Genomic DNA, 62946 nt, shown 5'->3' on the forward strand with positions numbered 1-62946 from the left:
AGTGTGTGGCAGTGGCTATCAACTTGACAGTTCGGGGAAACACAAGTTTGTAAGCATATCTCAGGATTTACCCTGATATTTAATACGCAGCTGGGTGTCTCAGTGAGTGAGCAACAGTTTGTGTGTGCTTATTATGATGGCGGCTTGTACACCAGAGGATTGACGCGAGACGCCTTTTTTTCAGTCTGTTGATGGCCGCCAGATCAGAGTTGATCAAGCCGGCAAATCGTCTGAGAACAGATCCCGTGGATACAGAGGGGGCTCAGCTGGAGGCAGAGGCTTTTTCCGTGGAGGCAGAGCCCGGGGCCGGGGCTTTTCCAGAGGTGAGCTGGTGCTCTCGAGTCTCTTCTGGTTTCTGGCTTGATTGCAGCCACGTGGAAACATTTCAGCCCCTGTGCTGTTTCCCTTTCCAGGTGCTGGTGGAGACAGAGGCTACAGTGGTGGCAGCAGATTTGAATCCAGAAGTGGGGGATACAGTGGATCCAGAGACTACTACAGCAGCAGGTAATTGCAAGTGATCGGGTTTGTCAAGTGGGTTGAGAAGTTGTTAGTCCACACTTCTCGTGGCTGTAGATGTGCCTAGTAAACGAAGATGTTTTTTTTCCATCTGCCTTCCACAGCAGGAGTCAAGGCAGCTATGGTGACAGGCCTTCAGGAGGGTCCTACAGAGACAGCTACGACAGTTACGGTAAGTCTTAGATCCTTAGGGAAAGGAGGATATGCTGACACGGGCATGCTCGGAGCCCCTTTTGATCTTGCAGTGATAACCTTGGAAGTGCTGTAAGGTTCGCTCTGAGCCTGTTGCTGACAATCTCCTTGCCCATGAGAAGCGTCACTCCTTTGGCAGGCCTTAAGCACTCATGCCACGGAAAAGCAGGAAAAAAAAAACCCTCGTTAATGCATGTGTTGCTCTAGTTGGATTCAAAGGCAAAGCATACCTAACTAGCGTTTTCTGAAGCTGAAAATAACACACCAGAGATCCTCTCAAAAGTCCAGGAGTGAAAAGGGGTGGGCCAAGAGGTAGCAAGCTAGCCTTTTAGGTGCTTGGCAAACAAGTAGGGGAGGAAAAATGCTGGAACTTGTCTATGCTTCAGTGCCTTTACAACTGTGCCTGCTTCTTGTCCTCAGCTACACACAACGAGTAAAAAACCTTCCTGGCTCAAGATCGTCCTTCCAATGGCTGTATTTATAAAGATTTTTGGAGCTTCGCTGAAATCGTTCTTGTGTAGTCATCTCCTTTGTATTCTCACTTTTGTAGTAAACTCACAGTTCTGACCTTGTCAAAAACACAGCCTGACAGCTTCTAATATATGATGGTCTGTTCAGACTCAAAGAAAGCTTTGGGTTTTTTCCTCTCAAGTGTTTTAACATTTTTTTTAAAGCACTTAAGATTTTAGTTCATTTGTGAGCAGAGGTGTGTGTGTGTGTGTGTGTTTCTAGTTTTTTTAAAGAAAAAGACCGGAAGGTTTTTGAGCCCCATATCTGTTTTTCTTTTGAGCAAGAAAGGACCTTAATAGTTCGGTAGAAGCTGAGCAAGCTGTGAACTCTTTTTTTTTTTTTTGTTTAGTGCATCATTTTGTAACATAAACTTTAGTGTAGCAAGGTAGGTATTGTAGCCTGGGTATGAATTTTAAAAAAGGCAACCCACCTTGATATATCTAAAGAGATACTTGCTTGTATGTTCAACTTGCATTGAGAGACTTACTTGTATGCCATAAAACTTAACCCAGAGAGACTCTGCAAATCTTAACCACGCAAGAGGGTCATCGAAAAAAAAATGTTTGTTTTTATTGTCCTTTTTTTACTGGAAGAAAGTATGCCTAATTCAATTGATGTTGTAATTTTGAAGTGGTGAAAAGGATTTCTTGTACGGTTTTCCTTTGGCTTCACGAAGCCTATTAAAAGTCCATCTGAAAAAAAATTGCTCTTGAAATCTTACGTCTTGCTGCACAACACAATCCTGGATGATAGTGAAAAAAGTGTACAGCTAGACAGGACAGCAGCAGAGAGGGAAAAGCTTGTTGTAGGGAGACTTATGCAGGCCCAGCATCGGTAGTGGAAGCTTAACATAAATTCTCTTGTCTTTTTTACCTAACTAGATAAGCAGACAGCTTGAGAGTGAGGGAAGCAAAAGTCTCCAAGTGACATAGCAACTCTCCTTGCCCTTCATGGGACCACTTACGTTTGGCTGGAATTGATCCAACCTTTGAAAACAATACTGTGAATTTCTCTGGTTCCTGTAGTAATGTGCTCCTAGTGATGCAGAACAAATAGCTTATAACAGCAATGAGTCCATACTAGTGTAAGCAAGAACTAGGTGACAGCTCGCTAGCTGAAAGCCAGCCAAACATGAACCCTACAACGGAGTCTCTTACCGGGTCAGCTGCTGCTAGTCTGACAGTGTTCCAAGGCAGATAACTGTGACCTAATTTAGCTAGCTTTGTCGTTGCCTTCTAAGTTCTAAGAATTCTCTGCTAGCGTATGGAAAACGGCAGTGCCTTGGCGAAAAAGAAGTGTTGTGCCTCCAACAGAGAGAACCTCTGAGACGAAAGCGGCTCTCTTGGCTAGTTCATATGTGGGGATAGTCCCGTAATTCGAGGTAACTCTTTTCCTCATGTCCGCATCCCTTCCTCCTGTTGAGAGCTCATATATATATATATATATAATTGTTTTAAAAGTCTGAATGTTAACCTATGTGCACAAAATTTTCTCTGCCAAGTTTGGTCAGCTAAAAAAAAAAAAAAAGACTTAAAAAAACGTTCTTTCCTGTATTGAGTCTTCGGCTTTTGTGGCATAAATTTGACATGGGTCAGAAGGGGGCGTGTGTTGCACAGCCATCTCTTTGCTGATATGTTAGATGTGAGATGGGGAACTGAGTTCTCCCCCAAGTGATTTTGCTCATCTCTGGAGACTCTTCTTTAAGACTTCACTTAAGTCACGTAACTGTTAACGGTCTTTGCCATCTTGTTTGCATTTTAACTTTCTCCCCATAGCCCACACTATTCCTAAGCAACCATTATCAACAGTGACTAACTGCTTTTTGTGGGATCATGTGCTATTGGCCAGGCTGAGGGAGGCACAGATTCACAGTCTCGGAACAGAGTTGGCCCACACTGGGCTTTTTGAGATGGGGGGGCAGTGTTCTACAAGTGGGCTATGGAAGCCTTTTTGTGGGAAATGTTGTTTATTTTGCTGAGGGGTGGGTGAGGGGTGGACATGGTTGCACCTCCCCTGTGAGGATGCTTTTAGTAATGCAAGTTTGTCTTGGCAGGTTGATGAAGAAAAGGACAGTTGAGTGGGAAACTGGTTTTTGAGGCTGGGGACCAAACTTGGACTGTAAGCTACAGTCAACTTCACAAGCAGGTAATGGCTTTTGTGCTGGCTCTATTCAACGCCCCTGGCTGAAAAGCCACTTGAAAACAGGGTGTTGGGCATTCCTAGCTGCCTGGAACAGGATTATGGGAGTTGTAGTCGAACATACCTGAAGGGCACCAGATTGAGGAAGCCTGGTGGAGAACAAAAGAAAGGCCTTAAGCTTCTGCTTTTGAATTTCTAGACGTTCGAATGTAACGCTGATCATACTCTTTAAGCTCTCTTGCCTGGGTTTTAACTCCCTTTTTTTTTTCCCCTCAATTTTATTTCAGCTACGTGCTGCTTGGAAGAGAACCAACAAGTGGGGATCATGGCAGTGTTGGCTGCGTGGGAAAAAGCTCTGAGGATTGTGTGCTTTAGCAGATTAATTCGCCAAGTGGATATGTACAAAATGAATAAATAAAGATGGGACTAAAAACATGGTTGAGTTATACAAATATACTGAGGTAGTGGAACTCATGGTGAAGGGTTAAGAGGTGAAAAAAGACTCCCTTTAAGTCTGGTTGTTACTGGCCTAGTAGAGTAAAAGGAGTCTAACTTAGAAATACAGTTTTCTAATGAAGGGGGTCTTTGGACAGTCGGTGCATCCCCTTTTTAGCCAATCGCTAACAAGAGACCTCGGTTTGAACATGGGGCTCAGTCCCAGCAGTACTCCCATAAGATGAAGCTTCCGGGGCCTAGTGTTTCTGACAAGTTAGCAAAAGGAATAGTGTACGTAGTGGTGAGCTGAAGATCAAGAACACTACAGCATGTCCTGTACTTGAAGTGCTGGGCATTTAGGCATCAACTGGCACCTCCTCTTTTTGGCCTGATAATGGCAGTGGAGGAAATAACACATTTGGTAAAAGGGGATGTATTAAAGCAGGTGGGAACTTCACAAGGAGATGACTGAGTGTAAGATGCAAAGGCATGCTGTAAAACCTGCTCCTCAGGCACCTCATCAGCCTCACAAAATATGCACCCAGTGGAAGATGAAAGTGATGGTATGCCCAAGATTTTTAAAGTAACAAAGGGAGCTGTGAGCACCAGTTCCAACTTGCTTGGATTTATCCGTTCATTGGCTCACTTCTCTTGGGAAGCCAGTGTGTCTTGGTTAGTTTTGTTTATCTAAGGATAATTATTAATTGCTCACATTAAATTTCTAAGCAGTGTGCAAAAACAAGTCTTCATGGGGAGAACAAGTTTACCTTGCTGGGGATGCCTGTTGGAACACGTTTTCAGCAAGCACCCAAAACCCAGAAGGGTTGCCGCCTGCCTACTGCATAGTGGTTGGGAGTAACGGAGACTGAGCGCTACAGTACTAAAGCCCCTATTTTGAGTTGTGATGATCTGGACCTCTGAAAACTTGAGTATTAAGGAGGGTTTCTCCTGATCAATGCAGTGACCAAACAGGCTGGTGAAGGGATCAGGCAATTTAAGTATCCTGGTTCTGAGTTGTTTAAGGTTTGGGTACTTGTCTCCAAGGCATTAATCCTGGCCCAGTAGTATATACACAGGAAGTGCAGTTCCCCCAGTGTAGGTGTAACGACGGTGATAAGCTCTCCTGTTAACCAGCCTGGATGCAGCAGTCTACACTGCAGCCTCCAGACCAACCTTGACTGCTCCTCCCCTCCAGTGAAGCATGTTCTCCATGTGGGTCAGTTCCTGTCCCTTGGAGCCAAGTCAAGCTTGAATTCCCAGCTCTGAAATGGGCAAATGGCTTCTAGAATCTGTTAGGAGGATGCGGCAAAGATAGCCAATCTTCTTGCCAGTGGAGTAAACTGCAGTTGTGGGAGCTTGGAACAGCCCAACAAGGCAAGGAAAGGCAACCAAAATTCCATTCTCCGTAGCCCTGGGCTATTGTGCATGTGCTGAATCTTCAATGTACCTAAATGAGCTAGCTAGGAAGCTGGGGGGAGGCGCTAAAGAAAAGGTTGTTGTTGTTCAGTCGTGTCCGACTCTTCGTGACCCCATGGACCATAGCACGCCAGGCCTTCCTGTCCTGCGCGCTCTCCTGGAGCGTGCTCAAGTTCATATTCATTGCATCCGTGATGCTATCTAGCCATCTCATCCTCTGCCGTCCCCTTCTCCTTTTGCCTTCAGTCTTTCCCAGCATCAGGGTCTTTTCCAGGGTGTTTTCTCTTCGCATTAGGTGGCCAAAATATTGGAGCTTCAGCTTCAGGATCTGTCCTTCCAATGAGCACTCAGGGTTGATTTCCTTTAGGATGGACTGATTTGACCTCCTTGCAGTCCAGGGGACTCGTAAGAGTCTTCTCCAGCACCACAGTTCGAAAGCATCAATTCTTCGGTGCTCAGCCTTCCTTATAGTCCAGCTCTCACAGCCATACATTACTACTGGGAAAACCATAGCTTTGATTAGACGGACCTTTGTCGGCAAGGTGATGTCTCTGCTTCTTACTATGCTGTCTAGGTTTGCCATAGCTTTCCTCCCAAGGAGCAAGCGTCTTTTAATTTCAGGGCTACAGTCACCGTCTGCGGTGATCTTGGAGCCCAAGAAAGTAAAATCTGTCACTGCTTCCATTTCTTCCCCTTCTATATGCCAGGAAGTGATAGGGCCAGATGCCATGATCTTAGTTTTGTTAATGTTGAGTTTCAAACCAGCTTTTGCACTCTCCTCTTTCACCCTCAACAAGAGGCTCTTGAGATCCTCTTCGCTTTCTGCCATTAGGGTGGTATCGTCTGCATATCGGAGGTTGTTGATAATTCTCCCGGCAATCTTAATTCCGACCTCTGATTCATCCAACCCGGCATTTCTCATGATGTACTCTGCATATAAGTTAAATAAGCAGGGTGACAATATGCAGCCTTGTCGTACTCCTTTCCCAATTTTGAACCAATCGGTTGTTCCATGTCTGGTTCTTACTGTTGCTTCTTGACCCTCGTACAGGTTTCTCAGCAGACAGGTAAGGTGGTCTGGTACTCCCATCACTTTAAGAATTTGCCACAGTTTGTTGTGATCCACACAATCAAAGGCTTTAGCGTAGTCAATGAAGCAGAAATAGACGTTTTCCTGTAATTCTCTTGCTTTCTCCATGATCCAGCGAACGTTGGCGATTTGATCTCTAGTTCCTCTGCCTCTTCGAAACCCAGCTTGTACTTCTGGTAGTTCTCGGTTCACATACTGCTGAAGCCTAGCTTGTAGGATTTTGAGCATCACCTTGCTGGCATGTGAAATGAGCGCAATTGTGCGGTAGTTTGAACACTTTGGCGTTGCCCTTCTTTGGAATTGGAATGTAAACTGACCTTTTCCAGTCTTGTGGCCACTGTTGAGTGTTCCAGATTTGTTGGCATATTGAATGCAGCACTTTAACAGCATCATCTTTTAGGATTTTAAATAGCTCAGCTGGAATACTGTCATCTCCGCTAGCTTTGTTGTTACTAATGCTTCCTAAGGCCCACTTGACTTCACTCTCGAGGATGTCCGGCTCAAGTTCAGTGACCGCACTGTCATGGCTATCAGGGACATTCAGATCTTTCCTGTATAGTTCTTCTGTGTATTCTTGCCACCTCTTCTTAATCTCATCTGCTTGTTAGGTCCCTGCCTTCTTTGTCCTTTATCATGCCCGTCTTTGCACAAAAACGTTCCCTTCAGATCTCCAATTTTCTTGAAGAGATCTCTAGTCTTTCCCATTCTGTTGTTTTCCTCGATTTCTTTGCATTGTTCATTTAAGAAGGCCTTCTTGTCTCTCCTTGCTATTCTCTGGAACTCTGCATTCAGTTGGGTATATCTTCCCCTTTCTCCCTTGCTTTTCGCTTCCCTTCTTTCCTCAGCTACTTGTAAAGCCTCATCAGAGAGCCACTTTGCTTTCTTGCATTTCTTTTTCTTTGGGACGGATTTCGTTGCTGCCTCCTGAACAATGTTACGGACCTCCGTCCATAGTTCCTCAGGCACTCTGTCTATCAGGTTTAATCCCTGAAATCTATTCCTCACCTCCACTGTATATTCATCAGGGATATGATTTAGGTCATACCTGAACGGTTTAGTGGTTTTCCCGACGTTCTTCAATTTAAGCCGAAATTTTGCAAGAAGCAGCTCATGATCTGAGCCACAGTCAGCTCCAGGTCTTGTTTTTACTGACTGTATGGAGCTTCTCCATCTTTGGCTGCAAAGGACATAATCAATCTGATTTCGATATTGACCATCTGGTGACGTCCATGTGTAGAGTCGCCTCTTGTGCTGTTGGAAAAGAGTGTTTGCTATGATCAGCATGTTCTCTTGGCAAAACTCTATTAGCTTTTGTCCTGCTTCATTTTGTACACCAAGGCCATGCCTGCCTGTTATCCCGGTGATTTCTTGACTTCCTACTTTAGCATTCCAATCCCCTATGATGAAGAGGACATCTTTTTTTGGTGTTAGTTCTAGAAGGTGTTGTAGGTCTTCATAGAACCGATCAACCTCAGCTTCTTCGGCCTCAGTGGTTGGGGAATAGACTTGAATTACTGTGATGTTGAATGGTTTGCCTTGGATTCGTACTGAGATCATTCTATCATTTTTAAGATTGTACCCCAGTACTGCTTTTCCCACCCTTTTGTTGACTATGAGCGCTACTCCATTTCTTCTAAGGGATTCTTGCCCACAATAGTAGATACGATGGTCACCTGAATTAAATTCGCCCATGCCTGTCCATTTTAGTTCGCTGATTCCCAAGATGTCGATGTTCAATCTTGCCATCTCATGTTTGACCACCTCCAGCTTACCTTGATTCATTGATCTGACATTCCAGGTTCCTAAACAATATTGTTCTTTACAGCATCGGATTTTCTTTTCACCACCAGACACATCCACAGCTGAGTGTCCTTTCGGGTTTGGCCCAGCCGCTTCACTCTTTCTGGCGCTACTTGGAAATACCCTCTGCTCTTCCCCAGTAGCATATTGGACACCTTCCGACCTGAGGGGCTCATCTTCCGGCGTCATCTCTTTTAGCCTTGTCATACGTTCCATGGGGTTTTCTTGGCAAGAATACTGGAGTGGGTTGCCATTTCCTTCTCCAGTGGACCACATTTTGTCAGAACTCTCTGCCATGACCTGTCCATCTTGGGTGGCCCTGCACGGCATAGCTTATGGCTTCACTGAGTTACGCAAGCCCCTTCGCCACAACAAGGCAGTGATCCATGAAGGGGAAAGAAAAGGTAGTAGATGCTAAATGCAGAGTTGTGGCTCCTGGGAGATGCTTTTCTAATCGCTGTGAGGCTGCTGTCCTTGGCTATGTGCTTGAGATTTCAAGAACTCTTGTTGCTAAATAGCTTTGGGAGTATTCATTGGTGGATGATGGGAATAATTAAGGACAGCAGAGGGGCTAAGGTACTGACTAGGGCCCAGTGGCTTGGAGCCTCTGGGCTTTGGGTAGCCCTGCCTCATATTCCTGAGTTAGACTGACAGTTCTGTATTTGGAGTTCTGTCAGCCCCCCTGTATTCCTCCCTTGGCCTGGTTTCTTCATTGAAGAGCGGTGGAATAGAAGGGACCTGGAAGGTGTCATCACATTTATCCCATTTCTGTGCCACCCAATAGCTGAAGCTGTCTGAGTGGTTCACAAAAATTAAAACTGCAGAGTGCAGCATAAAACAATACAAATTCTGAACGCTTAAAACCGCAATAGAACAGTCTAACCAGAATAAAACCTAGCAGCAATGCAGAGGTGTAAAATACAGTCAAACAGCAGAGCTAAAACGCATCTCCTACCCAAGGGTAGCCAGTTACCTATATACTTCTCATGACCCCTTCCCTTGCCAGTTTGAAGGTGTTTGCCCCATTCTTGGAGCCAAGATTCCTCTGGGGCAGATGAGCTTCACGACCTGTGAGGCAGCTGCTGTAGAAAGTCAGGCATGATGTTGGGATCCTTGCTTGGTGTGTGGATAAGAGGTGGGTTCCCACTGAGACTTAAAAAAGAAACCTTTTCTCTACATAGGGAAGGGCGCAGCACTGTTCATGTTTCAAGGTGGTGTAATCATAGAATAGTAGGGTTGGAAGGGGCTTACAAGGCCATCGAGTCCAACCCCCTGCACAATGTAGGAATCCAAGTCAGAGCATCCCTGACAAATGGCTGTCCAGCCTCGTCTTGAAGGCCTCCAGTGTGGGAGAGCCCACCGCCTCCCCAGGTAATTGGTTCCATTGTCGTATTGCTCTTATAGTCAGGAAGTTTTTCCTGATGTTCAGCCGGAATCTGGCTTCCTGTCACTTGAGCCCATGATTCCGTGTCCTGCACTCTGGGATGATCAAGAAGAGATCCTGGCCTTCTCTGTGACAACCTTTCAAGTACTTGGAAGAGTGCTATCATCTCTCCCCTCAGTCTTCTCAAGGCTAAACAGGCCCAGTTCTTTCAGTCTCTCTTCATAGGGCTTTGTTTCCAGTCCCCTGATCATCTTTGTTGCCCTCCTCTGAACCCTCTCCAGTTTGTCTGCATCCTTCTTCAAGTGTGGTGCCCAGAACTGGACACAGTACTCCAGATGAGGCCTAACCAGTGCTGAGTAGAGGGGAACTAGGACTTCCCGGGATTTGGAAGCTATGCTTCTATTCATGCAGCCCAAAAGAGCTTTGGCCTTTTTTGCAGCCACATCAGATTGTTGGTTCATTATTCAGCTTGTGATCGACAACATTTCCAAGATCCTTCTCGCTTGTTGTGTGGTTGAGCCACATATCCCCCATCTTGTAACTGTGCGTTTGGTTTCTTTTTCCTAGGTGCAGAACTTGGCATTGATCCCTATTCAATGTCATTCTGTTTTCTGCCCAGCGCTCCAGTCTATCCACATCACTTTGAATTTTGTTTCTGTCTTCCAAAGTATTAGCTATCCCGCCCAATTCTGTGTCATCTGCAAATCTGATCAGCATTCCCTGCACCTCCTCCTCCAAGTCATTAATAAAAATGTTGAAGAGCACTGGGCCCAGGACTGAGCCCAGTCCTGTGGTACCCCACTCGTTCCCTCTCCCCAGTTTGAGAAGGTCCCATTGATCAGCACTCTTTGAGTCCGATTCTGTAGCCAACTGTGGATCCACCGGATCGTTGTTTCATCTAGCCCACTTTGAGCTAGTTTGCTCATCAGGATATCATGGGGCACTTTGTCAAAAGCTTTGCTGAAGTCGAGGTATATGATATCTACAGCATTCCCACGGTCTACAAGGGAGGTGACTTGATCAAAAAATGAGATCAGATTTGTCTGGCAGGACTTGTTTTTGACAAATCCATGTTGGCTTCAAGTAATCACGGCATTGTTATCAAGGTGCTTCTAGATGGATTCCTTTATCATCTGCTCCAGAATTTTCCCAGGGATTGATGTCAGACTGACTGGTCTGTAGTTCCCAGGTTCCTCCTTTTTACCCTTTTCAAAGATAGGGACAACGTTAGCCCTCCAGTCATCTGGCACTTCCCCCGTCCTCCATGATTTCTCAAAGAGAATAGACAGCGGTTCTGAGAGTTCTTCTGCTAGTTCCTTTATGACTCTAGCATGCAGTTCATCTGGCCCTGGAGATTTGAACTCATTCAAAGTAATGAGGTGTTCCTTGACCATATGCCTATCGATCTCAAGCTGCAATCCTGCCCCTGCAGCCTGTACTTCGCCTTTGCCAGGGGGCTCATAGACCCTCTTTTGGGAGAAGACTGAGACAAAGTAGGAATTGAGCATGTCTGCCTTTTCTTTGTCATCTGTTACCGTTTTGCCATCCTTATTTAATAGCTGAACCACCATTTCTTTCCTCTGCCTTTTACTATGCCCGTAGCTGAAGAAAGCCTTTTTGTTGTTTTTAGCATCCCTTGCTAACCTCAGCTCGTTCTCAGCTTTAGCCTTCCTGATGCCATCCCTGCAATTCTGTGCTATCTGCCTGTACTCCTCCTTTGTTACTTGGCCTTCTTTCCACTTCCTATATGTGTCCTTTTTTGTTTTCAGGTCATCCCTAAGCTTTTTGTGAAGCCACATTGGCTTCTTCAGTGCTTCTAGGGCTTTTCAGTGCTGCAAACCCTCCCTGCAGGCTGTCCCCACCCAACCCTTTTACGGGTTGTATGATGTTGCCAACCTTGGCAACAATTCAAACACTGAAACTCCCTTTCTTGAATCGGGTGCATGATATATTAGGCAAAAATTCTGGGTTACCTTTTAAGTATGAACCTCAAAAGGACTGTATCATGTCACTTTTGCCCATGTGAATGGCTTGGGTTTGTTTTTTAGAAATGCCCTGCGTAATGCAATTGCAGCATTCATTGGGTCATATCCAACGCTGGCCTGACTTTTCCCTTTTGTTTCAACTAACCCACTCTTTAAGTAGGACTAACATTGGATACAATCCATAGGCTCAGTGTTTTTAATATAAATATGCATTTTGTGACATTTTTGCCCCACTTGCTACGTTGGTCCATCCCCCCACACACACACACACACATCTAAGTAATCTATGCCAGCCTTCTCAGGATAGTGATTTCTGCATTCTGCCACAATTGATCTCTTAGTCATAAAGGGCCAGAAGTCTCCACTGGTTTTGCCAAAACAGGCAGATAGATGGGTTGCCCCTCTGAAACATGAGTAGGCATTACATCTTGTGTGTGCCAAATTGCTCCTGAATGGAAAGTTCCCCTAGCTGAAAGCTTTCCAAGTTGGTCTAAGATGCTATTTTGTGGCCAGTTTGAAGCAAGAGGCTCCCAGATAGAGGGCAATTGAAAGCATTCAGTGGTACCTCACTCAAGAGGTCACACTTTTGCACTCCCATGTTAATCCAGAACCTTGGCAATCAGTGAATTCTGTGCAATCCATTGGCCCCATATGGTCAGAACAATGGGGCAACCAGCATGAGCCTCTGCGTTGCCTGCTATTGTGGACTTGAGCCCATGGTGCTGCCAGTATTACGAAGGCTAATTAAGATCTTGTTTTTATTCTGGATTGTATTGTTAGTCTCCTTTAGCACCGTTTGTGGGCAGAAAGGCAACATACAAATTAAATAAAGGCTTAGTGGGAGTTATAAAGACAGCTAGTTATAAAGACAGCGTTGGAGACAGCTATTAAGAGGTCTAGCGGGGTTGGGTGGGGGACTCTAACAGAGTCCATTTCAACCCCACTGCTGTCTCAGCAGTGGCTGTGGGAAGCCCCAATCTCAACCTCTGCTTTTTTCCTGCTGAAAATGGCGACAGATGTGACCCATTGTTTGAAGGGGGAGCCCAATGTTTCAAGTGCTTGAAAGAGCACTACAGTCTGTGGTATAGACAGGAATGTTGGAAGTTGCCTTCTAGTGAGTCAGACCCAGATGAGCCATTTAACTTGGGGGTAGATAGACTCCCAAAAAAACAGTAGCAACAGCGGGAAAAAGCTCCCCTAACCCCCTCTGCATTAGATTGCTTGGAGAGAGAAAATGAGTTTGAGGCTTGTGGGGAAAGACATGGTTCTGGGATGGTTCTTTGCAAATTCCTGGCCTGAGCATGTGCTCGGTGGCACCCAGTTTCCAAATTCTTCAGGTAGGTCTGCCTACTTGAGCTGCTATTTTGCACCTGACACTGGTTGGCAGGCCTCTGTTGCAGGGTAAAAACAAAAAATGAAATAGATCCTGCCAAGCTGAGGTGTGGCTACCCTGTTCTTGCTCTGTGTTCCCTGCTGTGAGAGGGAGTGGCTCTCCCCTGCTTCAGAAAGGAGTCTTTTCCAGCCCTCCCTGGAGATGCTGGGAAGTGTGAACCTGGGACCTCTTGCATGCAAAGCACATGCTCGTCCTTGAGTAAGGCAGAGGCTGATCGTGGAAGGTGATCTACCCTCCTGCTGTATAGAGCAGTTGCAGCAAACTACCTTTTCGCTTGGCTTCCTGGCCCTTTCTCTAATCTTTCAGCACACTAGGTGTCAAACAGTCCAGTGTTCCTTGATTCACATTCTATCCTTCCTCTTGGAGCAAGTCCTAAACATCCAGAACCTTCACCAAAGAATGATTTGGATGGGTGGAGGATAAAAAAAAACGCAGAACAATAAAATCAGGATTATATGTATTGTGTCTCATGTGGCGCAGAGTGGTAGGCGGCAATATTGCAACTGAAACTCTCCCCACAACCTGAGTTCGATCCCAGCGGAAGGTGGGTCTCGGGTAGCCAGCTCAGGTCGACTCAGCCTTCCATCTTTCCGAGGTCGGTAAAATGAGTACCCAGCTCGCTGGGGGAAAGGTAGTCACGACTGGGGAAGGCAATGGCAAACCACCCTGCTAGAAGTCTGCCATGAAAACGCCAGTGAAAGTGGCGTCCCTCTAGGAGTCAGTAATGACTCCGTGTTTGCTCAGGAGCAACCTTTCCTTTTTTCCTTCTTCCCAGCAGAGGGCGTGTTAGGCCAAAAGATGGCACCTCAGGTCAGAAAGTTTTGTGTGTGTCTGCTAGGGTGCTGAATTGCTTAAAACAAACTACTAAACTTGACTCCAATCTCTGGAATATACAAGGGAATGATTGGAAAGAAGTAATAATTCTCAACAAGACAAAGTCCTTTGGCATCGTCCTGGCAGATTCCTAGGGCAGGGTTGAGCAGAGTTCAAGCTTGTGGGATCTTTTTTTAACTAGAACTCCAAGATCCACCAACTAGAGCCAGGCGTAAAGGTCAAAGACACTTGCAGCACAGTCCTGTGCATGTCTACTCAGAAATAAGTCCCATTGAATTCAGTGGAATTTATTCCCAAGTAAGTGTGCATAAGATTGCAGCCTTAGAAATCAAGGGTGTTCCCTGAACGCATTCTGAGCTTAGGAATTAGTTTTTGGTTCCAGAACTGAACTGAGCATACGCAAAAAAAACCCACTCCTGGTTACTCCAAGCTTTCTTTGTTTCAGCAGTCTAATTTAGCTGGGGAAAGCTTTACTTTATAATTACATTTATATCCCACCTTTTCCCCTCTTGCATGGAATCCAAAACAGCTTAAATAATCCTCACAGCAACCCTGTGAGGTTGGTTAGGCTGAGAGTCAGCGACTGCCCAGAGTCACCCAGTGAGCTTTGTGGTCAAGTGAGACTAGAAACCAGGTCTTCCCAGTCTGACACTACACCATACTGGCGCTCCAGTATGTTTTGCTACTGTTAAACAATTGGGTGTCAGAAATCCTTGCTGATCTACTGGAAATCACCCAGTGATCTACCAGTAGCACCAGATCTACCTTCTGCCCACCCCTGTCCAAGAATATGATTAATTTTTTTCCACCCAGAGTCCTCTTGGAACCCTTAGGTTCATCCCCCCCTTGGGCAAAAACTTTACAACCTCCCACCTCAAGAACTTCAGCTTCCGCTCTTGCACCGGCAAATTGCCCCCCACTTCGAGAGTAAAAGTATCTGCAAATAATGCATGACACATTCTACTCTCCTGATGCATCTTGCAGTCCTTCAGTCCATCAGTGCTAAATGTTCCAGAGCGGGCTTCATTTGTGAGTGTTGGAACAGAACAGGCAGAGATATATATCTCCTTATTTCTTTAGCCTTGCATGGCAAGGTAACAATCTTGCCGTTAGGTTCTGGAATGCCGTAACATTCAATATTAAAAGAGAACGGCTTCTCTCTGAAGAACTGTGAGTGTACTTATTGGCAATTGGACCGAGAATCAAATAAATGTACCGCTGTTCCCAAGCCCATGTTCCATAGCGAAAGGTCTGAAAGTTCTTCATTTCTCCAATTGCCCAGCAACCATGCAGAATGTCCCAAGGTATTTGTGTGTGTTTTTTTAAATTCCCTGCTTTTCTTCAGAGGAGTTGTTCAACGACTCCAGAACATACAAAGCATTAAAAACCATAACCAGGCCTTAAAACCCCAGTCGTTAATAACTAAACATTAATAAATAATAATTAGTATGGGGCAGGTGCATCTGAATTTTCTAACTGTAGATTAAGGGCATAATCCTATGCAGGTTTAGACATGCATTGCTAGATGGGAAATGCTGGGAATTATAGGACTTTTTTCTGTCTAAACATGCGTAGGATGGCGCCCTAAGTTACTTAATGAGCAGTTTTTACTTTGGAGGGAGGAGGAGTGAAAGCTGGAGTTACGCAGGAGATTACGTCATATTACAGGGGTTCTTCACCCCCCTCTAAAGTGTTGTGAATTCACGTTCCTAGAGAATTGTGGATGGCCCAAGACACCAAGGGGTTGTGTGGCTGGAATGAGAGGTGATGCGCCTGGGATAGCAACTCTTGGATTCTCCCACATTGCTGTGATTAGGATGGGAAAGGTGGCACATCTGGGCTTGGCTGAGCCAGGTTTTCCATCCCATTCCAGCTGTGCTACACCATGAAGCATCTAATGATAAGCAGTCTATATGTATGTGTTAATTACATTTTTATATCACCCAATAGGCGAAGCTCTCTGGGTGGTTCACGACAATGAAAACCATAAAATACAAGCCAATAAAAGATGGAATAAAATACAGTATAAAAGTTTAAAACTACAATATAAAAATAACCAAAGGGAAGCTAGCAGCAGTGCAAAAACTTCAGATACAATAGCAGAGAAAAAGCAAGCTGAAAAACAAATGCCTAGGAGAATAACAAGCACAATGTAGGCACCAAGTGAACCTCTCTGGGAAGCTAATTCCTATACTTATCCTGGAGAGACAGAGAGAGAGATGGAGGCTATTAGCCAAGATGGCTTATTGGAACTTCCATGTTCAGGAGCAGCCTACCACTAAATGCCATTTGCTGTTGACTTTGTGCCCTGCTTGTGCATATCTTGGCTGCCTATCTTGGAAACAGGATGCTGGGGCAAAAGAATCTAGCAGGGCCTTTCTCACAAGCGTAGGAAGTTTCCTTATGCCAGGGCAGGTGGTCCATCTAACCCAGGAACAGGGAACCTCTGGGCCATGGTCACAAAGTGCCCCAGTCTGGCCTGTGGTACTCCCAGGCCACGCCGCCTCTCCTGGCCCCATCTTCATGCCTACTGCAGTGCACTGGATGGAGAGTTAAAACAGAATGAATGAATGGTTTGTGTCTCTGACCACACCCACTGCTGGCATGTGGCCAAAGACAGGTTTTCCTAGTGGTAATCCAGCCCCTGAGCCAAAAAAGGCTCTCAGAGAAGGGTTTTCCTGTCCCCTGACCCTTCTATCTGGAGATGCCAGTCATTCCCCTAAAGACTAAGGCACTTTGGTCCTTCCCCTAAAGACAAAGTAAGATTCCAGTCCTCATGATTCTAAATAAAGAACTGATTTCAATACAAAGCTCTCCTGGGTCTCAGGTATTTTCCATCACCGGCTCACATACTGGGGATTGAACCTGCATGCAAAATGGGCTCTCCTGCAGAAGGGATGGCCCTAATTTGAATTCAGGATGCCACAAAAGGAGCTCTTCTCGCCGAGCAAGGCCTTAACAGGGTCGTAGCTGCAGCCTTACCTCAGATGGCATGGACGGTTGGTACAGCAAGGGGACGCCACTCCGAGCATAATCGCAGCTGAAGAAGTTACATCCGTGCAGGCTCCAAGGCAGATGCCTCCGTGTGGAATCGGACGCTGTGTGTTTTTCTGAGGCAATCTGTTCCATAAATATTCCCCTGGGCTTTTAGAGCATCTCTTTTTTTTTTCCATTCAAAACACAGACCGATTTCCATTCTCCTCTCTGCCCACAACTCAAAACTCAGTTTGTTTGTGCTTCTTCCGATGTAAGAAAACGCAAAGCCCTCTGCATGTATTTTTCTTAAAACCAGCTGCAGGTGCTTCCCTCATCTCCACCTTCCCCAACCTGGTGTCCCCCGGATGTCTCAGACCTCAAAATCCATCATGCCCAGCCAGCGCAGCCAATGGCAGGACCAATCCGAGCTGGAAATAAGGATGCTGGTTTTTCAGGGCATTGCTCTGTTTAAATTTCTGCATGTGCAAGAACCGCTTTGGGAAAGCGGTTCTTGCACAGTTTGGAAAAGTGGCATGAAATCACTCCAATAGATTATCTGAACAAAAAACAGACGACCTTTTCGTGTTGCTGAAAAAAAACCAATGAAAATATAACCAAATGATCAAAGGGGTAGAACAACTTTCTTGCCTTCAGTTCCCATCCTTCCTGCCATGAGCCAAGCTGACTGGGGTTGGTGGGAGTTGTAGTCCCGCACACTGGCACGGTGGAATTAAACCCTTTTTTCCATTTTGACTCTACCTTTCCACCCTATTTTACCTGTGCGAAGCCATCAAAAACCCATGCCAAGCAAACAAAAACAGACCTGAGATTTAAGCGCTGTGTTTGAGGATCTTGTTTCATCAGCATGCAGGTTTTTGCCCTATATATGGGCAAGGCTCGGAGTTCATGGACAACAGTTGGAATGGGTAGCAGCTGGTATGGCATGAGACCCTTCTGAGGCCAAAGTTGGACGTCTTCCATTCCCCTTCCCTCCATGGCTTGCTGTTGTCCAGTTGTCACAGGCGCAGTTAATCTCTTTTTCCTTCTAACCTCTGCAGATAGCATCATCTGGGAGACAGGATAGATTTGGCTCATGGCCTGCCAGCTGCTGCTACTCCCCCAGCCCCCCAGCAGTGTACAAGAGAGGAAAGATCATGGCAGATCTGTTTACTAAACCGTTTGCTGACAGGCCAAAAACCACAGCAGGCCTCTGTTGTTCTACCTTTTGGAGTCCTTTCAAAGCTGCATGCAAGTTATAAGTGCTCCCTCTAATAAGCGAACCCAGGTACAGGAGGGCCGACGCTACTGGAACTAAAAACAGGGCCATGGAGAAATGAGGAGGAGGTAGCAGCATGTTTGGACAAACCCCGAGGTATGCAGAAATATAAAACATTTTAAGAAAGCCGGAGGTGGGGGGGATCGAAAAAACAACCTGGTAAGGAAAGAGCATGCTCAACGGCCTGCAGGAGCAACAGAATATTATGTGTCACTTGGAAAAAGAGAAAACGTACAGTTAATACCAGGGGTCTTGAACCTTTCAGCCGGAGAGGTGGATTCCATTTCAGAGAAGCTCTGGGCACCTGCATTACAGTTGTTGGTGGGGCCAAACATAGCGTATTTTAACGTAAACACTTCCAGTAGCTAAGCCTTAGGAGAGAAATTTCAACTTTTTAGAATGTGGCAGAGGGCCTGCACCAAAGGTGAGAAACCAGCCAGTGATGGGTGATTGAGTGGAAGGTGTGTGGCCTGTGGAAGGAGGCAGGGCCATTGGGGAACCCTGGGCAGCAGGATTGGAACCCCATACCTGAGGTTCTGAACCCTCGGAGGAGGGCATGGCTGGCTGAGGATATGCTACAACTTTGTGCTGCTAGCTTTGCCTGTAGCAAAATAATTGCAAGAGTGTTTTTCCAAGGCAAATGACCCACCCCGATAAAACTGGATACTGTCACGCCCTGCTGAAGGACTCGTTCTCCCCCAGGGGACTAGAGCTCCCAGAGACAGATGATGTCATTGAACCATCTATATAAGGAGACTTGGGGGAGCCTGGGCTCTCAGGGGACCATGAGCCCCTCCCCACAGAAAGAGGGGAGCTCTGCTCCTGAAACAGAGGCTAAGCAACCCCCAGTCCCAGAAAGTGTTGTTGCCTTAAGAGGCAAATCAGCAGAGCTCTTGTAAGGAGAAGTGCCTGACTGCAAGGAAGGACTCCTCAAGAGAAAGCGACTCCTCATGAGAAAGCGACTCCTCATGAATTGGGCTTTGACCAGAGAACTCCAATGTGCTGCAGCTGAGCTCTGGGTGGGGCTCAGCAAGCTGTGGTGTGAAAAGCCTTCAGTGTCTCCCTAGCCAGTGCCGGAAGCAACCCTGCTCCTTCAACTCCTGGGGTTTTTACCTTGCCTCTCAGACTGTGCCCTGTGATTGATACGCTGCGCTACTGACCCTTGGACTCTGTCTTGACTCTGCTTCTGGACTGTGTAACATATCTGACTGCCTGACTGTGTGTTAACTTCTGCCTGCTGTCTTGACCACTCCTGCCTTAGCCTGACTCTGTGTATCTGACTGCTTGCCTGTGCTTTGACCTCTGCCTGTTTCATTACCTTGCTTCTTGGTTAGCCCCTTTACTCAGAGTCTGTTGCAACCAGTGCAGGACAGCTACAAAGAGCTCCTGCCCAAACTAGAATGCAACTAGGTGAAGGAGTCGACCTTCAACTGCGGGCAGAGAAAGAACATCCTTGCTGAGCCCACACACTGTAGAGTTGCTGGTGACTCTAAGCCCACAGGCATCTCCCAGGGGTCTGGCCCTCGTGACATGGGTAGACGTCCCAATGATTTTTGGACAGGTGATCGGAAATCACACCTGACCTCTGACATCAAGGCCTCCCTTGGGGCTTTGCCATTCCAGGGCTGGGACGGCCTGTGCACTCATGCACCCCATCTCTTCGGCACCCCATGGCCACTTGCACTGTTTGCTGTGTGGGCCGCTGCACCTAGCACATCAATTGCTGCTGCCTTTCCTTCTCTTCATGGGATCAGTACCAGTCCCACAGCAGGGCCACGTGTTCCTGGCGCATGTAGGATCATCTGTGTGCACCATTTTCTGCAGAGGTGTAGCGGCACACTTCGCGGTTCAGCACTCAACATTTATTTTTTATTTATTTATTATTTAATTTATTAATCGCCCATCTGGCTGGTCACCCAGCCACTCTGGGCGATGTACAACATACAATAAAACAATAAAATTCTACAATAAAAACATTTTCTAAAATACCCTAACCCACCCCAAATGTCTGCCTGAACAGCCACGTTTTTAATGCACGACGGAAGCTCATTAAAGAGGGGGCATGACGGAGTTCCCTAGGGAGGGAGTTCCACAGAGTGGGGGCCACCACAGAGAAGGCCCTCTCCCTCGTCCCCACCAGTCTAGCTGTCCTGGCTGATGGGACAGAGAGAAGGCCATCCAAGGCTGATCTTGTTAAGCGGCCTGTCTGGTGCTGCTGGAGGCGCTCCTTAAGATAGGCTGGGCCGGAACTATATAGGGTTTTAAAGGTCAAAACCAACACCTTGAATTTGGCCCGGAAAACAACTAGTAACCAGTGCAACTCCTTCAGCACTGGAATGATGTGATCTCGCAGGCGGCTGCCTTTAATCAGGCAAGCCGCCGCGTTCTGTACCAGCTGCAGCTTCCGAACCGTCTTCAAGGGTAACCCCACGTAGAGCGCATTACAGTAGTCTAAACGAGAGGAGACCAGGGCATGTACTACCGATGGGAGCAGATGGTCGGGAAGGAAGGGGCACAGCCGCCGTATCAGATGGAGTTGATACAGCGCTGTCTGGCTCACAGCTGACACCTGAGCCTCCATGGACAGCTGGGAGTCCAAAATGACCCCCAGGCTGCGGACCTGGTCTTTCAAGGGTAGCCGTGCCCCATTCAACACCAGGTCAACATCCCCTAGCCTCCTCTTGTTGTTGTTGTTCAGTCGTTCAGTCGTGTCCGACTCTTCGTGACCCCATGGACCATAGCACGCCAGGCCTTCCTGTCCTGCACTCCCTCCCGGAGTGTGCTCAAGTTCATATTCATTGCATCGGTGATGCTATCTAGCCATCTCATCCTCTGCTGTCCCCTTCTCCTTTTGCCTTCAGTCTTTCCCAGCATCAGGGTCTTTTCCAGAGAGTTTTCTCTTCGCATTAGGTGGCCAAAATATTGGAGCTTCAGCTTCAGTATCTGTCCTTCCAAGGAGCACTCAGGGTTGATTTCCTTTAGGATGGACTGATTTGACCTCCTTGCAGTCCAGGGGACTCGTAAGAGTCTTCTCCAGCACCACAGTTCGAAAGCATCAATTCTTCGGCGCTCAGCCTTCCTTATAGTCCAGCTCTCACAGCCATACATTACTACTGGGAAAACCATAGCTTTGATTAGACGGACCTTTGTCGGCAAGGTGATGTCTCTGCTTCTTACTACGCTGTCTAGGTTTGCCATAGCTTTCCTCCCAAGGAGCAAGCGTCTTTTAATTTCATGGCTACAGTCACCGTCTGCAGTGATCTTGGAGCCCAAGAAAGTAAAATCTGTCACTGCTTCCATTTCTTCCCCTTCCATATGCCAGGAAGTGATGGGGCCAGATGCCATGATCTTAGTTTTTTTAATGTTGAGTTTCAAACCAGCTTTTGCACTCTCCTCTTTCACCCTCAACAAGAGGCTCTTGAGATCCTCTTCGCTTTCTGCCATTAGGGTGGTATCGTCTGCATATCGGAGGTTGTTGATAATTCTCCCAGCAATCTTAATTCCAATCTCTGATTCATCCAACCCGGCATTTCTCATGATGTACTCTGCATCTTGTCAGGGTTCAGCTTTAGCCTATTCCTCCCCATCCAGCCACTCACCGTCTCCAGACATTTGGACAGGGATTCTATGGCCAACCTTGGTGAAGATGTGAATGAGAGGTAGAGCTGTGTGTCATCCGCATATTGATGACACTGCACCCCAAACCTCCTGATGATAGCCCCCAGTGGCTTCACATAGATGTTAAATGGCATCGGGGAGAAGATGGAACCCTGTGGCACCCCACAAGTGAGTGGCCACGGGTCCGAAACCTCCTCTCCCAGTGCTACCCTCAGGTACCTGCCGGAGAGGAAGGACCGGAACCACCGCAATACGGTGTCTCCAATGCCCAACCCCTCCAGGCGGTCCAGGAGGATACCGTGGTCAACGGTATCAAAATCCGCTGAGAGATCGAGGAGAACAAGGAAGGAGCATTCACCCCTATCCAGAGCCCTCCTCATATCATCTACCAAGGCGACCAAGGCCGTTTCTGTCCCATGCCCAAACCTGAAGCCCGACTGAAATGGGTCTAGATAATCAGTTTCTTCCAAGTGTGACTGCCCCTATATGACTGCCCCTATAGCTAGGCCCCAATGAGAATCCAAAAACGCAGGCAGCTGTATTGACCCATCTCTCTGTGTATATTATATATGCCATTTATTTATATTGTATCCTACCTTTCTACCAAAAACTGGCACTTGGTGCAGCTTATAGAACCACTTAAAGTTGATTAAAACAATACATTTAAATGCAACAAAAACATCCCGCTTGCAGAAAAAAAGATTATGAAAAACTGCACCCAATGGGTCTTAACTGCCCCATTCAAGACGAAGCCTCCCCAAAATCCTTTGCGTTGCAACAGGGTTAGCTCACAAGAATATATTTTTGCTGGAAAATCCAGCTGAGCTCAGGGAGGGCGAGGAAGTCTGAGGAGGGTGGCAGATGATGCCATTACATCTACTAATCAAAAAGTCCTCTGGGTCACTGCTATTCTGGCTTCAATCCTCAGTGGTCTGCAGTTTCCCATGTTCCACCTGTTCATGGCTAGGGATAGCTGAGTGATGGGAACTGGATAGGTTGTTGCTTTGCCTGGTCCAGCTCCCACCAGTGCAAAAGGGTCATTCTCCCCTCTCCCTCTTTTATGTGGGTTGGTGCTTGAACACTATTTCTAGAGCTGTGTCCTCATTTCATGGTTTTCTATTCTCTTCCTTCTCCTTAGTTCTCTATAAAGTAAGAAGGATTCTGGCCTACCTTTCAGGGCTGTTGTGTCATGTTCAGTTGACCCAAGCTTATGCGGGGCAGTTCTATCAATGACCTTTTGCCATGATCACTGAACTGAGCTTCCATTTTTAGAGGTAGTTTACCTACAAGTACCACTAGGGACTAGGAACAAGGGTGGGCATGTGATCTCCCAGAATAATCCACATACACTGTGTGCAGTCGCGAAGGGGTGAGTGGGGTGCTAACTGTGCCACCCCCTTTCTTGACCTCGCTCACAAGACAGTTGTTAGATGCCAACAACCTGAGCCCTTTGGAGCCCTTAAGCATATATTCAGATACATCTATTTTGACGGAAACATTTCAGAACATAGACATTATTATTGTCTTGTTACTGAAGCAAGAATCCATGTGCCACAGCTGGAGATCCAGATGCAAGAGTTTTAAGAGAAAAATTATATAGTGTATACACACTCATAATAATACCCAAGAATGATAACCCCCTTTAACAGAGATTATATTGTATGCATTCACACTCTAAAAATAAGAGTTACTACATGGGGACAGTGCGATCCTAAACATGTCTACTTGGAAGGATGCCCAATGCCCCTTTGAGGGAAGCGTGTATACCACTCAACCAAACCGGTCCCTTCCAGATGTGGGTCTGCAACTCCCATAATTCCCAACCGACCCATCTGCAAGGCACCCTGTTAGAGAAAATGGACGGTGGCGTAAGCCCCTTTGGAAGTCCAGGGGGGTTATGGCTGAGTCCGCAAGTAGAGGCCGGCAAAGCCAGAGCCAGCTGCCTCGGTTTGCATCGTAAATTATATAACATGGAACGTAGATATAGGGGCACCCAAGGGTGTTTGCGTCGCACATCTGTTTCACACATACACAATACTGATGCTCTTACAGAGCAGAGCTGATTCTCTCTCTGCCCGCCCCCAATTAATTAAAATTAAATAAAAATAACTTTCGAGGGGGTGCCTTATTTATTTATTTGTCTCTTTTACATAACCCTCCCTCCTTCCTTCCCCCTTATTCAAATTCACCTCCAGGCCTGTCCAATCACAAGCCTCTCCTCTTCTCTCAATGACACGCAACCCCCCCCCTCCTCTCCCCACCCCGGCTGTTGTATGAGATGTGTGGTCACGTGGCCCCGCTCCGCGTTCCGAGGTGGGTGGGACCCTTTCCCATTCATAAATCCAGTGCCCTGTTTTATAAATCAAAATTAAAGGTGCTAAGAGAGACGGAATGAGGAATTTCCCTGCCTGGCCTCCCCTCCCCAAAACACCCATTTAACCCCCCCGCCCCTTGCATATGGGAATACATGAACTGCTAGGTGAGTCTTTTTTAATCTCATTATTTTCTAGACCCATTTTTTCTCTTTTCTGTCCGCAAACCTCAATCTTGCAAATGTTAGCTTTGGAGATTTATAGTATCTGTCTGTCAGTGTTTCTCTCTCTCTCTCTCTCTGTGTGTGTGTGTATGTGTGAAACGTCCTTCCTGTTCGCTTCCTCTTTCCTCCTCCCTTTTATGAAGACTATCTTGTCATATTTTACTTCGCCTTTCTTTTAAAGAAAAATCAGATTTAAAACTAGGATTTCCTATCACTTCCTCCCCACCCACCCCAATTTTAGGAAATGAATCAAGGGAAGTTTGATCACAGATATCCGAAGCTCCTTTTTTTTTTTCTGTTGGTTGGATTTTTTAAAAAAAGAAAAGAAAAATCTCTTGTGATCTTTTTTTCTATTAACTTACTTTCTTTTAACTTAACCCTTTAATATATATTTTTAAACCACCCATTTTTGTAATCCAGCATGGAGAAGGGGGGAATGTGTAAGGAGAAGAATCATGGTAGGGCTGTCATTAGGGGGAATAAAAATCAGATTTAAAAGTAAGAAGGTAAGGGAATCACACACACCTTTCCAGGAAATGAAGGTGGTGTTTGATATTATATGATATCTGACTATCTAACACTGTTCTTTTCCTGTTGTCTGGTTTTTTTAAAAAAGCCTGTTCCTTTATTTTTATTTATTCGCCTTAAAAAAAAAAAAAAAACCCTCACCCTATTTTGTAAACGAGCAAGGGGGTGGAAATGGCTTAGTAGGGTGCTGGAGAGTGGTGATTCGGGGGATGGGTGAAGGAGGCACAGCTGGAATAACAGCTGGATCTGTCCTCCTGCGTCTGTCTGGATTTCTATGCAATTCAGTTGTTTGTTTTCAAGGAGAAGGTGGATTGTAAACCTATGGGGTTTGCTGAACTGGTATGACTGGGCATGCCCTATCCTGGGAGGGGCGGGGGATCCTTTATGTATGGAAGTGAAATCCTGTCCTTTCTCTCTCTCCCGCTTTCCCCCCCACCCTAGGAGGCAATGTACCTGGATTATGCATCCAAGGGCAAGGAAACTGACCACATGGTTCCCATTTAAAAAACATGAGACCATAGTGAAATTGACTAATAACTCCCTCTCTCTTTTTCAAGTATGAAAGATAATGTATTCAATGCCATATGTTGTGGTTGTGTGGGTGTATAAATATTATGTATGTATTTTTTCTGGTTATATTTCACTGTCCAGATGTCACACACACACACACACACACACACCCTCCTGCAAGTGCGAATCCAGTGACAAAACCTGCTGTTTATGTTTAATGCCAAGTGGCAGAGAGTGGCAGGCAGGAATCCTATACAGGCTTACCTGGGAGCAAGCCCCTTTGAACTGAATTGGACTGACGTCTTGAGTAGACATGCCTGAAGAATTGCACTGTCAGAACAGGGAGGGCGAAGGCAGGAAACGCCACGGGGATCCAAAGTGCTGGATGTGATGCAGTTAGGAGGTTTGTGCATCTCTGGCTTCCAGCTTTGGTGTCTTTCTGGATACCGTGTGGTCAAATCCTGCTCCCCAGAAGTGGAAATTATTGTCTCTCTTCCTCCCTCTATGCCCCACAGTCTCCTTTCCTCTCCTGAGATCTTGCAAATGCTGAAACCAGATAGGCAGTCTATAGCAGCCAAAACCCTAGTGCTTTCCTTTTCTCTTTTAAAATAATAAAGAATTCAAAATTATTTTAACCTTATGGTGTGTATAATGTGAAGGGGGCTACCATGAAATGCAGATGTGGTCTGCAGATCTTTTGCAATGGAGAGAAAAGGAGGGGGGTTGCATGCAATTTTAAAGCAAGCTTTCCCTTCCTTCATCCTCCTCCTTCCTTCCTTCTCTGCATCCAACTGTGTATTTGTCTTATCTATATATCTCTCTTGTTGTGTTTTACTATCTGTCCTGTTTGGATCCTTGGATGGCAAGACACAAATGTTAACTCCTTAGCTGACTTCCATCTGGCCACTAACTTGGATGGTGTTCCAGGGGAGAGGTTGCCCCACAGCTGTTGAGCTAAATGGAGCCTTCTTGTAGAGGGGCACTCTACCACTGGAATGCTGGCGGCAAGGCAGAGGGGCAAAACTTTCATGTCTTGCTTTGCGGGCTTCCCAGAGACCCTTCATCTGGAATGAGGATCATAGACTCAGATGGGCCCTCTTATGTTTAATGCAAATAGATTCATGGAGAGGGGTCTGCTGTGTCATAAGAAAAGCTTTAAAAGTAGGGAACCTGCCAGTTTGGAAGCATTCTGCATCTTCTGATGCCCAGATGCTGAGAGCACACTTGGCCTGGGGATCTTTCTGTCATTTCACCAGCTTGTACATTTCCCCTAGGGGTATCTAGCTGTCCCACAGCCAGAGACAGAGTGCTGGGCTACATAGATCTGGGCTCTGAAGCTTTTGATCTCTGCCTCCTAGATTCTGATGATCCCTCCCCCCCCCCCCACACACACACACGAGAGCCAGAGGGCTCCCTGGGAGTTGAGGTGTTATAATCCTGCTTCCTTGCAGTGAAAACAACCACCTCTCCAGTTCTTGCTTGCACGTCTCCATGGAGATGAAATTTTGCATTATGATTGGGAAGGTGGGATATGGGGGGAGAGCAGGCTGCTTGCCATTCCCCTCCCCTCTTTCTGCACATCCAGTGGAGGGGACTTGAAGGGGAGGGGGGCTTCCATTTATTCCAAAGCGCCTTGAACAGATCTGTTTTGAAATGTCCAGGCTTCGTAGCAAAGAAGCCCTTTTGAGCCAGGGTGTCTCGAGGCGCACGCAGAGTGCTTTTCCTTCCCTCTCTCCTTCAGATTTGGACGGGGCACGTTCTGCTGCTCATGCTTTGTCACCCCAAGAGATTGGGCATGTTGGCAGTCAGGTGTCTGATTTAAAAATAAAGAATGAGAAATCCTTGCCTCTCAAGGGGATGACGCAAATGGGCACGTTGAGTTGGCTGTCTCTGGGGCTTGTCTCTCCCAAGCAGACCTGGTCTATGCCAGCAGCAGAAAGTGGTATGGTCCTTGACTGCCCCTCCACATACACCTGTCCCTACGTGTACTACCTGTTGCAGTTCTAAGCTTTCATATTTTAGATTGTTTTATGCTGTACCTTGAGGATTTTATTTTTTGTGAACCGCCCAGAGAGTTTCAGCTATGGGGCAGTATAGAAATAAAATGAATGAATGAATGAATGAATGAATAAATAAATAAATGCAGGCCTTGCCTCATTCTGCTGAGGTGATAGTGGACTGTCCCACATCAGCCTGCAGGTGCGTGTTTGGGGCAGGGGGCATTTCTTTTTAACCAAACTGCTTATCTCCCTCTGATGACTGGACACTTGGGGCCAGGAACTTTTTTGTCATCCCATTTTTTCAGTTTCCCCCAGGGGAGGCCTTTGGCTGTCCCACAGCCAGAGACAGTGCACTGAGCTTTCTGCAAAATGGAAACTCAAGAGGAGTTGCAGTCCCACACATGGGGGGGGGAGGCTGGGTACACTGTACCAGCTGGTTGCACAGTAGCGGGAGGGAGGGAGCTCAAAATAACCCCCTTGCCCCCAAATATGTATAGCACCTTGTGCGGACTTTGCACAACCCCCAGGGAGACCTGTTCCATCCCTGTTGGAGCAGCTCCCACACAGCTGAGGCCACGAACCCCAGATGTTCTTTCACGGCAGCTCTGCGGCAACATCCACCCGTCTCCCCACCCCCACCCCACCCCCCGCTCATCTTCCTCTCCTGGTGGGTTGTTGTGAGTCACCCCGACATGTAGGCTTCTTAGCTGGCATGCGGGTGGGTGGTTTCGGGGGGTGTGCATGTGTGATTTTTATTTTAAATGAGGCTGATGGTGCTGGTTGAGTTTCCAGTCCTTTGCTGGTGGGGTGGGCGGCAGCAGGCGAACCCATGGGAGCAGGGGAAAAGCTTTCACATTTTTCCGAGGGCTGGCAAAGAGGGAAGCCATCTCTGAGCCTTTTGTGGGGGTTGCCAGGGGCCTGGTCCCATCCCTTCTCCCCTGGCTTTGGCAAGTAGCTAAGCTGTGTCTGACATCGGGAGCAAAGCAGCAGGAAGGGGAAAGAGGAGAGAAATTGAGCAAGAGGGAGGAATAAAGCGAGAATGCCCAGCCACCATCCCTGCCCAAGCTCTTCCGTTCCTTTTCTTACCTTGTCCTCCATCCTTCTCTAAAAAAGACCCCCAAACACCAACTGGCCACCTTTCTTCTTCTCCTTCCCAGTCAGATCTTCAGCCAACACAGAAGGAAACCCAGCGAGGAAGCGAGAAGCACCGGTCCAGGCTCGGAGCCAAGGATGCTGTGAGCAAAACCGGCCATAATCCCTTTTATTTATTTATTTATTTTCTTGGCCGAACATGTGAGCTCGAAGGAAGATGGAGAACTGGAGATAGGAAAGCTGGAGAGAGGCAAACAGAAGAAGGAGGAAAAAAGAGTGAAGGAAAAGGCTACTGGGACACCTCCCTCCACATCGCCTTTTCTGCTGGATTTTATATATGTATATAGTTTTTTAACTCTTTATTCCCCCCCCCCACAGTCTTATTTTTTCAATCCAATTTTTATGTATATTCTTATTATTATTTATTAGTGTGCCTGGCTTCTAGAAGGACATTCTGCCTTGGCAACGGACAATGAGCGATGAATTGAGTTCATGGGAGAATACAACAACCGAAGGTGTGACGGTGAGTGTGCGAGGTGTGGAGGCAGAAGGGGGGGCCTGCAAGTTTGGGGGAATGGGGTGCTATTTGATGGGAGCCCCCCTTCCCCAAACCCCTCCTTCCTCCTCTTTCTCTCCCCACTCTGCTTTTCTTCTTTGGGTCAAGCTTTGGAGAGGTGGAGTAAAAATCATAAGGAGGCGTGCATCAATAACTAAAACAGCCTTCCTCAACCTGTGCCCATAGCCGGCTGGGGGATTATGGGAGTTGTAGTCCAACACAGGTTGGGGAAGTCTGGGCTGGAGTGTTATGATGGGAGGGGGGCATGTTCTCTGCATGTTGATACAAAATAAGTCTAAAACCTCCTGTGCTGAGGACTAGTTGATTGCTGAGCCCTAAATAAATGATGCTTGGCTTGCAGGGCGGGTCAAAGACTTTTCTGCTGGCCACTGATGGCTGGAATTCTGTGACTCAGCTTCCGCCCACTCCTGCTAGCTTCTGAAGCTTCTCCAGCATGCAGCCTAGAGCTGGGCTTTGTAGCCTGGAGGGGTAGAAATCCAAAAGGTTCCAGGGTTGGCATTCCTGTTCTGCAAAAAGCCTCATTGGTTGAATTCCTGGCTCTTGGGCTTCTCATTAGACAGTCTGTGTTGGGGGACGAGGTTATATGGTCGTATTTATTAGCTTAATCGTTTATATAGCACCCACAATGTACATGAACCCCCTTCAAAGTATGTATGGGTGGGTCTCTGCCCCACAGAGCTTACAAGTCTAAAATTTGTCACACTGAGACACTGAAGGCTGAGACACTGGAGGCTAAAAACTGCCAGGACATTTCAGCTCAAGGGGCAGCGAGGCAGAAAGGGAGCCATTGCTGGTAACCCTGCTCCAGAGAATTGCTCGTTTTTTACACCCTAGAACAGGCAGCCAAGTTTTGGGGTTTAGTTGGGACAACTCAGAATTCTGCATCTAAACCAGGTTTCCCCACAACCTGGGCCCCTCCTGATCAGGTGGCAGGGTGGGTGGGGGGACTTCACCTCCCATGATCTCTGACCACTGACTGGTGCTGATGGGAGTTGTAGTCCTAAGCATCTGACAGGACCCAGGTTGAGGAAGCTGATCTAAGTGAACACCTTATGACTCCCGCATGCATAAACATCCTGCTTTGTGTTTGGCTGTTGGGTGTCGGTTCTGTCATGGGCCTTCTTGCCACATGATTCAGAACCTAAGAAGAGATCTGCTGGATTGGACCAAGGTTCATCTAGTCCAGCATTCTGTTCACACAGTGGCCAACCAGCTGCCCACGGGAAACCCACAAGCAGGGCATGAGCACAACAGCACCCTCCCACCCATGTTCCCCAGCCACTGGTGTACAAAGACACACTGCCTCTGGTACTGGAGGTAGCACAGAGCCATGAGGACTAGTAGCCATTGATAGCCTTCTCCTCCATGGATCTGTCTTTTAAATCTATCCAGGTTGGTGGAATCACTACATCTTGTGGAAGTGAGTTCCATAGTTGAACTCTGCACTGTGTGAAGAAGTTCTTCCTTTGATCTGTCCTGAATCTCACAGAATCATAGAATAGTAGGGTTGGAAGGGGCCTGTAAGACCATCCAGTACAACCCCCTGCTCAATGTAGGAATCCAAGTCAAAGCATCCCTATCAGGTCCAGCCTCATTTTGAATTCCTCCGGTGTGGGAGAGCCCACCGCCTCCCTAGGGAATTGGTTCCATTGTCGTAGCTCTAACAGTCAGGAAGTTTTTCCTGATGTTCAGCCAGAATCTGGCTTCCTGTAACTTGAGCCCATTATTCCGTGTCCTGCACTCTGGGATGACCAAGAAGATATCCTGGCCTTCTCTGTGACAACCTTTCAAGGACTTGAAGAGCGCTATCATATCTCCCCTCAGTCTTCTCTTCTCCAGGCTAAACATGCCCAGTTCTTTGAGTCTCTCTTCATAGGGCTTTGTTTCCAGTCCCCTGATCATCTTTGTTGCCCTCCTCTGAACCCTCTCCAGTTTGTCTGCATCCTTCTTAAAGTGTGGATTTGGACACTATACTTCCATTAATGCAGCCCCAAATAGCATGTGCCTTTTTTGCAGCCACATCACATTGTGGGCTCACATTCAGCTTGTGATCTACAACAATTACAAGATCCTTCTCGCTTCAAGAGATGACCCCATTGGGTTCTAGTATGATGAGAAAGGGAGAAATATCTCTCCCTCTCCACTTTTTCCACATCAGGCATAATTTTATACATCCCTATCATGTCTCTCCTTAATTGCCTTTTCTCTCAGCTAAACAGTCTTTGACATGTAACCTTCCCTTGTATGGGAGTTGCTCCAGCCCTTTGATCATTTTAGTTGGCCTTTTCTGCACTTTTTCCAGCTCTACAATATCCTTTTTTAGGTGTGGTGACCAGAACTGTATCCAGTTTTCCAAGTGTGGCCACACCATAGATTTGTATAGGGGCAGTATGATATGGGCGGTTTTATTCTCAATTCCTTTCATAATTATGCCTAACATGGTTTGCCTTTCTCAATGATTTTTGGGGCTGATGCTTTTCAGCTTGTTTGTAAATGATCTGGAATTAGGAGTGAGCGGTGAGATGGCCAGGTTTGCTGAGGACACCACATCATTTAGGGTGGTTAAAACAAAAAGGGATTGTGAAGAGCTCCAAAAGGATCTCTCCAAACTGGGAGGACAGGCATCCAAATGGCAAATACTGTTCAGTGTAAGCAAGTGTAAAGTGATGCATGTTGGGACCAAAAACTCCCAACTTCACATTATGCTGATGGGATCTATGCTCATGGTGACTAACCAAGAAAGAGATCTCGGACAGCTCAATGAAAATCTCATGCCAGTGTGCAGCCGCTGTGAAAAAGGCAAGTTCCTGTGAAAAGAGAGGGAGGAGATTGTAGAGTTGGAAAAAGTGCAGAAAAGAGTAAGTAAAATACTCAAAATGCTGGAGCAAATCCCCTATGAGGGAAGGTTACAGCATCTGGGACAGTTTAGCTTAGAGGAAAGTCAAGTGGAGGAGACAGAAGTGTCCAAAAGTATGCATGGTATGGAGAAAGTGAAGAGGGAGACATGTTGGGTGACATGGGTGGGGAGGGTGTGTTGCACTCCTGTCCTGCTTGTGGGTTTCCTGTGGGCAGCTGGTTGGCCACTGTGTGAACAGAATGCTGGACTAGACAGACCCTTGGCCTGATCCAGCACGGTTCTCCTTATGTTCTTGAACCTGCCACTTTCTTTTGCTTGCTAAATAATGAGTGAGAGATGGTGTTCCAGAGGTGTTAGAGGTCCGCATTTATCCCACCCCATCCCTACCCAGGTTCTGGAGCTAGCAAACAAGTAAGGATCCCTTCCTCTCCTTCAAACCACATTTCTGGTTTTGAGCTATAAATCTCCTGGGTGAGCCCAAAGTATTGTGCCCAGAAGATATTGCCCACAGCATCTCTGTGTGAGTCACTGTTCTGGCATTGCCTCTACCCAGTCTCTTTCCTCTAGGAATGTGTTTCTGCGGGTGGAGGGATCATTTGATGCCTCCCATGGCAGGGCTGCAGCCGAATTCCCCGCTCACCAAGGAGGGTGCCTGTTGTATCTCTTGCACAGTGCAGTGCTCTGCACTTACCAGTTTTGCAACTGAGCTCAGACCGTTGACTCAAGCAGGGACACAATGAGGCCATCTGCCTTCGAGGGCAGATCATTCTTTTTTATTATTATTTATTTATTAAATTTCTTAATCGCCCATCTGGCCAGTCACCCAGCCACTCTGGGCGATGTACAATAGTACAACAGTTTAAAACAATAAAATTCCACATTAAAACATCGTATTTCTAAAAATACCCTGTTTGTTGTTGTTTATTCGGTCAGTCGCTTCCGACTCTTCGTGACTTCATGGACCAGCCCACGCCAGAGCTTCCTGTCGGCCGTCGCCACCCCCAGCTCCCCCAAGGTCAAGTCTGTCACCTCCAGGATATCATCCATCCATCTTGCCCTTGGTCAGCCCCTCTTCCTTTTGCCTTCCACTTTCGCTAGCATCAGCATCTTCTCCAGGGTATCCTGTCTTCTCATCATGTGGCCAAAGTACTTCAGTTTTGCCTTCAATATCATTCCCTCAAGTGAGCAGTCTGGCTTTATTTCCTGGAGTATGGACTGGTTTGATCTTCTTGCAGTCCAAGGCACTCTCAGAATTTTCCTCCAGCACCACAGTTCAAAAGCATCCATCTTCCTTCGCTCAGCCTTCCTTATGGTCCTGCTCTCTCAGCCATAGGTTACTACGGGGAATACCATTGCTTTAACTATGTGGACCTTTGTTGTCAGCGTGATGTCTCTGCTCTTAACTATTTTATCAAGATTTGTCACTGCTGTCTTCCCAAGAAGTAAACGTCTTCTGATTTCCTAGCTGCAGTCAGCGTCTGCAGTAATATTTGCGCTTAGAAAGACAAAGTCTGTCACTGCCTCCACGTTTTCTCCCTCTATTTGCCAGTTATCAATCAAGCTGGTTGCCATAATCTTGGTTTTTTTGAGGTTTAACTGCAACCCAGCTTTTGCACTTTCTTCTTTCACATTTGTCATGAGGTTCCTCAGCTCCTCCTCACTTTCAGCCATCAAAGTGGTATCATCTGCATATCGGAGATTGTTAATGTTTCTTCCAGCGATTTTAACTCCAGCCTTGGCTTCATCAAGCCCAGCATGTCACATGATGTGTTCTGCGTACAGGTTAAATAGGTAGGGTGAGAGTATACAACCCTGCCGTACTCCTTTCCCAATCTTAAACCACTCCGTTGTTCCGTGGTCTGTTCTTACCGTTGCTACTTGGTCGTTATACAGATTCCTCAGGAGGCAGACAAGATGACTTGGTATCCCCATACCACCAAGAACTTGCCACAATTTGTGATGATCCACACAGTCAAAGGCTTTAGAATAGTCAATAAAACAGAAATAGATGTTTTTCTGAAACTCCCTGGCTTTCTCCATTATCCAGCGGATAGTGGCAATTTGGTCTCTAGTTCCTCTGCCTTTTCTAAACCCAGCTTGTACATCTGGTAATTCTCGTTCCATGAATTGCTGGAGTCTACCTTGCAAGATCTTGAGCATTACCTTACTGGCATGTGAAATAAGCGCCACTGTTCGATAGTTTGAACATTCTTTGGTGCTTCCCTTTTTTGGTATGGGGATATAAGTTGATTTTTTCCAATCTGGTGGCCATTCTTGTGTTTTCCAAATTTGCTGGGATATGGCATGCATCACCTTGACAGCATCATCTTGCAAGATTTTAAACAGTTCAGCTTGGATACCGTCATCTCCTGCTGCCTTGTTCTTAGCAATGCTTCTTAAGGCCCATTCAACCTCACTCTTCAGGATGTCTGGCTCTAGCTCACTGACCACACCGTCAAATCTGTCCCCGATATTATTATCCTTCCTATACAGATCTTCTGTATATTCTTGCCACTTTTTCTTGATCTCTTCTGCTTCTGTTAGGTCCTTGCCATCTTTGTTTTTGATCCTACCCATTTTTTCCTGGAATTTACCTCCAATGTTTCTAATTTTCTGGAAGAGGTCTCTTGTCCTTCCTATTCTATTATCTTCTTCCACTTCTGCGCATTGCTTGTTTAAAAATAATTCCTTCTCTCTTCTGGCTAACCTCTGGAATTTTGCATTTCATTGGGCATATCTCCCCCTATCACTGTTGCCTTTTTCTTTCCTTCTTTCTCGGGCTGCTTCCAGTGTCTCAGCAGACAGCCATCTTGCCTTCTTGGTTTTCTTTTTCTTTGGGGCATTTTTTGTTGCCGCCTCCTGAACAATGTTGCGAACTCCTGTCCATAGTTCTCCCGGGACCATATCTACTAAATCTAGTCCCTTAAATCTATTCTTCACCTCCACTGCATATTCATGAGGAATATTTGTGAGCTCATATCTAACTGATCTGTGGGTCTTCCCTATTCTCTTTAGCCTGATTCTAAATTGTGCAATAAGAAGTTCGTGATCTGAACTTCAATCAGATCCAGGTCTTGTTTTTACCAACTGCATAGATGTCCGCCACCTTTGGCTACAAAGGATGTAGTCAATCTGATTTCGGTGTCGACCGTCTGGTGAAGTCCATGTATAAAGTCGTCTTTTAGCTTGTTGGAAGAGAGTGTTTGTCATGCACAGTAAGTTGTCTTGGCAAAATTCTATCAGCCTATGTCCCGCTTCATTTTGTTCTCCCAGATCATGCTTGCCTGTAATTCCAGGTGTTGTTTGACTACCCACCTTAGCATTCCAGTCTCCTGTAATGAAAATAACATCTCTTTTTGGCGTACTATCCAGTAGGTGCCGCAGATCCTCATAGAACTGATCTACTTCTGCTTCTTCAGCATCTGTGGTTGGGGTGTATAATTGGATCACTGTGATGTTAAATGGCTTACCCTGAATTCAAACTGAGATCATTCTGTCATTTTTTGGATTGTATCCAAGCACTGCTTTAGCCACTTTATTATTAATTATGAAGGCTACTCCATTTCTTCTGTGGTCCTCTTGTCCGCAGTAGTGGATCTGGTGGTCATCTGATGTGAAGTGGCCCATTCCAGTCCATTGCAGTTCACTGACACCCAAAATGACTATATTTAAACTTGACATCTCCCCAATAACCACATCCAATTTGCACTGGCTCAAAGATCTTACATTCCAGGTTCCGATGGTGTGTTGATCTTTAGAACATCGGATTTGTCGTTCACCACCAGCACCATCGGCTGCTAGCCGTCCTTTCGGCTTTGAGCTACTGCATCATCACATCTGGGGCTAGTTGAACTTATCCTCTGTTCCTCCCCAGTTGCATTTTGACCATCTTCCGACCTGGGAATCCCATCTTCCGATGGTATACCGACATATCTCTGGTTGTATGACCATATTTTATGTGTGGTTGTGTGACCATAAAATCTCACGGGGGTGTGGTGTGGAGAGGAGTGCATAGGGGATAAACCAAAATGAAATCTGTTCTCCAAAATAAGCAAATCTTGGTTGTATTTGCTCCAGCTGAGGAAGTCTGTTCGTATTTAGTCTGACCTCTGTTCGCTTTGGCATTGGGGTGGGGGGGGGGTGAGTGCAGAATTTGTCATTGCTACGTTTCGGGAAATTTTTCTCCTGCCTTCTAGCCAGGTTCAAAGCATTATGCCACTGAAGAATCAAAGTGTTTTGAGGTTTAATTCTGGTCAGATTAAAATGGTGCATCAACCACCCCTGCAGACATAGGAAATGGGTCCACACAACTCACATGTGTGAAAGAACATCAGGAGAGTCCCATGGGGACAGACCAAAAGTCCTTGCAGTGACCAACTACAAGCAAGAGACAAAGCTGATCTGTCCTTTCCAATTATCGCTTCCCAGCCTTTTGTGAGGTTACAGAATGCTTGCAAGCATTCCAGCTGCTCAGGGTAAACGGTCACCCATGGTGTTCTGACAAATGGCTTGGTTTTTGTGGCAGGAATTATTTTTTGAAAGTTGATTTTGGTGTCTGTTTCTCTTTCTCCTCTTCTCCCCCCACCACATCTTCCACCGTGCAGACAGTGCCTAGCGAGGTCGACACCCAGGATGGGTATGTGCTGCTGTTGGTGCTTCTTTCCATCTTTATCGGGGGCACCCTGGTGCTTCTGTTTGGCATCCTGATCGTCTGCCGGCGCTGCTGCGAGACGGATCGTCGGCACTCCAGGTAACGGAGGAATGCACGGATATGAGATGTGAGGCGCCTGGGGAAAGGTGGAGTGGGGGAAGTCGCTTGGCCATTTCCCAGCACTTGTGTGTGTTTTCCTCCCATTCTATGTGGTTGAAATGCCTCTCTTAAATTCCTGGCAGGTAGAGCTTTAAGCTAAAATATGCAAATATTGAATTAGACCCTTGGCCTGAAAGGAGTTGAACCCTCTTGGTTTATCCAGTGGGTCTTTTTAACTGTAGCGGGCACATAACCTTGTTTTCAGTGCCTGCACACCTCAAGCACATCCACCGGTCCTGTCCGGTAGCCCTCCAGCTCAGCCTCGGACCACAGCCAAAACCCAATTCGGCAGTGTCAGACTAGTACCTGGAAGAGCTGGGTTCAAATCCCCATTTGGCTGCAAGGTTCCCTGGGCAAATGCAAGCCAATCGCCACCTCTCGGCTGAGCCCATCTTGCAGGGTTGTTGTGAGGGCAGGAGAGTCGAACACCTCCGAGGCCATGGCTGGGGAAGCTTGGCTTGGGCCTGTGCCATGACTTGTGACTCATGCTTTGGAGATATTTGGAAGAAGGTGGGTTGGTTTGTTCTTTCGTCGTGGTTGTTGCGCTCTTCCCCAATACCCATCCGGGTTTGTTTTGCTCTTGCCGTCTTCAGAGCCAATGATGACCCAGAAAAAACGAACACCACCTACCTGGACGATTCCCAGCCAGTGCAAGGTGAGTTCTCCCCACCCCCGATCCCTTTGAACAGTAGCCCTCCATCTCTTTCAGATAAACCTGGTGGTAAGGACTCGGTTGCTAGGGATGGGTTACCGTGGAAACGGTCCCCCCTCTTCCCAGCTGTATCCTGCTGTGCCTTGCCCACCCACCACCTCTCCCAGTGATGCGGCATGGCTGGTTCCTCCTCCCAAAGTACCCATTGGTACAACCGGATTGGGGAGGGGGCAAATTTTGGACCCCTCAACAGTCGCTGGAAAGATGGGAGCTCTCTTCCTTGTCTGGCCCGCGAGACAAAAAGTCGACGCCAATGCCTACAATGGGGGGAAAGTGGGGGCTGTTTTGGGTAGCTGCAGCTTTTTGGGAGAAAGAGGCGAATGGGAGCTGCGACCACATGTTGCAGTAGCCTGCTCAACCTGGCAGCCGGCTGGCCATGCCCTCTTCTAAAATACTCCATTCCATTCCTTCTTCCTCCTGTCTGTCTGTTCCACCCCCCAAAAAATGTTGGTCAGCGTTGCACGTGCCATTGAAACATGTAGGTCTCACAGGAACATCAGAAGCTGCCTTATGGACTCAGACCCTGGGTTCATCTAGTCCAGTATTGTTGGCACTGACTGGCAGCAGCAGCTCTCCAGGGATTCAGGCAGGATTCTTCCCTAGCCCAGCCAAGAGTTGAACCTGGGTCCTTCCACATGCAAAGCAGGGGCTCTACCACTGAGCTACAGTTGCAATCAAAATTATTCAACCCCCATTGCAAATCAGGTCTATTGTCAAAATTTACAGACTTTCAGCTGTTTGCAATGAACAAATCAAACAAAAGCAATTGAAATAGCTCAACACAACGAATGCTTCAAGTGGTTTCCCCAAATTCAACTGAAAATGCAACTTATAATGACTTCTCCAGTCTCAAAATTATTCAACCCCTTCATGGCAAGCATCTTTAGTACTTAGTAGAGCACCCTTTTGCTGTTATGACCTGCTGCAAACGAGATGCATAGCCAGACACCAGCTTCTGGCGGCGTTCTTGAGGAATCTTAGCCCATTCCTCATGAGCAATGGCCTCCAGTTCAGTCATATTCTTGTTTTGCGTGCTGCAACCGCCTCCTTCAAATCCCACCAGAGATTTTCTATGGGGTTCAAGTCAGGTGACTGTGATGGCCACTGTAGAATCTTCCAGGACTTCTTCTGCAACCAAGCCTTGGTGGAGTTTGAGGTTTGTCCTGTTGGAAGGTCCACTGACACCCAAGCTTCAGCTTCCTCGCAGACGGCATGACGTTTTCTCCTAGGATTTCCTGATACTTCAATGAACCCATCTTGCCTTCCACACGCTGCAGATTTCCAGTACCAGAGGATGCAAAGCAGCCCCAGAGCATCACCGAGCCACCACCATGCTCAACTGTAGGCAGCGTGTTCTTTTCAGCGTATGCTTCATTCTTCTTCCTCCAGACATACCACTGATCCATCAGGCCGAAAAGTCCCAGTTTTGTTTCATCACTCCACAGAACAGAATCCCAAAACTTCTGTGGCTTATTTATATGATTTTGAGCATATTGGAGCCGATATTTCTTGTGCTTTTGGGTCAGTAGTGGTGTACGTCTTGGAGTTCTGGCATGGAAACCTTCTGCATTTAGTACGCGCCTTACTGTGCTCACTGAAACCTCAGTGACTGTTGCCACCAAGTCTTGCTGCAGGTCTTTTGCAGTCACTCGAGGGTTATTCTCAGCCTGCCTTCTCAGAAATCTGGTTGCGGTTGCTGATAGCTTCCTTTTTCTGCCCCGTCCAGGTAGTGTGACCACTCTTCCTTTCACTTTGAACTTGCGAACTATGCTGGTGTCTCTAGGAACAGTCAGTGCCTTCGCTATCTTTTTGTATCCTGTTCCTTGTTTGTGAAGGGCGATGATCTCTTCTCTTAACTTTCTGGACCATTCTTTTGACATAGCCATATTTCTAACATGCAGTCAACCGTGATGCTCAACAAACCCCTCACCAGTTCAGGTATTTCATGTGTTCTAGCTCAAGCACACCGGGTGCAACTAATGAAGCCCTTGATTAGTTGCATCAGGTGTGCTTGAGACAACACCTGTTTTGCATATTTGTGCTGTTGTGAAGGATTCTATTCAGGGGGTTGAATAATTTTGAGATTGGAGAAGTCATTATAAGTTGCATTTTCAGTTGAATTTGGGGAAACCATTTGAAGCATTCATTGTGTTGAGCTATTTCAATTGCTTTTGTTTGATTTGTTCATTGCGAACAGCTGAAAGTCTGTAAATTTTGACAATCGACTTGATTTGCAGTGGGGGTTGAATAATTTTGATTGCAACTGTATACCCCCTCTCTCACTGGGCTGTTTTGGTGTGTGGCATTTTTGGCCCTGCTTAGGGGGGTTTTCACCCTGAAGCAAGGGTCGGCAACTTGTAGCCAAAATATCTGGAGGACCACAGCTCCCATCAGCCCTAGCTAGCATAGCCAATAGTGAGGGATGGTGGGAGTTGAAGGCCAAAACAGCTGGAAGATCCCACGTTGCTGTGTGAGAGACAGTGAGTGTGTGTGTGTGTGTGTGTGAGAGAGAGAGAGAGAGAGAGAGAGAGAATGAATAGCTTCCAAATCCCGGGAAGTCCTAGTTCCCCTCTACTCAGCACTGGTTAGGCCTCATCTGGAGTACTGTGTCCAGTTCTGAGCCCTGCACTTTAAGAAGGATGCAGGCAAGCTGGAAGGGGTTCAGAGGAGGGCAACAAAGATGATCAGGGAACTGGAAACAGAGCCCTGTGAGGAGAGACTGAAAGAACTGGGCATGCTTAGCCTTGAGAACAGAGGACTGAGGGGAGACAGGATAGCGCTCTTCAAGTCTGTGAAAGGCTGCCCCAGAGAGGAAGGCCAGGATCTCTTCTCGATCCTCCCAGAGTGCAGGACACGGAAGAATGGGCTGAAGTTGCAGGAAGCCAGATTCCAGCTGAACCTCAGGAAAAGCTTTCTGACTGTCAGAGCAATACGACAATGGAACCAATTACCTAGGGAGGTGGTGAGCTCTCCCACATTGGAGGCGTTCAAGGCGAGGCTGGACAGCCATCTGTCAGGGATGCTCTGACCTGGATTCCTGCACTGAGCAGGGGGTTGGACTCAGTGTCTTACAGGCCCCTTCCAAATCTACTGTTCTGTGATTCTATGATTCTATGTAAGTTGGCTTTAAAAGGAAATTAAACACAATCATGGACAATGACCGGTCTGTGGAACCTCCATGTTCAGAGACAGGGTATCTCTGAATTCCAGCAAGTGGGGAGCAACATCAGAAAATGACTTTTGCTTTCATCTCCTTGCTTGTGGGCTTCCCATTGGGAGAGTCTGGTTTCATAGAATCATAGAACAGTAAGGTTGGAAGGGGCCTACAAGACCATCGAGTCCAACCCCCTGCTCAGTGCAGGAATCCAAGTCACAGCATCCCTGACAGGTGGCTGTCCAGCCTCATATTGAAGGCCTCCACTGTGGGAGAGTCCACCGCCTCCCTGGGTAATTGGGTCCATTGACAAGGCTAAACGTGCCCAGTTCTTTCAGTCTCTCTTCATAGGGCTTTGTTTCTGTTTCCCATGGTTTGCTACCATGGGAAACGGATGTTGCCCTAGAGAAGCCTTTGGACTTCTGTCAGATGGATGCAAGATATCTTTAAAAAACCAAAAACACAGGGCCCTAATTGTTCTTTGATTAATGAACTTTAAGGGGCTGGTAGATAAGTGTGAGAAAACACTCCTTTATCACGTGCTTCTGGCCGCTGGATCCGTACCTGCAACACTGGAAAACCAATCAAAGCCCAAGAATTAAAGAGTGGAATATTAAGCGACGGGGTTTGCACTTCTAAATACATTAACCCGGATTATTCACGCTGGTCAGGGAAGGAGGTCTTGTGCACATTTGGACCACAATGGAAGTGGTTTCAACAATTCTGGAAAAGTTCCCTGCTTGGCTATGCTGTTGCTGCTGTCGATTTCCTTACTCCACCCTGAAGCCCTCCAGCAGTGTGGGACTACAACTCCCAGCATGCCCCAGCCAGCATGCTGGGAGTTGTAGTCCCACACCGCTGGAGGGCTTCAGGTCAGAGAAGGCTGCTGTACATCTCTTTTTCGGTAGGAAAATTTGATTTTTAAAGCTGATTAAAATGTGCAACCCCCCCCCCCAACCCAAACCCAATGGGAACAGGTCATTAAAAGTGGCTCCCAGATTTTTGACTGCCATCTTAGCACTTGGCAAATAGTTGCGGTTCTGTATGGGCCCAAACCAGTAAAGGAACAAGTATGTGTCCTTTGTCAGAAACTGTGGGCCAGAAAAGAAACCCTAGGAAGCTCCTAGCTGCTTTAGACTAGGTTGGAGTATGTGTCCCACTCGCCCAGTATCACTTGCTCTGGGGGTGTTGAACCTCTTTTGCCCCGAAGGCCAAATTCTGCCACTGAGCCACAGTCCTTCTCCAGTTGTAAAAGTGGGGATGGACTCATTTTAGAGCCAACCCAGGCTTGTAACCTGCCCCCCATGTGTTTGCCTGCCCTAGAGATCACCATCAAGGTGGATGACCCCGACAGGATGTCAAGCTCCAGTTACCGGGATGCAGAGAGCGAGCGATTCCTGTCCTCGGGCAGTGCCACGGGGCGGCGGGTCTCCTTCAACGAGGCGGCCCTCTTTGAGCAGAGCAAGAAGACCCAGGAGAAGGGCAGGAGGTTGGTCCTGGGTTCAAGCATGGGCTGGTGTGGTGTGGCGGTTAGCAGGGGTGTTGAACTTCTTCTGGCCAGGTTCAAGAATTCAGTTTTGGAAAAGCTCTCTGGGGACTCCTCATTGCTGTGGATTCAGACAGGAGTTTTTCCAGCCCTACCACTGAGCCACAGCCCTTCCATGCCAACTGGGGATGATGAGAGTTGTACTCCAAAACATCCAAAGGGACACAATTTGGGAGAAGCTGATCTAAGCCAGGCAGCAGGAGGACTGCAGATTTTGCTCTAAAATAGCATTCAACAGCTATCTAAAATAGCATTCAACAGTTGCCCTCCAGAGGTTTTGGACTTCAACTCCCATCAGCCACAGCCAGCATGGCCAGTGGCCAGGGAGGATGGGAGCTGTAGGCTGAAATGCCTGGAGGAAGCCAGGTTGGACAAAGCTGCACTCAACATTGTTGGGGCAGTCGCTCTCTCCGCCTAACCTACCTCGTTGGGTTGTTGTGAGGAAAAAGGGGTCATTCCCATTACCCACTCCCTGATCCTTCAAACTGGAGATGACGGGGATCGAACTGGGGGCCTCCTGCAGGCAAAGCAGGGCCTCCACTACTGAGCTACTGTCTTTCAGCTCAAAATCAAGTATCCAGAACCATGAGGAGTGTCTCCTTAAAGGGCTGGTTTAAATAAGAACGTAGGAAGCTGCCGTACATCAAGGCAGGCCATTGGTCCATTTACCTCAGGGTGATCAGGATGATCATCTGGCCTTCCAGAAACATGGCACCCTCCAGACTGGGGGGGGGGGGCATCGACTCCCATCCAGCCCAGCTGGCTTGGCCAATGTCGGGAATTCTGGGAGATGTAGTCCAAAACACCTGTAGGGTTTACTCTGCCTGGAAGGAGTACGAAGAGGCTTTGCCCGTCTCCTGATCAATCGGACATGCTGGGGATGGAACTTTCTGTGCTCAGAGCAACTGGGTACGTGCCCACAAGACGCCGCCATGAGCTTTGAATTCTTGTAAGGACAGGGAGACCCCGAAACTATGCTTGGGGGTCTGTGACCAGCCCGAAAGGGGGCAAAGCCAGTGGGGGCAGAAGCCAGTGGTGCCCCTCCTGGGATGAGGGCCTGTTGCCTAGTGGGTAGAGCACCTGCTTTGGGTGCAGAGGGTCTTGGGTTCGATTCCCAACATCTCCACCTGAGGACAGGAAAGACATCTGTGTGAGACCCTGGAGGGACCAGATCTCAGGCATCCCACAAAGCTCTTTTCGCCGCTGATGCATCGATTGTCTTCTGCTCTTCCCTGGAAGGTACACTCTCACTGAAGGAGACTTCCACCACCTGAAAAACGCCCGCCTCAGCCACCTGCCCCTGCCCCCTTCTGCCGCCCTCAAAATTGTCACCATCCACGAGTGCGAATCCAACGAGAACAGCATAGCCATGACGCCCCGGCGCCCCTCCACCAAACCCAGCCTCGCCATCTTCCAGGTGAGTCCTCAACCCACCCATCCTTCCCCAGCCTGGAGGACTCCTGTCCTCCTAGCTGCTCCGTCTTGGAGCTTTGGCGCTTCCTCTGACAATCAAGGTTCTAGTCCTCATTGTTCTCATTTGACTTGGAAGCTGACTTAACGCCAGGACAGGGGATTTGTTCGTTGAGTTCTGTGTCCTCTGGCTGGTAGCTTCTGAGATAGCTCAGCCTATCAAGGGGCACAGAAGGGAGAATTTAAGCAGTTGCACCTTCTCCCGCTCCCATCTAAATTTAGATTTGTACGCCCCATGCAGGGGGAGTTTACCTATTTTTACTTGGGTTGCTCTTTAAAACACTGTGCATTTTGCAGGCTGCCCAAATCTGGTGCTCTGCAGATGTGTCAGACTGCAACTATATGAATAAATAATATTCGTGATACCTAAACGCTTTTCCTTAGGGATGCCCGTCTGAATATGCAAGCTTTTGAGTCTGGCAGGAGACTGTAGTCTTTTCCAAGAGTGCTGCGAAACAGGAAAGTGTTTGCTTTTCATATTAAGCATATCTGTTTACAAAGATTTGTGTCCTCCTTTTAAATTGCTAAGCAAGCTTCCAAAGCACGGTGAATATCTGCAGTATGACCATTAAAATATAATAATTAAAAATTAAACGTGCACTGCAGCGGGTCTGAAATAATTTGCCATTTATTCGGATGAACATGATCCTTTTATTATCAAAATACTCCAGCATTTGTGTTTTGCAGATGCCTGTAGTCAGAATGAAGAGTGCTGTTAAGCACAAAAGCTAGCATATTTTATTGTAGTATGCACTGTCATTAATAATTATTATGGATAAAATATGCTTATACAATATGCGACATTTTATTTATTATTATTTATTACATTTGAATCCCGCCTTTTTTCCTCCTTAAGGGACCCAAGGCAGCATACATAATCCTCCTCCATTTTATCCTCACAACAACAACCCTGGGAGGTGGGTTGGGCTGAGAGTCTGTGACTGGCCCAGAGTCACCCAGTGAGCTTCCATGGCTGAGTGGGGACTCGAACCCAGATCTCCCGACTCCCAGTCCAACATTCTCACCACTACATCACACTGGAGGGCTTCAGGTCAGAGAAGGCTGCTGTAAATATCTTTTTCCGTTGGAAATTTTCACTTTTCAAGCCGATTAAAATATGCCAAAAAAAACCCACAAACCCAAACCCAATGGGAACAGGTCCTTGAAAGCGGCTCCCAGGTTTTGAATCTTCTGCAAGTCTTTTGTCTGTGAAATGCAAACGCTTGCATACTGAGATGTAGTAGCCCCATTATATGTCTGTACAATTGATGATAACTTCTGCAAGCTTTTTGTGTTTCACAGAAGTCTTCGTTGTGGCTTCTGTGACACTCCAAAGCTTGCAACAGCCTCAGTTCCTGCCTGTGCCCTGAATTAATCACCCGAGGCCCTGCTCCACGTTCCCCCACATAATGAGGTTCAGTGGGTGGTTACTCGTGAGCAGGCATTTTCTGTGGTGGCCCCCCAATTGTGGATTGCCCACCCTAGAGTGGTCAGCCTGGTGCCTACCTTGTTAATTTTTTAATATCACACAAAGACCCGTTTATTCTCCCAGCCCTTTAAAAATAAAATTAACTGCGCTTTGTTTTGCTTTTATTTTTAATGATATGTTTAAAGCTGCCTTTTAAACACTCTCCTCTTCCATATTTTAGCTGCTTGCTTTTAAAATTATCAATATTGCTCTTGCCAGTTTTTTAAAAAAGTTGTATATTTTTTTTATCACTTAATTGTATTTATTTTTCTGATGTATGTCTCCTTGAGATCTTCGGCTATGGGGCAACTCATAAACTGAATTAAGGCACAACCATATGCATGTTTCAATATGTTTAGATCGTTCCTGCCTGCAGGGGTACAATCTAAAAGTACACAACACAAAAGGACGAAGGGATGAGGAGGGAAGAGGAACAACATTAAGGGTGCAATCCTACGCATGTTTAGACAGAAAAAAGTCCTACAACACTGGCTGAGGAATGGCGATTGTTGTAGGACTTTTTTTGTAGGAGTAGTAAATGCCCCCCCTTCATGGATCACTGCCTTGTTGTGGCGAAGGGGCTTGCGTAACTCAGTGAAGCCATAAGCTATGCCGTGCAGGGCCACCCAAGACGGACAGGTCATGGCCGAGAGTTCTGACAAAATGTGGTCCACTGGAGAAGGAAATGGCAACCCACTCCAGTATTCTTGCCAAGAAAACCCCATGGAACGTATGACAAGGCTAAAAGAGATGACGCCGGAAGATGAGCCCCTCAGGTCGGAAGGTGTCCAATATGCTACTGGGGAAGAGCAGAGGGTATTTCCAAGTAGCGCCAGAAAGAGTGAAGCGGCTGGGCCAAACCCGAAAGGACACTCAGCTGTGGATGTGTCTGGCGGTGAAAAGAAAGTCCGATGCTGTAAAGAACAATATTGTTTAGCAACCTGGAATGTCAGATCAATGAATCAAGGTAAGCTGGAGGTGGTCAAACATGAGATGGCAAGATTGAACATCGACATCTTGGGAATCAGCGAACTAAAATGGACAGGCATGGGCGAATTTAATTCAGGTGACCATCGTATCTACTATTGTGGGCAAGAATCCCTTAGAAGAAATGGAGTAGCGCTCATAGTCAACAAAAGGGTGGGAAAAGCAGTACTGGGGTACAATCTTAAAAATGATAGAATGATCTCAGTACGAGTCCAAGGCAAACCATTCAACATCACAGTAATTCAAGTCTATTCCCCAACCACTGAGGCCGAAGAAGCTGAGGTTGATCGGTTCTATGAAGACCTACAACACCTTCTAGAACTAACACCAAAAAAAGATGTCCTCTTCATCATAGGGGATTGGAATGCTAAAGTAGGAAGTCAAGAAATCACCGGGATAACAGGCAGGCATGGCCTTGGTGTACAAAATGAAGCAGGACAAAAGCTAATAGAGTTTTGCCAAGAGAACACGCTGATCATAGCAAACACTCTTTTCCAACAGCACAAGAGGCGACTCTACACATGGACGTCACCAGATGGTCAATATCGAAATCAGATTGATTATGTCCTTTGCAGCCAAAGATGGAGAAGCTCCATACAGTCAGTAAAAACAAGACCTGGAGCTGACTGTGGCTCAGATCATGAGCTGCTTCTTGCAAAATTTCGGCTTAAATTGAAGAACGTCGGGAAAACCACTAAACCGTTCAGGTATGACCTAAATCATATCCCTGATGAATATACAGTGGAGGTGAGGAATAGATTTCAGGGATTAGACCTGATAGACAGAGTGCCTGAGGAACTATGGACGGAGGTCCGTAACATTGTTCAGGAGGCAGCAACGAAATCCGTCCCAAAGAAAAAGAAATGCAAGAAAGCCAAGTGGCTGTCTGAGGAGGCTTTACAAGTAGCTGAGGAAAGAAGGGAAGCGAAAAGCAAGGGAGAAAGGGGAAGATATACCCAACTGAATGCAGAGTTCCAGAGAATAGCAAGGAGAGACAAGAAGGCCTTCTTAAATGAACAATGCAAAGAAATCGAGGAAAACAACGGAATGGGAAAGACTAGAGATCTCTTCAAGAAAATTGGAGATCTCAAGGGAACGTTTTGTGCAAAGACGGGCATGATAAAGGACAAAGAAGGCAGGGACCTAACAGAAGCAGATGAGATTAAGAAGAGGTGGCAAGAATACACAGAAGAACTATACAGGAAAGATCTGAATGTCCCTGATAGCCATGATAGTGCGGTCACTGAACTTGAGCCGGACATCCTCGAGAGTGAAGTCAAGTGGGCCTTAGGAAGCATTAGTAACAACAAAGCTAGCGGAGATGACAGTATTCCAGCCGAGCTATTTAAAATCCTAAAAGATGATGCTGTTAAAGTGCTGCATTCAATATGCCAACAAATCTGGAACACTCAACAGTGGCCACAAGACTGGAAAAGGTCAGTTTACATTCCAATTCCAAAGAAGGGCAACGCCAAAGAGTGTTCAAACTACCGCACAATTGCGCTCATTTCACATGCCAGCAAGGTGATGCTCAAAATCCTACAAGCTAGGCTTCAGCAGTATGCGAACCGAGAACTACCGGAAGTACAAGCTGGGTTTAGAAGAGGCAGAGGAACTAGAGATCAAATCGCCAACATTCGCTGCATCATGGAGAAAGCAAGAGAATTCCAGAAAAATGTCTATTTCTGCTTCATTGACTACGCTAAAGCCTTTGATTGTGTGGATCACAACAAACTGTGGCAAATTCTTAAAGTGATGGGAGTACCAGACCACCTTACCTGTCTCCTGAGAAATCTGTACGAGGGTCAAGAAGCAACAGTAAGAACCAGACATGGAACAACCGATTGGTTCAAAATTGGGAAAGGAGTACGACAAGGCTGCATATTGTCACCCTGCTTATTTAACTTATATGCAGAGTACATCATGAGAAATGCCGGGTTGGATGAATCAGAGGTCGGAATTAAGATTGCCGGGAGAATTATCAACAACCTCCGATATGCAGACGATACCACCCTAATGGCAGAAAGCGAAGAGGATCTCAAGAGCCTCTTGTTGAGGGTGAAAGAGGAGAGTGCAAAAGCTGGTTTGAAACTCAACATTAAAAAAACGAAGATCATGGCATCTGGCCCCATCACTTCCTGGCCAATAGAAGGGGAAGAAATGGAAGCAGTGACAGATTTTACTTTCTTGGGCTCCAAGATCACCGCAGACGGTGACTGTAGCCCTGAAATTAAAAGACGCTTGCTCCTTGGGAGGAAAGCTATGGCAAACCTAGACAGCATTGTAAGAAGCAGAGACATCACCTTGCCGACAAAGGTCCGTCTAATCAAAGCTATGGTTTTCCCAGTAGTAATGTATGGCTGTGAGAGCTGGACTATAAGGAAGGCTGAGCGCCGAAGAATTGATGCTTTCGAACTGTGGTGCTGGAGAAGACTCTTATGAGTCCCCTGGACTGCAAGGAGGTCAAATCAGTCCATCCTAAAGGAAATCAACCCTGAGTGCTCATTGGAAGGACAGATACTGAAGCTGAAGCTCCAATATTTTGGCCACCTAATGCGAAGAGAAAACTCTCTGGAAAAGACCCTGATGCTGGGAAAGACTGAAGGCAAAAGGAGAAGGGGACGGCAGAGGATGAGATGGCTAGATAGCATCACGGATGCAATGAATATGAACTTGAGCACGCTCCGGGAGAGAGCGCAGGACAGGAAGGCCTGGCGTGCTATGGTCCATGGGGTCACGAAGAGTCGGACACGACTGAACGACTGAACAACAACAACAAAGTAAATGCCCCGGGCATTTAGACATTCATTATGGCGCAAGTATTGTGAGCTGCTTTTGCAGTGTTCATTCTAGTCTGGTATGGGGGGAGGGATTTTATGCATTGTAGAGAAACACTTCTCATATTGCTTTTAGATTTTTTTTTGTGGAGTTTATTTCTATTCTTGTGCCTATCACAGTTGATATTAATTTGAGTTTCCCCGCTCCCTGTTTATATGAATTATGGTTTTCTGTATTTGTGTGTGTCAGTGGCTGTAAGTCTGCTTTTTGCAATGGGAAGTAACTCATACATTTACAGGGTTTATAGGCCCCAATAAATAGCCTCTTGCCTAGGCAGAGGCTATTGGCACACTGCTTTGTTCAAGAGAAAGTTCCAAGGCTAGAATCCACACAGAGTCAGAGTTCCAATCCAGTCACTACAACAAGACTCCCAAACTCCGCATTTCTTACGACTGGACTGGGTTCTAAATCATCCAGCTGTATCTCAAAGTCAAGAGTCTCACTCTAGAGTGCTGCTTGAGCTAAGCCTGACACAGGCCATGCCCACCAGGGCGCTGATTTTTTGAATGGGCAAGCCCCCTGTGGCAGCCATTTAATACTAATACTAATACTAATACTAATACTAATACTAATACTAATAGCAACAAACTTTAGATTCAGACTCAGTGTTGGGGCAAGACGTGGCAATCTGTTTCAAAGGTCTCTGGCCTTCCCGAGCACCCAATTTGGTCTTCTTTTCTCACTCTCTACGTCATCTATTTTCCACAGCCCTCGGGAGGCACCTTGCCTGAGACTGCGCTCACCAGCCACGCCATGTGCCCCAGCTCAGCTTTGCCAGGGGACACCTTTAACTCCACCGTCAAGGCTGGCCCCACTGTCTCCTCGGACTCCAGCGAGGGTACTTCGGTAGGTGAATCCAGCCAGAGGTGACATGATCTGTTTTGAATCACAGTGCTCACTGTACAGGCCACATCCTGAAAGGTCGCCCTCCAGGAGAGCCCCCAGATTGTAGGCAACTGTTTGGCTCCATATCCACAAATCAGTTCCCACAGTTATTATCTCCACCAGGAGCGGGTCTTCGGTAAAACGTATGGGTCTGAATTGCCCCCTCAGGACCAAGCCGCCCCAAAATACTGTTCAGTACAGGGAATAATATATTCTATAATAATATATAAAATACACCCCTCTCCTTATGCACACAGCTGCTGTGAGGATTGCAGCGAAGGTCAGAGGGATTCTGACGGGGCAGGGGCAGATGACATCAGTGTCCCTGCTAATAAAAAAAGTCCCAAGGCTTCAACTGTGAGCCCTGGTTCCGCTACACCACTGAGTCCAGCCCAGGGCTAATAGCTCCTGAGAGGCCGCCCTCGCTCACAAACGTGATGTGCAAAATGTTCTCCAAGTTAACAGCCCCTTGCCTGCCACGTTGTGGGTGGGTGGGCCCCTTTCCTTCCCTGGCCCTGAGGAGGGGTTTGGTGGGCCACATTTGCGTCTCCTTGCGGCTGGCCAGCGTGTCTTTTTGGCTGCCAGCAGAAGCTTCTGGGTCCATGTCGTTGCCCTTTGCGGTGAGTGTTTGGCCCCGGGAGGCAGGGGAGATTGGTGGTGCTTCCCATGTCATCACAAAGAGACATTTGGAGGGTCTCTTGTTGCACCCATCGGGCTCCTTGCCCTTCTTTATTTTTATCTGTGAAGACTTTTAAAAAATATATTCTTTCTTTTAATTGGGAGGCTGGCATGCCGCAAAGTGAATTTCTGCCCCTCCAGCACCATCTTTGTTTGGGCTCAAAAGAACAGTTTTATCGCATTTTGGAGCTTGGGCTCCACCTTGCGCTCAGTTCTTGGGCCCACTGTGGCAGCCATTTTATAAATGGGCAAGCCCCACCCCATGGCAGCCGTTTTGTGAGAGCGCCCATGCCCCTCCAAATTCCAAAAGTACCCACCAACCAAAAAACCCCCTGGGGATCATATTTTATGTCCGTGGGGCCCATGAAGTGGCTGTGTGTGTCTTGGAGGGGTACCGCTTGGCTGCCCTGGTGTCAGATGGATCCACCACGTGGTGCATGTCTAATCCTCTCTCATTCCTTCCCTCAGTCTGACAGCGCAGCCAGGAGCCCCAAGGTTGCTGGAGCGAGTGATGCAGTCACCGGAGAAGCCCCGCCAGCCCAGGGCGCCGTCCTCCATTTCTTCACCCGCTTGCGTCGTCACACCAGCTTGGAGGGCTCCAGCCCCTACTTCAAGATCAAGAAATGGAAGCTAGAGACAAGCCAACGGGCCTCTAGCCTGGATACGCGTGGTGGGTGACCTTGCAGGGTGGATGGCCCACCCACAGATTGGGCCCTGAATGGTCAAAGTTCAGGAAGTGCCTTATAACCAGGGCAGACTTATTTCTCTGTCTAGACCAATATTGGGGCAGTAGGCATCTGTGTTTGCGTTTCTCACTGCTTTGCCTTCTGTGAAATGGGTGTTTTTGTTACACTTTGTGGGAGCAAACATCTCATTTGGCATTTGGGGACATAGGCTGCTTTGTGTACTCCATTTCTTGGCCAAGTTTGCCTTCTCTGAAATGGGTGTTGGAGCAGAACACTGGGGGCTCAAAAGAGCAGTTTTGTTGCATTTCACTGCTCTGATCCCACCTCTGCCATATACTTGATTCTCAGGTAAATTACTTTCCTTTGAGACTCACTGGTTTGCCTACTGGGAAATTGCTGTTTTGGGACAGGCTGCCAGGCCCAACTTTCTGTCACACACTGGCAACCCGACACATAACACAAAATACAGTGAAACCCTTTACTGCAAGAGATCAGTTTCTACAGTTCAGCTTTCCAGAGCTCACAGCACATCTTGCAGCGTTTATAGGCCCCATTAAAACAAAAAGCCAAGGCGAAGGCTATCGGCACATTGCTTTGTTCAAGAGAAAGTTCCAAGGCTAGAATCCACACAGAATCAGAGTTTCAGTCCAGCAATATATATATATTCCCAGTCACTTTAACAAAACTCCTGATCTCTACATTTCCCACGACTGGGCCAGGTTCTAAATCATCCAGCTGTATCTCAAAATCAGACTGGCTCAACAGCGCTGCTTGGGCTAGGCCTGATGCAGGCGATGTCAAGCAGAGCACTAATTTTGTGCATGGGCGAGCCCCCTGTCTTGGCCATTTTGAGGGGGGCAAAACATTTTCAAAATGCCAAGTGGTCCTACCAACCCCCAAAGCCTGACAGATACTATTTCAGCTAGTGACAGTCGATGGCAGAGGAAAGGGTCTTTCCAATTTCCTTGATCCTTGTAGCTGTCGATGCCCAAGAACTGAACTTGAGAGCATCTGCAAACAAAGCAAGGGCTCTACCACTAAGCTATAGTCTTTCCCAAACCTTCCTGTTTCTCTGCCTCCAACTTCCTTCCCTCGTTTTCCCTGTATCTGATTTCTGCCACCCATTTCTCCAAGTGGTGATTTTAACCATAGCGCTCTCACCTGCATCCCACAAATGTTTTGTTTGAGGCACAGTCATCCTTAACAGCCCTGCAAGGTAGGCTAGTAAAATTGTGCCCCTGTTACAGATGGGGGGGGGAGGGGAAGGGAGATGGCTGAAAGGACATTGGTGGCTTCCCAGCTTTTCTATAATCCTCCCCCCACCCCCATTCTTAGTTACTGGCAGTGAGAGCTTAAAGTTAAAATATTCTGGCATTTTTGGCCCTGCCCCTTTTCCCTTTGCCACCACCCTTTTTGCCTACCACTGGAATGTACCCCCCCCCCCCGAGAGCTTCTCCAAAATGGAATTTGGCCCTTGGGCGGCAAGAGGTTTCACTGCGATATATCAATGATTGTATTGGGTCTGTCCCCGGTGGGCCGCACTTCATGACTGTTAGGCTGCATTCGACTTGGGGTGAGGGAGGTAACAGTTGCATGGGGTGCTTTTTTGTAAGGATGGGAAGTTAGATAACATACACAGAACACTTCAAAGAATCAGAAATGCCGTCTAAATATATGTACATTTATTATCTTCACCATGTTTTATAGAGGCAAATTGGTACAGCGGTACATTGCTTGAATTATAGCGGGGTACAAAGCAGGGGACTTCCCTGCCCCCCACAATTTTAGTCAAATCATGCCCTCTCCAGTAGCCTTAAAAAAAGGGGGGGTCACAAAATGTATGAGAGACACACACACCCTGACACTCACTGCAAGTCGAGTACTGTACCCATGAAGTGGAGAATGTCACGCAGTGGTGAGAAAGTTTGTGAACCTGAATGATAATTATGGAAATTCCATAGTTTTATCATAATAGCCTTTGTGAATCAAAACCAGTCCTTTTCTAAATATCCAGTAGGGTTTATATGAATCAATTCCATGTCTTGTGAAACGAAACGATGTATAAATTAGGCAAACAACGAGTACTTAAGAGTCCGGGGATGTGCAAAAGTAAGTGAACCCCTGGTGGCATCTATTAAAAGGGATAACTAGGTGTTAAAGTAATTTGATAGATCTTCAGGGGTGAGTTTGGGAGGCCCCACTCTATAGAAGGATGAGAAACTGTGAGTTTGGTCTTCGCCATATGGTTGTTTGGAAAGACGTCCTGCCACAATCAAAAGACTTCTCTGAGGACCTCAGAAAAGCAGTTATTTTTGCTCATCAGTTTAGAAAGGGTTACAAAAGCATTTTTAAGGATTTGGGGCTCCTTCAATCCATTGTCAGACAGATCATCTACCAATGGAGAAGGTTCAAGACTGCAGTCACTCTACCCAGGAGCAGCCATCCTACCAAAATCTCTCCAAGAACAGGTGGCGCATCATCCAGGAAGTCAAAGAGAACCCCAGAGTAACATCCAAGATCTGCAGGCCACTCTCGCCTTGGCTAACGTGAGTGTTCATGACTCAACGATCAGAAAAAGACTGAACAAGAATGGTGTTCATGGGAGGAGAGCCTGGAGGAAACCACAGCTCTCTAGAAAGAACCTTGCTGCCTGTCTGAGGTTTGCTAAAGATCTCCTAGATGACCCCAAGACTTCTGGAACAGTGTTCTCTGGACAGACAAGTCAAAGGTAGAACTTTTTGGCCTCAGTGAGAACCGTGATGTTTTGCAAAAAACAAACACTCATTTCAAACAGAACTGTCAAGCATGGTGGTGGGAAAGTGATGGTTTGGGCCTACTTCGTTGCCCCAGGACCTGGACGGCTTGCCGTCATTGACACAACCATGAATTCTGCAGTGTATCAGAAGATTCTAGAGGAGAAAGTCAGGCCATCCATCCCTGAGCTGAAGCTGAACCAAAAGCGGGTCATGCCACAAGAGAATGATCTGAAACATACAAGCAGAACTACAAAAGAATGGCTGCAGAAGAAGAAAACCCTAGGCTGGGAAAAGACCCTAGGAAAAGACTAGGCTGTTTTAGAACAGCCTAGTCAAAGTACGGACCTAAACCCCCTTGAAATGTTGCAGCAGGACGTGAAGCGAGGTGTTCATGCCAGGAAGCCCTCAAATGTCACTGAGGTGAAGCAGTTCTGTAAAGAGGAATGGGCCCAAATTCCTCAAAACTGATGTGAGAGACTGACCAACAGTTATGGGAAATGCTTACTTGAAGTCACTGCTGCTCAAGGTAGGGCCACCAGGGACTGAATCGAAAGGTTCACATACTTTCTCACATATGGATACTGAATGTTGAATCAGGTGTGGATACATAAATGTCGAAGAGCATCATGTCTGCATGTCATTTGTTTAATCAGGTAATCTGTTGTTTTTTATCTAGGATTACGGGGTTAGATTAAGATCGAATACCATTTTAGGTTGGAAATATGTGGCCATCCTGAGAGGCTCACAGAGTTTTTCTCACCACTGTATTTTCTTTGCAATGTGAGCAGGGGCATTTGCAGCCTGCCCCTGGCCCTGCCCCAACGTACAAATGTCAGGTTTGGAAGATTTCCTTTTCTACCCCCTCCCAGGGTCCCCCAAGCGACACCAGTTCCAGCGGCAGCGGGCCGCAAGCGAGAGCGTGGACCAAGAAGATCGGGACCCCCACCAGACAGACATCATCCAGTACATCGCTCGGACGGATGATGTGGTCTTTCGGCCCGTGGCGGGGCCTTTCCTGCCTGCCCCACCTAGCCCCACCCTATCTATCGGCAGGTATTTTTCAGTAGATAAGTGGGAATGGAAGGGGTGGGGAAAGGAGGATACATGGGTATTTTAAGCATGTGCAGGGTGCTTTTATCTATATCCCCAAGCAATTCCAGCCCAACCCTCAAACAGCTGTGGTGGGGTGTTGGCTCTGCCCCTCGGGCTACAAAATCACCCCCTTCACATGCACCCCAGAGAAACATTCCCAGAAAAGGTGTGCTAAGGGGCGCTCGGTGATGGCACCATCATCTTGCCCCAAATCAGCAGCAGAGAACTGAGCTGGTAGGGTGTGGGTTCTCCCTCCCTTCTGCACCAAATTGGTTTTTAATGTGTTTATTAAAAACCTGCTTTAGCTAGAGAGGTAGAATGAGATGGTATAGTCCGCAAGTGGAAGTGTGGGCTGTACCACTTCGAAGTATGGGATACCCTTTTTTTTAAGCCTGCAAAAACTCCCTCCCCACAGCAAATAAACTAGCACAGTTGTACCCCAACCTAGTGCTCTCCCTGATGTGTTGGACTACAACGGGGAGTTGTAGTTCAACACACTGGGGAGATAGGTTCTATCCCAGCACATGTTGGGGAAAAATCAAGAAGTGCTACCATGGCATAACCATAGAATCATAGAATGGTAGGGCTGGAAGGGGCCTACAAGATAACTGAGTCCAACCCCCTGCTCAATGCAGGAATCTAAGTCAGAGCATCCCCGACAGATGGCTGTCCAGCCTCGTCTTGAAGGCCTCCGGTGTGGGAGAGCCCACCGCCTCCCTAGGTCATTGATTCCATTGTCGTGTTGCTCTAACCTGCAGTTGCAGTCATGCTACCACCGTCTTCTGCTGCAGATGTCGACCTGAACCAAATCCGATAACAATCACGGAGAAGGGTGATGGGTCATGGTATCCCTCCTTGCTAACAGAGGACGTGGCCCAGCGTGTCTGTGTGGGTGGTACCCTGCTCGCTATGACCTCCCAGAGGGAATCTTTCCTCGGTTTGGTCTTAGGAACCTCTAGTTCCACCAGCAAGCTGGGGGGGGGGCATCAAATCATGGCAACCACAGGAGGATATTGAAGGAGAGCTCTGATTACGCCCCCAGCCTTTTTAGAAATATGTCTAATATATATATGAGAACTTGGGAGGTGTTGATGGTTGGGTGGGAAGGGTTAAAGAGCTGGTGTGGCATAATGGCTAAGACCCTCCCTCCGCAGCCCTCTGCAATATGGGGGATGATAATACTTGTTACCTACCTTGAGGGGTTGTTGTAAGGATTTCAGCTAGATAAGGCTCCTCAAGTGCTTTGCTTTGAACACTTGAAAGCATTCTTCCCAGTAATACCACTACTGAAAATACTGCTGCTAAGGTTTTTCAGTATTGATAATGTTGTTTCTAATGGGTCCTGGGATTTACTGTTGATTGTTTAAAATTGTTATATTTTTATATGTTGGTTTTATGATATTATTTTTAGGGTTTTAATCTTTGTAAACTGGCCAGAGAGCTTTGGCTGCCGAGTGGTATAGAAATGTAATAAATGGAATGTAATGAAATAATAATAATAATAATAATAATTATTAATTAGGTTGTGGTAGCTGGACCTTAGAAAACTGTTGCCAGAGGCCTAAAAACTTGCCCTATGCGAGGTCAAATTATTAATTTTCCCCACCACCAGCTCCCTGACCCCTTTTAACTGGAGATGGTGGGAACTGAACCTTGGGCCTTCTGCATGCAAAGCAGGGTCTCCGCCATCAAGTTCTGGTCCCTCCCCTCCAAACTCATTCCTTTCATTTGTGATTTGGTAATGAACTGAGGAATGCATGAACACCATGACTCAATACCCCATGTGCCAATGTATAGTAAAAGAATATCATTTTTAATAATAGTGGTTTGGAGACAGAGAGGGGTCTGTTCCCCACCTGTCCTTCCCCTGTGGTGATGCCCACAGAGCTCTCACATTTTGTTTCACCTAGATAAAAAGAAAGGGGCCCAGGTTCATACCGGTGTGCCCGTCGCATGGTACCAATGCTGACTTCTGGCCACGTATGTGAACAAAGGGGCTTTGTCATGGTTTGGGGCACTGCGGCGTTTTCTTTCCTGGGTTCTGGCCTGTTACGGCTTGTTCCTTTCTACATCAGTATTGACGGTGGGGTCACTGAGGGGGAGGACAGGCCGAGGCTGCCTTTTTCTGTTTTGCTGTCTTGACCTTTGTCCCATGTTCTGCATGCCCAGAAATGAGGAACACCACGAACCAAAGGTGTCCGGCGCAAACTGTACTTACGTTTTCCGGCTGCAGGTTAGAACCGCCAGAGCCGCCCCGCCCCGCCCCGCCTGAGCCCCCAACCTCAGAACAGCAGCCCACTCCCCCTTATCATGACATTTGGAGCCTGCGAGCATCACTCGAGCTGTGTGCTTCTTCGGAGCAGAGTAATGACCGGGACTCAGTGCGCAGCGATGGCGGGGACAGCATTTCCTCGAGCGGCGGCCTGTTCAGCTTCCCCTCTTCCCTGGCAGATGAGGCTGAAGATGACAGACCATGGGGAAAACCCAAGCAGGAGAGTGTGGAGTCTGAAGCGGGGACGCGCAAGCTCTTGCAGATGGATAGTGGCTACGCCTCCATCGAGGCCCCCAGCGGTCGGGTGGGGGAAGACCAGACGGCCTCAGAGAAACGTTACTGCTTCACCAGTGCTGGCCGCAAGGCCACCATCTTTGAGAGCTTTGAGGAGCAAAAGCCGGCCGACGAGGAGGAGGAGGAGGAGGAAGCAGGGGCGGTGGGCGGCCTGCCCCCACACAGTCCGCTCGTGTGGGCCCCATATGGGCAGCTGTTCCCCACTCGGGAGAGTCTGCCCCGCCGGGACTATAGCATCGATGAAAAGACTGATGCCCTCTTCAACGCTTTTGTCCGCCACGACCCTCAGTTTGACGAGTCACCCCTGCGGGCCAAGCACCGTTCCCGCACCCACCTGCGCAAGCAGTGGCAGCGGACCAAGCAGTACAGTGACCCAGGTGTTCGCTACCCTCCGGCACTGGAGAGGCACCGGACCCCGTTGCGGCGGGGTGACAGTGTCAACTACCCGCCAGAGGGGCGCTACCAGAGCATCTTGCCCCGTGTCATCAGTGCTGGGGATGAGGAGGTGGTGTTGCCAGCTGCAGAAGCTGGCGACAAAATCCAGGTGATAGAGGAGGAACCGCCTGAAGAGGCCAAGGTGGTGGCTGACCCTTACGGCAGTGGCTGCCTTGACAGCGGCCAGTGCCCTGGGCTGGGCCACCCCGGCACAGAACTAATGGACAAGATTGCTGGGAGGCTGGAGGACAGGTTCTTCGTGCACTTGAAAAAACCGAGAGAGAGTCCAGAGTGCGTGGTGGCTGCGGCAGATGCCTCCCCTGACCACAGCCCGGAGTAGCGGGAGCAGGGAAGAGCAGTCGTCCCAGGATGAGGTGGCCACATGTCTCTCTCTCCCTGATGCTGGCGGTGCCCGGATGGGGATGTACCAGCCAACCGGGGCAAAAGGCACTCCAGGGGTGCGGGGGTGAGAGGGGCTACCTTGGAGGAACGCAAGCAGCGCTCTCCGTTGGGCGCCCCTGCTTGGACAGGTTCCAGGTGGAGGGCCCCGCTATGTTCTCGGGAGGCGTATCCCAGTGGGATATACCCTCCACAGTTGAAGGGGGTCCCTTCCTGGCAGATGTCCCCATCTCTAGCCAGACGATGGAATCCGCCAAGGATTGTGGGAAGCCCTGGCCCGGCTGCGTCCACCCACCCCTCTCTGGCATACTACCGAGATGCTGGAGGAGCAAGCCACAAGCCTACCTTTCCACTTGCCAGGGCCCAAGGAGGACAGGATCTCACTTCTGTTGGAGGAGGTCTCTGCTCCCGTCTTGTTAGCACCCCAAAGGGTTCTCTCCCGACCCTTTCGAAGCAGGTTTGCCAAAGCAGGCGCATCTCTTGCACAGTCAGGAAGTTAAGTTTTAAGGGGCTTTTTTCCTTACTAATAGTAAAGACCCCGAAACCTAGCAGAGGCCTGACTTTTACCTCACGATGTTAAGAGCTGGTTGTAGCAGATATTACGACGCCTTCACACACACAAGTACTCTCTCTCTGGTTTTTTACAAGCAATAACCACACCTTTTCCTCCTCCCCCTCCTACCTTCAGTCTTTGAATGTCCTTGTGGCAGGAGGCAGGGGGGACCTCGCTTTCCAGATGGGACAGAACCCCAGGCCTGATTGCTCAGCCCCAGCCCTCCATGTTCCTTTTGGAAGAAGCTTTTGTGTGGAACTGGGCATGGGAAAAGTGGACACTTTCCTGGCTGGAGAATTTCTGACTGCGAGTTGCTGCATGGGCTTGGTTGATAATGCTTTTGGGGGGAGCGGGGAGCACTGTTTCAAGGGGCTGGGGAGCACCAAATTAAGGCATGTAGCTTGAAGTGGGAGCAGAATCTCTCTTTTGTTTACCGCTCACCCCTGCATCTCTCCTCCAATCACACCTCAGTTTCTTTGGGAGCTGTGGTTCTGTATTCCTCCCCATCCAAATTCCAGTTCTTCTCAGATCTGAGTTTACCAGAGCTAAAAAAAAGAAAAGGAAAAAGCCTGGTGCAGAGGTACCAAATTGCATTTTGGAAGGGCAAAGGCAGAGTGAAGCTGCCAAACACCTCAAGTTTCTAGTCCTTATGAGTTCTGGATTGTTAAAGGAGGGGGTAAGTGGTCTCCTGGTCTAGGAATCCCTGTTTAGCTCTTGAGGCATGAGACACTCAGGTTCCTGCTTCTGGGATAAGCATTCAAGCAATGGCGTCTGGAAGCCATTCTCCTGCTTCCACCTCGTACGTTTCCAAAAGCACTTTTTTTCCTTCTTATTCTACCTGGTGGCCTCCAACTGCAGCTTCCAGCATCTCTGTGGGAGATGTAGTCCATCACAGCTAGATGCCACCAGCTTGGGGAAGGCTCTACTTTTAAACCTGATCCCACAGTTCTCCCCCTGGAAATACAAGCAAAACGGGTGCATTTATTTATGTTGTATCATTTGTTTTTTAAACATATTATTTATTTGGGTTGTGTGTTTTGCTTTTTTTTTTTTAATTACAGAGGCTGATTTTTTTGTTGCACTTACACAGAGCAGCCTTTTCCCAAACCCAGTGCCTTCCAGATGTTTTGAGCTGCTGCTAACTGCACAGAGTGCTAAAAGCTGTAAGTCCAACACATCGGAGGGACGTAGAGGTGCGTGTGAGATTTTTCTTTATTTAATTGTGCCAGAAATGGATGAGAGCAAAAACAAAATAGTGAGCTGTGGTGGGTAAGTGCATGCATCAAATCCCTATTTCCACCCACCCCACAGTGCAGGGAGGGTGCAAGGAACCTGGACTAATCCAGTTTTTTACTCCACTGTCTTTCCCGTTTGATGCTTGAAATATTTGCATGCAAGGACAAGGAGTGGGAGTGCTCAGTTGTTGCTAGTGTGTATTGGTGGTGTCCTTTATTGGATAACTGACATCCAAAGGGCCCCTTCAGGTGCACATGGAGGGGAAGAAATAACTTTTGCAGATTAAATCTACAGTGAAGGAGGAGTGGATGGGGCAGGGGACGGGGATGAAATGCGAGCATATATATTTTCCCTACGTTTGGGGTTATTGCACCAAACTGCTGACCTTTCTTTGTCCGGCGGCTCAGCTGGGGCGAGCAAAAGCACAGCTTCTTCCTGCTGTGCTGGGGCAGGTGACAGAACATATACACACATTTACACATCCCACCCACAAGCCAAACTTTTTTTCAAAACAAGACTTTATTAAAAACCATGTGCCAACAACTGGTGTGCTTTCTTTGTGCGGCCTGGAGAAGCAGGGCAGGGCAGGGGGCTGGGAGGACAAAAGGCACAAGAAAAGGCCCCTGGAAAAGGTACAAACCCCCGGGGTAATCCATGCACGTATCCACAAGAGGGGGGCGGGAGGAGAGGCGTAGGCTACAGTGCTTTAACAACACCTGGCATGGCTCCTAATCCTTGTAGCAGTTGGTGCCGCGACCCACTTCTGGTGCCACGGGCTGAAAGCAGACCAGAGTCTGACCCAAAGCTTACTTTGAACTCCCCTTAACTGCAGCTGCAGCTCCTTTCGATCCTTGTGCCTAGCCTCTGACCATGTCGGCCTCATTACAGAGTAACAGCTGGAATCTGGGGTGTGCCAGGGAGAAGCAGTGTTTGCAAGGAGACTGAAGAACTCTTGTTCCCTGGGTAGAAATTCAAGCAAGCAGGCATAGTGGTCATCTTTCTTTTCTAGCGAATCGCTCCTGATCGCAGGGGCCGTTACGTTAAGGACGGGCGACTTGTGGTCCTCCAGACATTTTGACCTACAACTCCCATCATCCCTCATCAGCTGCTAGGGCTGATGGGAGTTGTAGGCCAAAACATCTGGAGGGCACCAGGTTGAGAAAGGCCACTGTGAGGACGTGAAGCACAATACGAGGAGTGGTGTGTCTTCAAGCCCTCACCATGAGTAGCAGCGACCAGGGATTCTGGAAGTTTGTTACGTGGTTTGTGTAAAAGTCCTACCCAGGGATAGCTTTCAAACTTGCTGGAATTTAACGGGACGAGACGGAGCCATGTGCCGCCTCCCATCGAGAGAGAATAAGCATTTAGTCCTATAGTCTATACAGCAGCTGCCTCTAACCCCATGCTGTTCAGCTGTGTTGACTACAACTCCCATCATGCTGGCTGGGGATGATGGAAGGTGTAATCCAACATACCTGCAGGCCGGGGACAGCTGTTTTTGCGACTTCCACTCCCCAAATGCTAACCATTGGCAATGCTGACAAGGGCTGATGGGAATTGAAGTCCAAAGCTATGTTCAGCCCACCTGTTCTTATGGAACCTTGCCCCCTGCTCATCATGCAGTTGTGATGCGCACACACACACACACTGATTTGTGCCCCTGTATTACATTCCTGAAAGTCTCCCGTGCTCAATGAATTTTCCCTGCAGACAGACATAACCAATTTCGATGGCCTTCACTTTGAGAGAAGCCTGCAGCCTTTCTTTAAAAAAAAAAGCTCTCCGATTTCAGTCTGTCATCATTTGGATATGGAAAGTGCCTCTCCTTCGACAAGAGGGGCTGGGGGGAGGGGCACGTGTCAGCTTTCCACAATCTGTTTTGGATTCCAACTCCCATCAATCTTGATCCTGGTTCATGCTGGGAGTTGTAGTCTCAGCACAGATAGAGGACACTCGTTTGGGGAAGGTTGACCTAAAAGGTGCAACTTTTTGATACAACTGACGTTGGCTTTCACCATTTCAGTGATTGCAGGGCCGATGTGCAAAGTCATGGGGCACGCAGGAAGCTTCCTCAATACCATCACCCGTCACCCACTTACCTGGGAGTAAGCACCAAGGAACTCAAGGGCACTTCCTTCTGTGTAGACAGAACCTGTGTAGACAAAACCTTCGGGTTGCCTCGTTCTCCAATTCCATTTTCCCTGCTGCTTCAGGGGGCAGAACCAAAACCGACAGGTTGACATGGCAAGGAAGAAGAGTTTGGCTAAACGTGAGGAGAGACGGCTGTTTGACCGCAGGACAGACCAGGCAGGGGTGAACTCTCCTTTGCTGGAGGTGTTTAAGCCAAGACTGGCTTAAAGCTCTCCAGTGAGAGCCAAGTGTCAGGGATGCAGGGATGTGCACTGGACATGGGTTGAGACAGATGATCTCCAAGATCCCTTCCAAAGCCAGATTCACACCAGGTCAAGCTAGTCGTCCATCTCCTCTGGCAGAGGTCTTTTCCATCCCTTGTGGTCATGTTTAAATGGAGGTTCCATGCACTGAACTCCTGTGGTTTTCTGCATCCAAAGAATGATCTCGCCTGATCTCGGAAGCTAAGCAGGGTCAGCCCTGGTTAGTACTTGGATGGGAGGCTGCCTGGGAAGCAGGCTTCCTGCATGGAGCAGGGGGTTGGACTCAGTGGTCTTGGAGGCCCCTTCCAGCCCTATGATTCTATGAATTCTATTGTGAGCTAGTCCTGCCAACGTTCCTGGCAAGGGGGGCTTTAACAAAGCACAAGTGCTCCACCCTCTGAACTTCTCCCCTCCCGCCATTATGGACACATGACAACCCACGCTTATATAGGCCAGGCACCACCAAGGCAAAAGGACCCCCCCCCCTGCACTTAGGACTCAACTGCTCTGCACAAGCACTCACTCCAGAACACGCAGATGGGCGGCCATCTCACTCCTGTTGCATTTTCTTTCCCCCTCTGGGGGATTCCCGAAGAGAAGCAAAGTCCCGGTGTCTCT

The 62946-nt window shown here is 47.6% G+C and overlaps 2 protein-coding genes across 3 annotated transcripts in view; both read left to right on the forward strand.

Moving 5' to 3' along the window:
• Window positions 1–3806, forward strand: part of CIRBP (cold inducible RNA binding protein) — a 6119-nt gene extending 2313 nt beyond the window's left edge. The window contains exons 4-8 of one of the 2 annotated variants that reach the window (XR_014786484.1): window positions 185–323; window positions 414–504; window positions 621–688; window positions 3272–3363; window positions 3645–3806. Coding sequence is in view for 1 of the 2 variants with exons in the window: in XM_084825807.1 (XP_084681933.1) it covers window positions 185–323; window positions 414–504; window positions 621–688; window positions 1129–1145 (315 nt within the window). In the remaining variant the exon portion in view is untranslated. Of the gene's footprint in view, window positions 1–184; window positions 324–413; window positions 505–620; window positions 689–1128; window positions 2776–3271; window positions 3364–3644 lie in introns of those variants that run through there. The other variant, XM_084825807.1, reaches the window with a different exon arrangement.
• A 24853-nt stretch (window positions 3807–28659) lies between these two features.
• CBARP (CACN subunit beta associated regulatory protein) lies at window positions 28660–60467 on the forward strand. Its single transcript, XM_084826019.1, has 9 exons — window positions 28660–28753; window positions 36269–36414; window positions 37068–37129; window positions 41664–41829; window positions 43126–43303; window positions 49358–49495; window positions 50681–50882; window positions 54524–54707; window positions 56980–60467. The coding sequence occupies exons 1-9, from the start codon at window positions 28703–28705 to the stop codon at window positions 58085–58087; spliced, it is 2235 nt and encodes a 744-aa protein (XP_084682145.1). The 5' UTR covers window positions 28660–28702; the 3' UTR covers window positions 58088–60467.
• Window positions 60468–62946: the final 2479 nt, after the last annotated feature.

Source organism: Heloderma suspectum, chromosome Z (genome assembly GCF_057233095.1).
Source record: "Heloderma suspectum isolate Gila_16-S chromosome Z, 16-S_ref, whole genome shotgun sequence".
In the NCBI taxonomy this organism is placed as follows: Eukaryota; Metazoa; Chordata; class Lepidosauria; order Squamata; family Helodermatidae; genus Heloderma; species Heloderma suspectum.

Coding starts and splice junctions, on each gene's coding strand:
- CBARP (XM_084826019.1), top strand. CDS start 28,703: ATGAGCGATGAATTGAGTTCATGGGAGAATACAACAACCGAAGGTGTG. Junction 43,304..49,357: donor CCAGCCTCGCCATCTTCCAG/GTGAGTCCTCAA, acceptor TATTTTCCACAG/CCCTCGGGAGGCACCTTGCC. Junction 54,708..56,979: donor CCCACCCTATCTATCGGCAG/GTATTTTTCAGT, acceptor TTCCGGCTGCAG/GTTAGAACCGCCAGAGCCGC.